This window comes from Epinephelus moara, chromosome 22, assembly GCF_006386435.1.
Source record: "Epinephelus moara isolate mb chromosome 22, YSFRI_EMoa_1.0, whole genome shotgun sequence".
Classification (NCBI taxonomy): domain Eukaryota; kingdom Metazoa; phylum Chordata; class Actinopteri; order Perciformes; family Serranidae; genus Epinephelus; species Epinephelus moara.
In genome coordinates this window covers 17,310,067-17,371,014 of record NC_065527.1, presented here as the reverse complement: position 1 = coordinate 17,371,014, position 60,948 = coordinate 17,310,067, and the positions used below count along the sequence as shown (strand labels likewise).

General features: G+C 41.6%; 2 protein-coding genes across 2 annotated transcripts; both read left to right on the top strand.

Annotated features, from left to right (window-relative positions):
- The first annotated feature begins 407 nt into the window (after positions 1-407).
- Positions 408-34,437, top strand: fam91a1 (family with sequence similarity 91 member A1). Its single transcript, XM_050034589.1, has 24 exons — positions 408-712; positions 2,171-2,255; positions 2,893-3,044; positions 5,430-5,487; positions 8,936-9,003; positions 10,231-10,344; positions 11,282-11,372; positions 14,850-14,912; positions 15,222-15,328; positions 15,500-15,538; positions 17,716-17,828; positions 18,221-18,327; positions 19,904-20,016; positions 20,157-20,243; positions 20,438-20,567; positions 24,088-24,236; positions 24,896-25,030; positions 26,539-26,652; positions 26,830-26,902; positions 28,734-28,880; positions 29,274-29,375; positions 29,543-29,666; positions 29,787-29,856; positions 32,095-34,437. Exons 1-24 carry the CDS (start codon positions 641-643, stop codon positions 32,278-32,280), a joined length of 2,499 nt encoding a protein of 832 aa, XP_049890546.1. The 5' UTR covers positions 408-640; the 3' UTR covers positions 32,281-34,437.
- Positions 34,438-38,286: 3,849 nt separating this feature from the next.
- lratd2a (LRAT domain containing 2a) lies at positions 38,287-40,503 on the top strand. The gene has a single exon (XM_050034376.1). The coding sequence runs from the start codon at positions 38,772-38,774 to the stop codon at positions 39,594-39,596; it is 825 nt and encodes a 274-aa protein (XP_049890333.1). The 5' UTR covers positions 38,287-38,771; the 3' UTR covers positions 39,597-40,503.
- The last annotated feature ends 20,445 nt before the right edge of the window (positions 40,504-60,948 follow it).

Below are 60,948 nucleotides of genomic sequence, written 5' to 3'. Positions count from 1 at the left end.
TTCCCAGCAGAACAATGCATTGGAACAAAATAATCAAAATTATTCACTTCACCTGTCAGTGGTTTTAATGTTTTGGCTGATTGGTGTATATACATATAAATATTGATGCAAGTAATCAACAGGGGAGAATCATGGTGGTATCTATTAGTTTGTGTCTCCCCTAAAGATCATGTGTACAGGGATGTATGAGCTTGGTGCTGAGGGACAGACTGTACAGAGAGATGTTGTTGACTCAGTTTGTCTTTTTATTATAAGTGTTGATAATAAGAAAACAGAATACGATCTTTCCTCTGAGGCACGCTTTTGAGGTGAAAGTCATCTGACATTAATCAGGTCTGATAATCCCATCACCTCTCATTTGTCGCCTCGCTCTCCAACTCCATTCACATCCACGGTCACGCCTCGGCAGGAAGTGACGAATGTAGCCACGAGCGTGACGAACGGCTCGTTCGAAAATACAACAAGGAAGTGACCGTTTATTGTAAAGGAAAATAATCACCGGATAAATCCTCTCTCCGAGCCGTGGGGTCGCTTCGCTCGGTTGTTGGGTGTCGGGGGGGCAGAGTCACCGTGGACTTGCCCGAGAGCCCGTTTTTATCGTCTCGAGGGATTCTGCTTTTAGCCAGCTAGCTAGCTAGCGATGAACACGGACGTGGAATTTCACATCAGGCAGAATTATCCGTGGACCAAGCTCCCAGCTAATGTCAAACAGGTACCGTGTTTAAACGTTTCCACGGGGCAAGGTGAGAGGGGGACACCGCTGTGTCGTGGAGGGGTGAACCTGTCAATGTCACCGCGGTGCTCGCTGTCACACAGGCAGCTGTCAGTGTCGCACGGCTCGCGCTAACCTCCTCTCTGCAGGGCTTCACCATTCAGCCGGAGCCATAACTGACCATCTTTACATTGAAGCTACTGCCTCTAACCACACTGACATCACATGACAGACAGGCTGTTAGATAGGTGGCGTCACATGATTATAGCTCGTGGATGGCAGCTGCAAATACTGCACCCACACCGTAGAGCTAAATGTGTTAAGTGTTAGACTTGGAACATTAGGGAGGATGTTTTACTATTAATTATCTGCATGAATCCCTCCTCCTGCATGAACGTTGTGCCATTACGCCAACACGTCGTGCTGGAGTGGAGGCGGGTTTATGTACATGCACTAGCTTTATGCTGCTGTTTGAGCTGCTTGTATCCTTGTGCATCCTCACCTCAGATGGATTACAAGGCAGAAAAAGTGGACAACTGCCCAGAGGCTCCAAACCTCCAGGGGCCCCAGACCTTTAGGCATAGATTTGGGGGAAGCAGGGGACACATCCCCCCCAATACTTAGACCTAGAACTTTAGAGTATTCGTTTTGACAGAATTAAAGACATTTCCAACATACATTGATGCAGAAAAAGCAAAAAACAATATGCACAAAAATCCACCAGAATGCAGGAGTTAATTGCTTGATGCTTAAAAGTTCATAGGTTAGCACTCCAAACCTTGTTTCATATGTGTCCACCCCAGTGTTTAAAGAAACCTACACCCTTGGGTGGTTGTGGCTCAGAGGTAGAGCGGGTCAACCACAAATCGGAAGATCAGCACCTCGATCCCTGGCTCCTCCAGTCTGCATGTTGAAGTATCCTTGAGCAAGATACTGAACCCTGAATTGGCGGTTTCATCGGTGTGAGAGTGTGTTAAAAACTAAGTAGCAGGTGGCACCTTGTATGATAGCCTCGGCCAACTGTGTATCAACTGGTTTTTGCTAATATATTAGATATTTTAGGGATGCACCAAGTTTCCAGGTTTTACTTTTCCAATACAGATGCTGCAACTTTAATCCTGGGTGTGTACTTTATCTTAAATTTAAAGTCTATATCCCTCACTGCATGGAGATAACGTCCAGAGGCCAGAGATTGCTGTGAACAGAGTCGGTGACCCGCTGTTACTGAATGAATGTACAGTAACTGAAAGCGTGAACAGCGAATCTTATAATGCCACTGACAAAGAAACTGCAATTAGTGTGGAAGAGTAAATTGGGGCCAGCATGGAAAAATTATACACCTTGCACAGACAGTGGGGGGAAAGTGTGATTAAAGAGGGACCAGTGGCTCATTTAGCCCCCTGGCAGGTTAATCTAACCATGGTCCTCTCCTGTGTGTTGCATGTTTTTGCTCTGCAGAGTTTGGGGAACTCCCAGCGTGAGTATGACAAGCATGTGCTGCTGTACAGCATCCGCAACCAGCTGCGATTCCGCAATAACCTAGGTGAGTCGAGTTTATCTCTCAGGACGGCGCTAAACACACACCTTGTGCCGTAGGACACACCATGAGTAGGTGTGAGATTACAAGACAAAGAGTGTACAAATCATGAATAAGGCATATGAGTCACCCAAATGTATGACAAGTTTCCAGTTTATCAGGTACATTTAGCTAAAATGAATGTATCCTAATACGACAGCCCTGCAAGCAATATATCTTATTATTCAGAATACATTAGCTTTAGCTTGGTGTATAAATAACTGTCATTTTTGTGTAAATTGTAATTGCACCAGGTCCAATCAGCTTGCAAACAAACATTATTTCAGGGTACGCACCTGGAATCACAGTAACATTCCCCTCTTGGTATGCTTGTATGAGAATGCAGATTGAGTAGCATTGACATTATTCGTAACGTGCCACTTAAAATAATGTGTAATAGTCTCTAAATAGCTGTATAATTATAAACACTTAATGTAATTAATTGTCTTCCCCTTCCCCCGTGACCTTCTGGAGCTTGTTCAGCACTTGATCAATACTCCTGTTTTAACCTGGATTGATCTGGTGTAGATTTACTGGAGGTGTTACTGTATGAGCGCTGATCCCCAGCTGTGACCTTACCGCTGTGTGTGTGTTTTATGAGCAGTGCGGCACGTGAGGAAGGATGAGCGCAAGTACTACGAGGAGCTCCTGAAGTACAGCCGGGACCACCTGATGCTCTACCCCTACCATCTGTCTGACATCATGGTCAAAGGGCTGCGAGTCACTCCGTTCTCATATTATATCGGAATCATGGAGGTAAGCCTGTTTATCATAATCTCGGTAAGCAGCTTCTCATGCACCTGAACATCTATCTTTGTACACACAGTATGTGAAAGCACCGGCTGATCCGGTCATCTAGCACTGTTTTCTTCTGAAAAGACAATAACATTGGTAATTTCACATTTTCATGTACGCTCTCAGAACAATGAGCTGGGTAAACTCAGACGAAAAGCAGGATTTCTTATTGTGCAGCAGCAAAGAGTCTCTAATTGGTTTGGAAACATCCAGTCTCTGTTAATTTAAATTGAACAGTGTCTTCAATTTTGGCATCCCTGGAAACCACTGCAGAAATTGCAGTTACATACAAAACAGGGACTCTAAGACCACATTATAATAAGAAGGATCTAAGCTTTCTGCAACCCCCTGCTGCTGTGTGTAATGTGCTCTTTGTTACTTGGAAATATTCCATATAATTTGGTACACCTGAATAGATCTACTAAGAACTCCAAACTCAGCGCAACTAAAATTTATTTACAAAGCTCATTTAAAAACAACTCACGTTGACCAAACTGCTTTACAAAAGGAAAAAAAAAAGCTAAAATCATACATGAGATGCAACATAACTGTCAGGTACACAGCTCACACATTTAGAGACACAACACACACAGGCATGCGTCAGGGAAAACCACATCAGGGGGACTCAAATGCTAATGAATAAAATGATGTTTTGAGCCTGGACTTAAACGAGTCCAAAAGAAGGTGTCCTTTTGTGCAGCTACACCTTTATTCTATAGTCAGTGTCTATAGAGAAGAAACCTGTGTATGTTGTTGGTGAGCATTAGTCACACACTTGAAATTACAAGTCAGGTGCATGGAAAAAAAACAAGAGGGAAATGTTGTAACATAGCATACATTACCACCACAATCAGATAGAAATATTCAGCAGTGATGGGCGAAAATGAACAAACATGCACTCATGAATTCCCGATTTTCCCATTTGCTGTTATCATAAGGTACTGCTGATGCTGCCTGCTCCGGTGAGTGAGCGAGAAGCAGTTATTTCAGACTGGAGTAGAGCCCTGTGCCAGTCAAGGCCAATGGTGCATTCATGTGCTCCTCGAACGGTAGTTTTGTCTGACTTTGGTGTGTTCATGAGCTTTAAGTTGTAATGTGGAAACAACATTGTCTCTCTAAAGAAGATGTATTTTTTATTGCTCAGAGTGTTTAAACAACTATCTATCGAGCACACATAGCCTAACTATATACAAGTGGGATGCCGAATCAGTGTATTAAAGTTAATATTTTAAATTTTCAATCCAAATTTATGCATGGTGACCAGTGATGCTCTGAAGAGAGTAACGGTGTGTCATGGAGGATAACACCAGGTTTGGCAACAAGTATTAATACTTGGAAGGTTCAATACATTAACATGTTATAAACTTGAAGGAACCGATACTGATCACTAATATTCAGTTAGTCTATAAAATATTTAGCACTCTTAGAGGGGCATGCGGTGTAATGTATTCCCCATATTGACAGACTTGGCATCAGTCAGGCACTAGGTGTCAGTCAGTGTCTAGTGAAGCCTCATGTAGCAGCTCAGGGAGACACAGAGGACAGATCCCAGGACAAACACATCCAGAGAAAATCTTTGGTGGTTTTGCTCTGCAGTCAGTTTGTGCCTTTGTCTGCATGACGGATCACTGTCACTGATAAAACTCAATCTGTTGTTTGAGGCCGGCACAGTCGGGCTCAGAGCTCAGACCTCTCTGAGACTTGGACCAGCCGGCTTCTCCTTGACTCCTGACATTATCTATTAGATTACAACAACTGAGCCCGTGTGTTCACACTGCTGGGAGTGCTGCTGTTGAAAAGTAATCCACACTTCCGATAATAACTATGATTTCTTTGTAAAAGTGTACATCTGTTTTGTTGTGAGCTGATTACAGATATTGTAATTTCTTTGTATAATGCCCTCAGACGTATTTCCATAACTTCACTACCCTTTGTGTTTGCAGAGTGTGTGCAGATGCTAACTGCCACATTGTTCCACATTCAGCATACTTCCCATTTCATAAGAACAGATGTGACTAATGTGCCCTTTCTCATGACTTATAAACACGAATAAAGGCGAACCATTTCAGCTCGCACTTAAAAAGGCTTCACCCACTTTCCTATGCATGCTAAACTAAACTTGACTGAGCTTTAATTTTGGCCACTGAATTGCCGAAGGCTATGTCATATTCTGATAATCCGTTTTAAGCACTTAATGAAAATGGGGTGTAGAAATTAGCACGGCCGCCCAGATCTGCTAATCCTGTTATTAATCAGAGGCAGAGGGACGTAGAAAGGGGAAGAGGAAAATGAGTTAAATTCTTCTTTTCCCTGTCTGCTCTCTCCTTTCTCTTTTTGCACCTCCAGGATATTATGAACAGTGAGAAGAGTTACGACTCCTTGCCCAACTTCACCGCTGCCGACTGTGAGTCCCCCCACCCTGTTTTTTTTTTTTTTTGTTCTGTTTCCACTTTCTCTTCCACACTTGAAAGGACTTTACTGGGGTTCTGTGTACCTCCCACTCCTGCTCTCTGTGTCCCTGGTTTCTTTTTTACATCTTTGCTAGCTCTTGTTTTTGAAGGGCTGTCAGTGCATGAGGCCGGAGAACAGTCACAGTGCAAAGATGCAAAGTTTTCAGGAGGCTTGGGGATTTGAAAGAGGGTCATGAGGTCACTGGAGGGCCACTTTACACTTTTACTTTGAAACTGAAGATCTTCAAAGGTTATCTGACAGTCAGTATGTTTACATGGACAGTTTAATTCCACTTTTAATCGGAATGAAAGGCCATTCCGATTAAAAGTGGTCATGTAAACGGTCATTCCGATTGAAAATTAAATCCGATTAAAGGGGGTGGTTTATTCCGTTTGTCATTCCGAATGAAATAGTTTTGTGTGCATGTATACACTCATTCCTCTTTAAGTTCATTCCAGTCTTTCTGCGCATGCTCGTTTCCTTGCCCTTCTGGCGCGATGACGTATATAGCGTGCATAGCAACGGGCTGCATAGTAACGAGCTGAGATAGAGCAGTTGGACTCGTTGCACTCACCGGTTTCCATTTGCCACAGCACGGTCTTCTACCTCCCTTCTCCTCCTCAACAGACGAAGCATTAGCAGAACAAGGTTGTTGTCGTACTGCTGCTTCAAGAATATAAGCAAAACACGCCCGAAAAAGGCACTAAGAATGGTGTCGTCAAGCATCTTGTTATCCGGAGCGAGGACTACAGTGTTTTCTTCCGGTAAATGTAAACACGTAACATCCGCCCCGCCCCCTATCCAATCAGAAACCTTCCCTGCCCCAAACCTTGCGCAGACCCGAATAAAGGCGATTAAACTGATCTCCCGTGTAAACCCTCATTTGGAATGAATATTTCTCATGTAAACTACCTGGAAAGACTTTAATTCCGAATGATTCCATTCAGATTTATTTCATTCCGAATGAGAAGCCATCATGTAACCGTAGCCACTGTTGCATTATTCATAGTGCATATCAGTTCTTCAGAACTACAACCGAGGCCATCGATTAGTCAACTGACAGAAAGCTAACTGTTTTGGTAAATTGTTGCCCAAACATTTACTGTGAGAATTCTCTGTTTTTCTTTGTTTCATATCATTTTAAAGTGACTCTTTTAGCGTTGGAGGGTTGGACGGACAAAACAAGCAATTTGAAGAGAGCTTTAGGAAAAACTGATTTTCTCACACAGAGCATTTCTGAAGTAATTTAAGCCAATCTACATGTTTTTAGGAAGTTGGGTAGTTTTTGTGTTTGTCGATAAAGATGAAGATTGGCAGCTGGAGTGTTTTGGCAGGAGGAGCATATGTCTGTTGCTCAGTTTTCTTGACAAGTGCATCTGTTTCTTCCAAGTGTTTTCGATTTGCTTCTGTGTTGTGGAGGCATGAGTTTTCTCAGAAAGCTTACTACTACTTCTCTCGAATAACAAACAAATCCCACACTGGTTTTGATGGTTTATGAAGGAAATGGTTTTCAAACCGACCATCTTGGAACCCATCGTCTATCAGACTGACCATGATAAAGCCTCCTGGGGCAACAGCCAATATATCGTGGAAATCCGGTGTAGCCGGTGTATATCTGGGCCAAGACTCCCTCTTCTGTGCACCTTCCATTTTGGTTAATCTCTATAAACAGACATCTTCATATAAAAACAGACAAATAAAAGGGCGGCGGCAGTAGCTCAGTCCATAGGGACTTGGGTTGGGAACCGGAGGGTCGCCTGTTCATAGGGACTTGGGTTGGGAACCGGAGGGTCGCCTGTTCGCCTGTCCCCGTCCGGACCAAAATATGGAGCGTGGACTGGTGGCTGGAGAGGGGCCAGTTCACCTCCTGGGCACCGCCGAGGTGCCCTTGAGCAAGGTACCGAACCCCCCAACCACTCGGGGCGCCTCACCAAGGGCAGCCCCCTCACTCTGACATCTCTCCACTTTGTGCATGTATGTGTGCATGTACATGCATGTGCATGTGTGTAATTGACAAGCAAGAGTGAAAACATTGAATTTCTCCTCAGGGGGATTAATAAAAGTAAATAAACTTAAACTTAAACTTAATAAACTTAAAAGCTTATATAAAGCTAAACTGACAGCAGATGATGACCGATGGGTTCCAACATTGGATTACAAACAAAGTGTTGCACCTCTTCACACAGACTTTTTACCTTCTGCACAGACAGGCTAAAAGGGTGACTGGAACGCTTCTGATACCAAAATCTTGTCCTGTTTTAAATGATTAAAACCCCACTGACTAGCAACCTAAAACATTTCTTTGTATTTCCATAACAGTCCAGAGCACCGGCCAACTGGTTTAAGGATTGACTCAGATAAATCTAATATGTTACTGCATCACCGAGGAGCTGTGATCTTGAAATGATCGCAAAATCAGATTACAACTGCGTCAGAGCTGAAAGTCAAGTGCACGGGCTGTCAAGTGTAACAGGCTTTGGCATTGACCTGTGAGTCCTGGCTGTACAGAACCTTCACGCTGTGGAGCCAGAAGGCTGCCAGCAGGCCGTCGGAGCCATGCACGCAGGGGCCTCTCTCCTCTAATCTCCCTGGAGGAGCTTTGGAAGTGTGTCATGCAGAAGTGGGTGGATGGAGAGGCAGCGAGAGTGTGTGTGAGAGAGTTTTACGTGGGTGGATGTTTGTGTGTTGTGTCTGTGTCCCGGCGAAACAGCAGGATATGTGTGTGTAGGATGCTGCTGTGTTTGGAGGCCAAAATGCGAGCATCCCTTACTGGTCCCAGTTTGCATTGGCAGCTCTCCCAGCACATTTTGCCCTGCCTTTTCCGGGCCTGTGCATCATAGACTGGAGGAGTGGACAAGGTGGGATTTGGAGCCAAAATTTGCATACCTCTCCACTGTACTCTGTATTTTCTCATAAACACGTGTTCATTTAATTATAGACAAAAATGCATGCACACGCTCACTCTTAATATCTTCAGAGATCCCTCTGTGTATGTTGGTAGATGGATTAGTAGGGCTTTTGCGTGTGTGTGTTCGTGTTGGGCTTGTCTCAGAGAAGGTGTGTGGGTATTTGTGTGGACCTACTCCCTTAGCAGACTTTGGATGAGTCACTGTTACCGCTCGTCAAGCTCCGTCTTTCTCCGAAGTGCCTCCAATATGAAGTTGGAAATATCCAGGAAAACTAATTTTCAAACTTCCTCCTTCTCCCTGTAATTCTCTCTCATTTTTTTTCTGTAAAGCCTCAGAGCCTGTAATTGAAAAATGCCAGAGACACTTTTTGCGGCTGCACTGCAGCCAGATTTATTTGCCTTGGTGTTAATGTGCAGCGATTACAAGTTCATGGCCAGTTACTGTGGCATGATTGAGTTTTACTGACTTGCTCATTTTCTCATCATCCCACAGGTCTGCGGTTGCTCGGCATTGGGAGAAACCAGTACATCGACCTGATGAACCAGTGCAGGTCTTCCAAAGTAAGACATGTTTCTAATGTAGCCTTTTAAATGACATAATACAAATCATACATTAAATTTATAGATTTGTTCTCGTTAGCACATTTAGTCAGGGAAAAGTATAGAATTTCATTTTAGTAATTTCAAGGTCTGGATGGAAAAAAAAGAAAAGAAAGAAAAGAAAAGGGGGTATGGCATTTGGAGCCAGTGCATCAAAAATGTTTACCACTGTGTGAGAGTGTGGGCCAGAGCGAGCTTGATGACGTCAAAAGCAAGGCAAGATGTATGGCATGTGACTGAGCACACTCTCCTACGCAGACCTGCCTCTACGCCTGTATGTCACAGCCTCACAGCTCGGCCCCAAGTGCCTTGAAACTGAAATGAATCCAGATGTCTGTGACTAGATTAGTTTGAAAGAAAATGCAGCAATATCTTTGAATTGCATGTACAAATAGCATCACAAATAACCAACTATTAGTATCGTCTGAACATTTATGAGTTATGAAGGGATGTTGTTATTAGAAAAGTAAACTGACTATCTCTTCTGACTGCGTTTGTCATCGTTGCCATGGACACTGTCAATAAATAAAAATGCACAGCTGCAGTAAAAATCAAATTATTCAATATTCTTAAACATATTTACTTTTATATTTATAATGCAATTTACCCAATGTTTTAAGCGAAAATAATACCACCATAGTCAGCACCAGTAAGTTTACTTCCTCCAGTTCTTTTTCCTTCAGTGATCAACTTGTCTGGGTTTGGTGTTTATTGATTTGTATGAGCTACAGTATCTAGCTATAATCCTCTAGCAATTATTCTGCAACATATTAGCACACATAGTCAAAATGTTATATGCATGTTAACAGTTGTATTTTTAAAACCATTTATTTGCATAATAAACATCTGGCTATTTGTGCTCAGACGTCAGATATGATCTGAAAATTCTACCGAGCAGTCTGGAAATTCGAGTCAAGAAAAGTACTAAGTTTGAAATTGAAAATTTGTAGGAACCCTGGTCAGTGTGAAACACAAATGGGAGTAGTCAGTATTTAATCCAGCTGTATATGTAACTATAGAAGCCAGGAAATGTAGCACACTCAAGCTAAAATGCCATTAAAATGACATTTTCTGCATATTTGGAAATATTGTCCCGCCTTTCTCTTAAAAATGACAATATCAGTATTTAACTGCCATGTTTATTAGATTTTAGTGACTTGATATTCCTCCGTTTGCCTCCTTTGTCAGAAATTCTTCCGCAGGAAATCAGCGCGGGACCTGCTACCAGCCAAACCAGTGGAGATCTCTGTGGAGCCGTGGTGGACGGCGCAGACAGGCTACATCACCGAGGACGATATCAGGGTGAGATAAGAGCTTTGCTTTTCTTTTTCACGTTGTAGAATAATTTGATAATAGGCATGTGTTTAGATATTTAAATTGTATTGATAGCAGGCTGGGGTTGTACGATGTGACAGTTTTTTTTATGCGATGATAGAAATGTATCCAGTGGTGGACAATTGGTTTCTACTATTTGGGGAAGGCTATGTAGTGTGTGTGTAGAGTAAAGTTGCAGATACACTAACTGGTAACACTTAAAATTATTGTTCTCAGGAACCTTGAAGCCATCTTGAAAGAATATCAGCTTTACTGTTTTGATTCTTTTGTTTTTACTCAAATGTTGTCTCATGAGAGGCAAATAAAGATATTAATCAAATGTGATGAGATATGATATGGTTATTTTAACCTGTTTCTTACTATTTCTTGAATTCACAGAGCAGTTGCTGTATCGTAATATATACTGTTACTGTGATCTAAAACGCAAAATACCATGATAGAAGATTATGGCCATATCGCCCACCTCTATAGCAGGCTGGGATGGATACAGTAAGAGGATGTGTTCATGTTCGGTTCTTACACAGCTAATACATTAAGGAAGGTCCAGGTTATTCTTTTAATCCTCCATCCCCTTTATGGACATTACATGTGTCATTGATCTACAAAAGAAGTGACTTGATTCTACGTGTTGGCTCGATTTCACACTGAACTTTCATTGAAATTCACACACGTTACCCACCAAGCTACAGCAGAGATCTCACCTGACTAAAAATAAACATCTGCCAACTCCCCATCAGTTCTCCCCTCCTCAAGAAAAAAAAATCCTCAGAGTTATAATATGCAAATGTATTCATCCTCCAAGGACTGCACTACCACTGTTGTTCTCTGGAGATGATTTTTTTCTACATAAAGCCACATGCACAGGTATGCTCTAATGTTGTGTGTTTCATGTGTGTAATTTCAGATCTGTTCTCCAGCAGAGAAGAAAGCCATTGATAAGATGATAGATTCTGGTCCTCAGCTGGCCGGATCGATGGAGTACAACGTGGTTTTAAGTGAGTATCTGTCACGTGTTGTGCAACATCTGTATCTGAATCATCAAAGTCAGAGCTGAATTCAAAATGATGACTACATCTTGTTTACGCTTTGTTTCCTAATAATACAACTTTATTTAATTTTGTTTCCTAATTCACTGAAATTAAAATCATGATGGGACAAAAAGTAATTTTCTCTCAATGAAAAACATAGTCTCCACAAAGCTTGAGGCTGTTAGTAGTGGAGACAGAAAGCAAATGTGCACAGGGAAAGCACGTGTGGTTAAAGCCGCGTTGTTAAGTGGATCAATAATTCCCGATCATTTAATGCCCCTGTAATGAAACAGCTGCATTGTATTTCGAAACAGTCAATAAGTGAAACAGTCTGTGTCATTATGTAATATGAGTGTAATAAATACACAAATGCCAATTAGATGGTAATCTGCATTAAAAGTAAAGAAAAAGAAAAAGCGCAGGTGTGAAGTTTCCACTGTGCTCCTGATGGTCAGGCCAGAGCTTTACATGTTGGCTTGCTGATTGTGGATTGATAAATGTGAGGCAAATATTAAAGCACTTTGGACAAAAAGCACTACAAAAATACAGCCAAATGCAGCCTTTATTTTTTTAATAAGGTACCATAACTCCATCTGGACTGTGTGACAGCTTGCAAAAAGCATTTCAGAGTAGATTGCTTCACTGTCTTTCTTCTTCCAAATTTGGTAGACACTGGTGTGCTGGTGACTGAAGGGGAACAAATACAATTACATACAGGAAACCTAAGGCAATTTGAATACAAGTAGCTGTTTAAACGAGATTCAGTTCAATGTGATACAACTTTATTTATCCACGATGGCAGTTTGATTTTGCACGAGTGAAAACAGACGGGAAACAGACATACAGTATGCAAAGACAGACAGTTATGTTGGCCTTTTACTAAAAGTAAAAGTCAATAAGATAACCAACGAAAGTCACAATCTTTAACACTGAGTTTGCAAAAACAGCCAGTGTTTCTGCTGATGATGTTCTTCCATTAGTCTAATAATAGTTACCAGATAAAATTTCAGTTGTTCAAGTTTAAGAACTGAAAGGAGAGGAAGAGGGAGTGAGATGGTGCCTGGATGCGGCGATGGATGTTATAAACTGCAGTTTATAAACTATAAACATGGTTGATCGCTTACTATGCAGATATTTCATACACCAGACATACCTGCGGATTGGTGTTCAACATAGTGGACCCGCTCATATGAGTCCGCTGTCACTCTGTACGTGTTAGAGACTTAAGTTTGCAGTGTAGTTCATACGCTTTACTCATAAACCAGAGAATTGCATAGTAACACTGGACTACATAATCATAGAAAGTTTTTGTATGGTGTCAGAACACACTCTCTCTCCATCTCAATTCAATTTCAGTTTTCAGCTGAGGAAGTATCATTGGCATTAATGTAACAAAGACAATATTGCCAAAGTGTCAAGAAAAGGTCTAAAAATGCAGTGTGCCTGTGGGAGCATAACACACACCAGCACCAGGAGAGGCAGGCTGCAATACATGCCGAGAAGGTGCAAGAGCAGCGGCTCTTCCTTTCTAGATAATGTTAAAAAAAAAAAAGAAGAGCTGTCAACACTTTTTTAAAGGGGCAAAAAGCGAAATCGTTTCACTGCTAGGTTTGCTGTTGTGCACTGCCTGTAGACCAAAACAAAGTGTGTCATGAGCCACTCCTCCCTCTACCTCTGCTCTCCACCCCCCACCCCCAAGTGGAGGCTGCGGAGGAAACACCGGGATGGGTTAATGTCCGGAGCTTGAGCAGCCTGCCAGGCTGCCCGCCAGGCTCGCGGGCTGCCTGCTAGGCTAAAACATTGCTCTCACTCACGGAGAAGAGTAGGAACGTTAGCGTTAGCTCCCGGTGTTAGCACTAGCCAGGATCCGAGTCGGCTAGAGCCCCCACAGGCTGCCCGCCTGGCTTCCGGGCTGCTCAAGCTCCGGACATTAACCCATCCCGGTGTTTCCTCCACAGCCTCCACTTCACCCAGCTTCACTCAGCTGCCCGATAAACCCGCTGCTTCTTCCCACTTTAACCTGAATAACAAACCAGGGCTCGGTGCTCCGGTTGGATCCAAACAGAGAGACGGGGCTAGTTGGGAAGCTAGCGGAGGCTAACTGGCTGTGCTTCTCTCCGGTCATGCTGCGGCTAACGCCTCGCCAGCTACTCCCAGCTAGCTCTGGATTATTATTGAGGTTAAAGTGGGAGAGGCAGCGGATCTGTGGGACAGCTGAGTGAAGTGGAGGAAGCACCGGTTAGCCCCGGTTTCGTTCCGCTCTCTGCCATTTCATTTCGAAAATATGCGCTGCCATTGCTCACTGGCTGTAGCCTTTTATAGGGAGGGAGGGCCAAGGGGGGGGGTTCACGTGAACGTACATGAATGTGCAGCCGGACGTACATGAATGTGCAGACCGGACCGGCTTGTAAACAATGGGCTGGAGATCAACACAGAGAGAGGGTGTGTGAGGTCATGCTATACTCCAGATGAAATTACACCTCTAGTTCTTCACATAGCAATTTTTTAATTCCTTCAATCTAGAAATGATGAATTTCGCTTATTGCTCCTTTAATGACACATTGCACATGGGTTTTGTTTCTATGACAACAATATCCTTACATCAATGTTAGCGAGGTAGCTAACATAATGCTGTGTTGACAGAGGCTTGATTACACAGCTAACAACAAGCTTAAGTTAAGTTTAAGTTTATTTCCTTTATTAATCCCCCTGAGGAGAAATTCAATGTTTTCACTCTTACTTGTCAATTACACACAGGTCCGAAAGACACACACATGCACAAACAGGACCTATACATGCACAAATTGGAGAGATGTCAGAGTGAGGGGGCTGCCCTTGGTGAGGCGCCCCGAGCGGTTGGGGGGTTCGGTGCCTTGCTCAAGAGGTGAACTGGCACCTCTCCAGCTGCCAGTCCACGCTCCATATTTTGGTCCGGACGGGGACTCGAACAGGCGACCTTCCGGTTCCCAACCCAAGTCCCTATGGACTGAGCTACCCCAAACAAACACTCACCAGCAGCACCCAGTGTCCACCAGATGATCTGCTTCCACAACCTGCGTATCTGTCTTCATTGTGACAGTGGCTCAGTTAAAGGAGCAGCAGTGACATCACCAGTGCCTATCTTAAAAGTTCAGAGATTTCAACTTGAAGCGCTCGATGCAGCTGCACGAAAAAGCCGTAGCGCTCTGTGAAACGATGCTGGAGGCGACTTTTCTTTTTCTCTAGGCAGCTGCATACACTCTGTCCTCATTGGGAACAATTAAAAGATGACACAGGCACTGAGAAACCCCCCCGCTGTATATCGGTTCCAAATATCGTTTATCAGTGTCCTTGATTACTAATAATCGGTATTGGAATCTGCCCTGAAAAAATCATATTGGTCTCCCTAGTATTAATATTATTTTTATCATTTATATTATTATATGTTTCTTTTTGTCACTCCAGGCTTGTACAACCGGGGCTTCATCTACTTGGATGTTCCCATATCTGATGACAGCTGTATCTCAGGTACATCAGTGTCTGTGTGTGTGTGTGTGTGTGTGTGTGTGTGTGTGTGTGTGTGTGTGTTTAAACATCCTGCCATTACCCCCCCTCCGAGTAATTACCCTGACTCACTGCTGTATGTTCCTAAATTACAACTGTGGAAACACAAACGAGCATTATGGGTAATAAACTGTTCTGAAATGATGCCTTTTAGTGTCACTACAGAAACATACAGTATTTAAAAACAACAATACAATTGCTCAATAAAAGAGTGTAAAAGAAATATCTGCGGAAATGTTTGTGCGGTTGTTCATCACTCTTTTTGTCTTTCAGTGCCCCCGCTGGAAGGCTTTGTCATGAACCGTGTCCAGGGCGATTACTTTGAAACACTTCTCTACAAAATCTTTGTGTCCATCGATGAGCAGACAAACGTAGCGGAGGTAGGCTTTAGACATTTTTTTTAGGTTTTGTTTTGTTTTTTCGCCCGCTGTGCTCATTGATCGTAATATGACTGTGTGTGTGTATGTTTATCGATCAGCTTTTCAACTGAGCACTTCTTTTTTCTCTCTCTCTCTCTTTCTGCTGATCCTTCGTCCCCCTGTGCCTCTCAGCTGGCGAACGTGTTGGAGATTGACTTGGACTTAGTGAAGGTGGGTATCCATTTGCTGCAGAATGTGAGAGTCCTTTTGTAATGGATAGAGTCAAATACTGTTTTTCACAAGAGGAAGGAAAAACGGTAGATCTTAGGAATATGGTCGCACTTTCTAAAATTGACAGAGGCAAAACAGTGAGGTAATTTCCTCCGGTTCCTCTGGTTTTGAAGACATGCTTTTCGATTCTGTATGCTTCACAGTGTAGCAGTATAAATAAATATAGTGAACTGCTTTTTCATTTTTTGCTAATTGATGTTTTGGATTTAAGTTTGGCGTGAAATCTGAGAGATTAGAACCATTTGTCAGTAATATTTGTTCCTCGTTCCTTTAAATCTGCTCTCCAAAGGTATGCTATTATTAAACCTGACTGCTGGCAATTTGTTGGATAGATATATATTATATAATTTTTTATCACAGTTGGCATTGCTATCTTTTTCCTTGTTGTTGTTGTTGTTGTAGGCATTTCAAAAGAAATTGTGTGCAAACCACTGAGAGAAGTAGGGATGTTATGGAGCCTCACAAGTAGATATTTCTGCACAATTTGTCTCTTTCATTCTGGATACATACTCACACAGATGTACACCTGAGAGATAGGCAGTGACACACACCCCCATTGTTTCAGGATAGATCCATCATACCCCACGACTCTACCAGAGGGCTGAGCAGCACCATTCCAGTCGAATTGGTGCTCGAGTGTGACCCAGTTTTCCCCAGTTTCCTATTCACTCTATATCAGACATGGAGCCAAAACTCCCTCTCTGCGTTGTGACCTCCAGTGTGAAGAGCTGAACTCCCCTGTCCCTCGGTCTCATTTCATTCCTGCCGCTGAAAAGCAGCACTTAAGAGAAGTGGCTGAAGGCAGCGGTTGCAGCGATTCTCCAGGAGAAGCCCTGTAACTTCAGAGATGATTGAGATGTCTGAGAGGTTTTCTTTGTGCAGAACTTTTCCCATCGTGACTTGAGTTTAACGTTCTCTTGTGTAATGACTGCCTCGTGGCTTGAGTCAGTTGAAAAAAAAAATAAATAAAAAATAAATCCTCGCTGTGCCTTCTTTTGATATGATAAGAGGTTGACCTCAGCTTGTACCTCAGGGGTGTTGAGGTGCAGAAAGCAATCAAGCCCACCATACTTGACTGTCTGTTCAGACTGAATGAAAGATTTAATGGCAAGGCAGCAAGCTGATGACTGCGTAATTTAAGGAAATAATAAAAAAGGCAATCAACTGTTTAGTAGAAAGTACACAGTGTTACCACAGAGTCACCAGACACTCAGTAATGATAAGATAAGATAAGATAAGATAGTACTTTATTGTCTGTTTACACAGAAATTTGTCTTGCTTCTCCAGCTCACAATCTGTCATCCATCCACAAGCAGGACACAATAAAAACATAAGACATAAGCATGAAAGACTTAAACATGACATAAAAAACATTATAGAATGCAAACCCTCAAAAGTAGAGAGAGCATCACCCAAGAGAGAGTTCAGGTAGTCTCTTTTAGACCCTCGCAAATCAGCATTGATTGAATTGATCATGTGATATAGAAGCAATCTACTTATAACTGGCGAACCAAGTCCATCGAAGTGGTTACATCTTTGGATTACACACTCAATCCATACTTCACGTTGTAACGATTGTTCTGAAGTCTGAAACACTTAAATGAAAATCTTTGCTTCCTGAGTGTGCCTGACTAAACGTAGGCAACACAGTGTCTGTTATTTCCACTGATGCTCTGTCGGAGAAAAATAATCAGTCAAAAATGTCAACAGCAAACATAAGTTATCGGCAACAACTCCTTAAAATAAACGATCACCGCTCACCACTTTGAGATGATGTTACATCAGCAGTCTTATAGGAAACAAGTGCAAATTTGCAATAGCTGTGACCATGTACGCTGTCCTTCGGCTTCTGACCAATCCCTCCACCAAAGAATGGAGAAGTCTGTGTGAAAAGAGGAGCTAACATTTTTTCCAGCCACAATCTCATCACATTTTCCTGCGAGTTAAGTGGTGTGATCCTCTTTATCTCTCTTATTTTATTCCCCGTTCTCATTGTCTGGCCCCACCTGAACAGAAAAAGTCCAGGAGGGTAACATGTCACAGGTTGATGGTCTATGGCAGTGAAAGAGTGTCAGATTTCTGCATCATTTGACTGTGTTTTTACTGTGTTTCATCAGAATGCAGTTTCCATGTACTGTCGCCTCGGCTTCGCTGTAAAGAAAGGTCAGGTTATCAGCTCAGAGCAGCTCCACCCCACCTGGAAGAACGCCCCATCTCTCAACAGACTCAAGTATGTACAGGCAGCCAATACCAACCAATCACCACTTCTTAAAGAAGAATGGAAGTGGTGCCATGTATTTAACCACATTCACCTATTAACTTGTGTTAGTTTAAATTTTTAGGCGCAATTTTTTCCCTCCAAAAATGTAATTACATTCAATGAATCAAAGGTATTTTGGGATGCTTAGTCTGGGAAGAAAATTACAACAGTTGAGGTCTCCAGCATCCATTTGTCCACCACCGACACCCACCTTGTAAATCATTTAAGCTCACTCACCATGGGGGAAAGAAAAGTTTTTCTAAATGTTAAACTGTCTCATTAATTTTGGTTTAATAAACCACTACACTTGGATGTGAGAGTGCTTTTTAGATTAATCACTGTGGCTCTGTCCTCTGTGTTAGGAGCACCATGGACCCTCAGAAGATGCTGCTGTCCTGGGAGCAGGGCAGTCCTGTCATGGAGGGCGGCTCCTCAGCCACCGACACCGACACCACCAGTCTGGAAGAAGGTCTGTGTGGCCTCAAACGCACTCACACAGAAACGCTGCAGTGTATGCAAATAATTTCACATCTTAATGTATGCACACAAAGTACTTTCTGGATGTTACTTCTCAAGTTTTGAAGCAGCGGTGCAAATTAATCCCTAAGAAAGCTCAGTCATGCTTCGGAAAGTAATTCTCACATTAATAGGTGTTTGTCTAAAAAGGTTTCATTTGTGGACTAATTTTAACTGTGTTATGCCTGTGAAGGCATAAAGCTGTTGGGTTGCACAGACTAATAATTTGGATATTATCAAAGTGGCTGTTCATCAACCACATATACATTTTAATAATCTATTAGAATTACATTAATTTGAGGAAGAGACAGTGGTCTGGGTTGGTCTTTGTAAGCACATTTCATTTTCATTGAATCACAAGCTTGTATGATTAATGTCATATCACAACCAAGCAGCTATTACATTTATTAAAGGGACAGTTCACCCCAAAATCCAAAAAACGTATTTTTCGTCTCACTTGTAGAGCTATCTGGATTGTTCTGGTGTGAGTGTGGGACATATCAGCCGTTGAGATGTCTTCCTTAGATGACACTTGGCTTGTGGTGCTCAAAATGCCAATAACTACTTTGAAAACCTCAACAGCAGTCACTCTCTCTAGAAATCATGACCTGGTTTCTTAAATTAAGATAATCCATAATCCAATGAGAGGCTTGTGCTCATGACAGCATGAGATGTAAACATTAATGGCGTCCTCCTTGGCTGAGCTGTAATGTTGGCTAGCTCAGTGGTGCTAGGTGACCTAGCAGTAGATGCATGCTTTCTTCTGCGCAATGATACGGCTGGTGGGTGTAGTTTGAAAAGAGTTCCTACATGAAATTGATAAATAGCACTACGTGTAAGAGGAAAAATATCTAATTTTGATTTGGGGTGAACTGTCCCTCTAAGGGGGCGATCACACAGAAATGAGACGCTAGAGACGCGGACGCTTCAAAGATGCTTGAAACGCTGGAAGCGCTTATTCAATGCACGCTAGCTACTGGCATCTGATGCTTTTAACTTTTCAGCATCTATGCGCGTCTAAAAAGAAGTGTCTACAAAAACGCCCGTCTAAAAAGACGCTTGAACGCCGGTCAGACGCACCGTATCATAGGAAAGCAATGGTTTTACTGGCGTCGCGTTTCTAGCCTTTCATCTCGGTGTGATCGCCGCCTAAAGGTGGAGTCAGTGATTCTGAGGAAAGACTTGTGATATTTGATCTCAACACCCGAACTCATGCGCTCCTTCCGTCAGTGCTCCTTCAGAAGCGCCCCTCTCGCTCCCACTGCCTTTCTCTTTATACGTCCATGATCTTTCCCTTGACCTGTCCACGAGCATGAACGCCCCCTGTTGCTCATCCCGAGCCACTTTGTGTGTGTACCATCTACAGAGCCAGGGCTTTTTCTGAACACAGAACGGACAGCTAGCGGACTGTCAGAAGATATTTGCTGAATTTGACAAACCTGCATTGGATCAGCATCGTTGACTGCACCTTTAGTGTTCTTGTACAGAGCTGTTTCTCTTGTTATATGTCTTCTTTTCTGTCTCTGTAGGAGACACAGGAAGTGTAAGCAGCCTGAGCATCCCAGCTGCACCCACAAAGAGGATTGCCTTCCTTTTTGACTCCACTCTCACAGCCTTCCTTATGATGGGCAACCTGTCTCCGGTTAGTGACCTGATGTGAACATGAGAAAACACACACAGATTCTCAAAATTAAAATGCTTAATAGAGACATTAATATCTATATCAAAGTTAGACATGGACTGTACATTGTTGAATCCTCTGTGTCTTTGTCCCTCTGTCAGAACCTGAAGAGTCATGCCGTGACCATGTTCGAGGTGGGTAAGCTGTCTGACGAGACTCTGGACAGCTTCCTGGCTGAGTTAGAGAAGGTGAGACCAGCGATGGAAACAAAGAAAATAAAGATTTGGTTGTGTATCTAGTGTAGCTCTGCCATAAAAAACCAAAGGATAATAAATTGATATAGAAGATACATTATACATTGATGTTCTCACAGGAATACTTCATACTGTAAATGCACACAAACACTCTACTTGAATTCGTGTCTTGGTTTCTCTGTCTCCAGGTGGAGAGCACAGCAGAGGGCGAGGCCCAGCGTTACTTTGACCACGCTCTGACCCTGAAAAACACCATCCTTTTCTTGCGCTACAACAAAGAACTCACTCAGGACCAGGGACCTGATATCCCAAATATAGGTAATTATACAGTTACACCCTCCTTTCATCACCTTTATGGTTAAATACAGGCAAGATCCAGGCATCATACAGGCATCGTACAAAGAGTTGCTCCCAGTGACAACACTAGAATTATGACGCTTTTTAAGAATTTCCCCTTACAGTTAAGACTAGGCCGTGGTAAAGATAAAAGTTATTCACAAAGCATCTTAGACATTAAGACCGCTCCTAAGGTAAAAAAAAAACCTGTCAGGAGCAGGGAGGAGGACTTTTTAGAAGCTTATCAGTTTCTTAAGCAGAGGAGAAAACGGTGGAAAGACAGAGGTAGGTGAAATATTCCCCAAACACTGAACGAAGTTAATGAAACACCACAGATTGGATCCTGCAGGATAATGCTTGTGGCTGATGTCATTAGAGATGTGCTCACATCTTCCTCCCATCGCAATAACGAAATAACGCCAGAAATGAAAGTGATCACAACACTAACACATTTGGCGACTGGGAAAATGCACCAGTGCAGCAGTGATGACTTGGGTCTGTCACAACCTTCCATTAGCAGAGTGATCACACAAACAATTAAGCGCTTTCACAGTCTCATATTGTGACGCAGCTCATTTCATTTCCGCCAGATGTCCACACCTGGCAGGCTCACAGAAGGGCAACCAGAGTGGCTCTGAGAATTTTTCTATTTCACTCCTAAGTTAGGACTCCTTGCTGGAAATTTTTAGGCTAACTTAGCAGCTCATTTCAGAGTATTCTCACAATGTTTGTGAATGCAGCCACAGATTTGTTTTTGTGTATTATTACACGGCTTGCATGCTGGTTTTAGTCTTAAGTTCTCATTGCCTTCGCAGCATCAACAATAGCAAGCTAATGAAACAGAAACTCATATCTGCTGTCTGCACACAGCTCCCTTCGTGCTTTGTTGCTAGTTTGTTGCCAACAGTTGACATAATCTGTGATACAAATGCAGCCAATGTTTTGTAATGGTTGTTTCAAAATCACTTTCAAATCTGCAAATATCAATCAAACAGAAATTTAAGCTGGGATGTGCAGAGTGAACGTGGCAGAAGGAGTGTGAGTGCCTGTTGGTATGTGTGTATAATTCAAAGCACAAATGGCTCATTATTTTCAGTGACACAACACAAATGTTTCAGTTTATCTAAGTAATAAGAATAATATGAAATTCAGGTGAAAACAGAAATCAATCGTGCAACAGTCTGGGTAAAAATAATTTGAGGGGTAACCTGCTAATTGTCAACAAATTAACAGTTTACACTTTCTTCCAAGTTTCGTCTTGCCTTTCTATTATTGGAAGGATATATTTGGGGCTATCATTAGTGGCAGACAACCAATGTAAATGACTCCTATTCCACTACTTAAACTTGTTTAGTGGTCTTTAAAAATGAATCAATAAGTGATGAAGCATTCAAAAGTTATTTTCATGTGAAACTTCTGGAAACTCTTTTGAAAGCAACAAAGAGGAAGTGAATCTTCTGTTTGTACTGCTTTTAACAAACGTGTCACTCGTGTGTGTTTGGCGAGTCACTTGTGTCTGAATATTTTCTCTTGAATATGGTCACACATGCCTGTCAGTCCAGAGTGAGGCTTTGTTGTTCTGCTGGTGTCTCCAGGGGGAGCAGGAGAGAATGAGTCCTCCAATGACGACAAAGCAAATCTCTGAGTTTCCATGTAGCCGCCGTTGTTTCCACCAGATGCTGTTTGTTTGGTTTGGCAGCATGCCTCACTTCTGATTGTCTTATCTCTCAGTCGTCCTCAGCTGCGGCTCCAGGCGTCTGCTGAGGAGCGAGCGCACTGAGAGCCCGCTGCCTGAGGCTAAACTAAGCCCACAATGATAGAAATTATTATAATAATATATCATCACTGCACGGCAAAAGTCAACATCTAAACCTCTTTTGGAAAATACACTATGATGCAGCAGTCTCATTGTGTATTGTAATTGGCTTTTAAAGGGTTTGTTCCACTCTGTGTGGTGGAATAAAATATAAACATCAAGCTCTTGACCTGTCTGAGTCCCAGTCATTACATCTGCAAAACTCAACTCTGATACTGATTTATCTCATTAATTATCACCATTAGCATTTCATAGACACCTCTTGGATTTATATCTAGGAGGCAAGATGTTATTATTAAATCCAGGAAAGCCAAGTTGACACTTGTGTCCTTTGAGAAGACGTTCTTTACAAGTCACCTTGGAGCTAACACTTTGCTTAACACCATGGCTATAAACGAAGAATCTTACTGTGCTTTTTGGATGAGATCCACTGCTCTTCAACACCATTATTATTTGATGTATCCACACTTTGCAGATTAATTTCAAGGACCTTAATTTGCTCTCTTTCTGTGCTTCTTAAAATTCTTAAAAAGCCTTAAAATGTCTTCTATTCTTTTTATAGATATTATATCTTAAAAGAATTCAGTAGTCTTAAATTTGAATTTGCGAGACCTTAATTGCCACGAACATTTAATTTATCGTTAATTTCTTTTTGTCAAAATGAGTCAAGCCTTTGTGCGTGAAAATCTACAAATCCTCCTTCAAATCCTTGCACTTAACCTGTTGGCAAAATGTAGATCGACCTAACTCACTCTAATATTCCTACATAAAACCTTCCTCTGCATGGGCCTACAGATACACTACTTACCTGTATAAATGCCCAAATGTCAGTCTTAAATTTGGAAAAAAAAAAAATTATCATGAATATGTCTTAAAAAGCATTTAATTTAAGTGTTGGATACCTGTAGACATCCAATTTAAAGGAACAGTTGTCTCATGTGTGATCGATATATATTAAGTGGCTATTTAGCTCAGTGTTGTAGTACTCGCAATTGGTCTTGGTCTCCAGTCAAGACTACAGCTGCAGGGACATCACTATCGCTAAAAAAGGAGCGCTGAATATAGATGGTTAAGTTGATTTCAGTTCCTTGTTTGCTCATGTAAAACATAAAATTCACCTCTGTACTGTTGTTTGATTATTTAGTCAAGACATTTCTGATGACACTTATACATACATATATACAGATACAGTATATATAGGCTTATTTACAGTACAGGGATAAAAGAGGTGAATGAAGAGGAAGCTTCTTTTGTTTTAGTGGGTGTTTTTATGGGAATGTAGATTTTTCAGATCAGTTTTTAGGAGTGCCTATTGTTTGCATGTTCCACATTTATTGTAATGCTGTGCAGGACTCGCACTGTTCTGGTCTTGACGTGATCTCAACCCCTCAAAGTCTTTGTCTTGTCTTAGTCTTGATACACTTTTGTCTTGGCCATGACTCTGTCTGGGTTAAGGTGGTCTTGACTACACCACTGGCTAGCATGAAGACTAGAAACAGGGGGAAGCAGCTCACAAAATGTTTAGCCATTGCTTGCTTCTGTTCTGCTACTATCCATGCAGTTACTTCAGTCACGTCCCAGAAGACACAAGAATGCAGACTACATGCATACACTCACTGACTTAGTCTCAGCACCCAGGCTGTTGTGTGTGGAATTTTAACTGTCCCTGTTTTTTCCCTCAACCAGGTTTCCCCTTGGACATGTTGCGCTGCGAGAGCCTGCTGGGTCTGGACCAAGCCACCTGCAGCCGTGTCCTCAACAAGAACTACAAGCTGCTGGTCTCGATGGCGCCGCTCAGCAACGAGATCAGACCCATCAGCAGCTGCACGCCTCAGGTATGACACCTGGAGGGAGGGAGAGCAGAGGGGTTACTGTGCGTCTTGCTGGGACGTTGAATCAAATGCTGACTGTCTTATAGATGTGTGCTTGTGTTTTAGTCGACAGTTCATGCGTGTGTGTGTGTGTGTGCTCTGTTTGGTTGTGTTTGTCCTCTTGCTGTGTGTACACACTTGTGTGCCCGCAGTGATTTGTGGCTGTGTGGGTACGCTTTGCGGGCACTCAGCCTGCAGTTGCCCCGAACAACAAGGCTACACAAAGAGAGAGGGAGGAAGGGAGGCAAGGCTCATGAGTAATTCCTCTGCCTGGCCACACTCCAGCTTTCTAGCTGAGCTCAGAGAGACGGAGGGAAAGAAGTTAAACTCTTGTTGTGCCATTCACGCTGCTGTTTATTCTCACACTGCTGCGACTCAGTGAAGTGGAATTCAATGAATTCCTTTCTTTGTTTTCTGCTCACATCTCTAATAGCAGCTTCAAATTCTGCTTTTCCAACAGTGGAACAACACAGACACAATTATTCTCCTTTGTCTCTGTTACTTTTTTTGTTTATTTGAAATATGTGGAAGAAATGAAACTCTCTTAGGATGTGTGCACATGTATATGCATTAGTTCTGCTCCTGTGAACTTACACAGTGTACATGTTTGTTTCTCCCTGCAGCACATTGGCCCGGCCATCCCTGAGGTGAGCTCCATCTGGTTCAAGCTATACCTGTACAATGTGACCGGCCAAGGCCCGCCGTCTCTGCTGCTCTCCAAAGGATCCCGGCTCCGCAAACTGCCAGACATATTCCAGGTTTGTCCAAACTAATAATTAATCAAGTAGGAAGGTTAAGCAAGAGCAGGTACACGGCTGAAAAAGTAAATGTGTGCTGATACAGATACTATCTGAGCTGAAGAAACCTGTCAGATAATAACAGCCCGCCCCACATGTGATAAGAAAAACGTTAAGCCTGAACAAAGGTGTGGTTGGACAGTGTCACTTTCATAAGGACTCCTGTCCTTTAACATTTTGACCTTGCCATTTTCCATGGTAATGGTAAGATTCAAGGCTGTTTCCTTTGTCCCCGTCAACCTTCATTTTTTAACCTGGCATATCACATTTACAATCATACCACAGCGTGCACCTGCATTTCCTCCCTCCAAGGCTTCCTGATGGTCTTGGAATTTTTAAACTATCCTGGGAATGTGAGACAGGGAACAAAAGAGAATCTGATGGAGTTAATTCTCAAGGGAGCACAGGTAATATCATGGAAGTGGGTCACTTTATTGGAACATAGCAGCGTGTATTTTTCTACTTGTTGTGTGCTTGTCATTGTATTCCATTTAAAACTGTATTTATAACCAAAAAACTGTAACTATATTCAAACAGCATGAAATGAAACACTCTACTAGCTTGTAGTGCTTCCAATGGCCTTACCGCATTTAAACGAAAACAACAACGTTGCTCATCAACTGCGGTCAAACTGTCAAACTGGGCAGCGCTGATCAAAGATTCTGCATTGCCTATCTGTCACTTCAGCTGTTTTCAGAAACATATTTTAGTGTACTGTTTAGCTGTTTAGCTAAACAGTACACATTTTTCGTAGCTTCATCTTGGATGAGTGCTGCTCACAGTGTGGCACCTGGTCTCTACCTTTTTATAAAGTCCCAACCTCACTTGCGCGCTGCACCCAGGAATGTCTGGAACAAAATTAGAATAAAATAAGAAAATGCAGGCAGGGGGCAGAGTCTCTACAGTTAAATACAAACACCTCTAGTGGGTCATAAGTGATAATTGAGACGGATTACTTAGGTTTTTTAGGAAAATCCTGCACAGTATACGTTTAACTGTGGGATTTACTCCTTAGTTACTTTGAGAGTGGAAACTAGAAAAGAATAAAACAACACCTTAATGTTGTGGAACAGCGATGACTCAGTTAGGGAAAGCCATGTGAGTGTCATGACATGTAAAATCAGCCGCAGGGTGGAGGTTTAATTATTTTAATCAGTTAATAGTTAACATAGTGAAAGGTTGAGAAGTTGAGTGAGTGTGGAGTGATGTTTCCTCTCTTTCAACTGAGATTATGTATGTTTGTTATCGTTTCTAGAGGACAGAGGTACTAAAGCATTTCCCTCTACCTTGTGTCAAGAGTCTTTGAAGTTTTATATTACATTAAATACATTCTTTCATTATATATCACTCCTCAGTGGGGTGAGTGGTGAGCTTTTGTACTCCCATGATGCCTCGCACCTTTGCACCACAGTTTCAGTGATCAGCGACTGTGGAAGAATCCTTTCCTTGACCTGTTTTTCTCTGTCCAGACCTACGACAGGTTGTTGATCACCTCCTGGGGTCATGACCCTGGAGTCGTGCCTACGTCCAATGTGCTTACCATGCTCAACGATGCCCTCACACACTCTGCTGTACTAATCCAGGTGAACACACACATTACGTTGCCTTTGTTTTTGGCTCAGTCGCTTGAAATTTAACTTGTGAATATTGCATCGTCTAACGTTACGTATTTACTCTCTGTGTTTTCAGTAATAACATATGTGGTGCCACCGTGTGGATATATAAACTGTACTGTATGTGCGTGTGTGTGTCACCATCAGGGTCACGGTATACACGGCCATGGAGAAACGGTTCACATCCCGTTCCCCTTTGATGCAGAAGATCTGAAAGGAGGTGAGTTCTTATATGTGGATAACATCAGTGAGAAGTTCTTGTGACTTCATGTGACAAATGAAGTCAAAGTAATTCAGTGCAAGTCCTGAAGCTTTATTTATTTACAAGGTCTTATGAGTAACATATTATATAAAAACAAAACTGAATGATTGTCTATTTACACTTTAAAAGAGAATGTTAAACAGTGATTTTGCTTCAATCACAGTGCTGTTTTTAAGCCGGTGTCGTTCACTCAAAAAAAATAAAAGGCCTCAAAACCACTGAATGAAAATCAGTATAAGCTATCTTAGAAAGGAATGGCAGACTTTGTCATTCACCTTTTATTGCTGTTCGCATTCCTTGACTTCACGGTCAGGAAGGTAAAGCCATATTTTTCTTGGGCAAACAGGATTAATTTATTAACAGATAATATAATAACACTCATAATATCAATATTAGTGTTCTGTCACTGCCACGTTGAGCGTAAATGATTAACACAACCTCAGTCAAGCTGCGCTCCTTTCTCTGGTGACTCAAATATTCAGTTTTTGGCTTTGAGGGTTTTAACTCATCAAACATCATAAAAAGGATTTGAATCCCCTCAAATCCTTCTCTTGTGAATTTGTGTGTGAAGCTTAACACTAACACTCATCCCCTCTAATACATGTGCTGTCACAATATTACACCCCGTGGAGAAACAGATTTTACATGAATGAAGTGTCACACAGATATTAAAGGGATAGTTCAGATTTTTAGAGGTGGGGTTTCATGAGGTACTTATCTGTAGTCAGTGTGTTACCTACAGTAGATGGCGGTCGGCACATCGTCAGTTTGGAGATGCAGGCAAGAGTATTAACACAGTAACTAAGCAATATTCTGCTGTGGACGGGTTTGACAGTAAAAAACATAATATTAGTTTAAGTGTACACTATATTTAGAATATTTTCACTGCTTTACCTTGCTGTCCGACAGCCCTTTCTGACGGGGATCTGAAGCTGTTATCTGTGCTCTCTTGAAAGCCACTAGCCTCCATTGACAAAACAGTAATTTTACCTCGCAGAACACAGGAGTTGCTGGTCTACCGCTGCCTCGATTAGTTACTTTGTTTGTGTTACTGTGTGCTTTTGTAGAGTCCAAACTAGCCATTTAAAACACCAAAGAGACACAAACAAACTAACCAATCGAGGCAGCAGTAGACCAGCAGCTCCTGTGTTCTGCAAGGTAAAATTACTGTTATTCTCACGGGAGTCTGGTGGCTTTGAAGAAAGCGATATAACGGCTTCAGTTCTGTTTGACAGCAAGGTAAGGCGGGGAAAATATTCTAAATAAACAGTGCATCTAAACTGATACTGATGTTGTTTTAAGGTGCCTAAAATATATTTTGCTGCTGCCCTGTCCACAGCAGTTTAGCTTCTGTGGCATTACTCTTGCCTACTCCCCACACTGGGAGCATGCTGACCACCATCTACTGTATGTAATACACTGACCCTGGATAAGTACCTCATACTGTACAACTCTATTAGAAAATCTGGCAACCTGTCATTAGTCTGATTGAAAAATGAAAGTGAATGGATAATAGTCAGACAGGTTAACTGAGTCGCTCTGTCATATGTCTATAACCTATGGGTAACTTTTACTCTTCTGTGCCACCGCCAATGTTTTTTTCTTCCTGTGCATTTGCTGTTAGTGTTTTATTTTGATGTTTCAAGAAAACCTACGTCATACAACTCCACTTCAAAAAAAGCCAAGCTCTTCCTTTTATAGAAGTATCGACAGAGTCCTGTTCATCAGTTTGAGTGCTGCACTTGAAGCATCGCTCCCACTCTTTGTGTCGTCTCTCCTTCCTGTGCAGAGTTCTCCTACTCCAACATGTGTGTGCACAAAGCGCTGCTGAAGCTGAGGGAGCACGTGGACCTGGAGCATCAGTGCGGCTACATCACCATGCTCAACTCTAACAACAGGCACCGTCGCAGGGCCAGCGACAGCACCGAGTGCAGAGGTAGGGCACGCTCTTTTTTTTTTTTTTCCACTGTGTGCCTATGCAGATGTTTGTATGTGAGAGACAAGACATATTGTTGAATTAGCAACAATGTCCTGTGGCACTGCTGGTGCAAATTAGATAAAGATTGCTCACAGTCCAGTTTAATTATTCTGTTTTGTGCCCCTGATTGTGATAGCCTTTGCTAATGGACATGGATCGAACAGTGTTAGCCTTTACCTTGAGATTTACTGATCGAATGTTGCTGACATGAGTGATCACATATTTTGTTTAACATAGATGTTAATGCACACATTTGTTTTTAGTTGACTGAAGAAGTTGTGCGTGAAATGTAGCTGTGAAACAACTTTTCTGTGCCGTAATGCTGATGGAGATTTGTTGCTTTTCTTGCAGGGGACACCCATCTAGGTGGAGGCCTGGACACTAATGGCAGCACTGAGTCCTTTGAGCTTGTGACAGAAGAAAACAACGGGGATGGCAAAGTAAAGACAGACAGTGAGTCAAGTGTTTTCTATATATTTATCTCTTTTTCTCCTAGAATACCTTAAGGTAACTTAATCAGATGTTTGAGGGTTGAAAGAGGTGTTTATGGTGTTGTGTCTCATGTTGTAATGTATCATCATCACCTGTCCTCCTCTCCCTCACCAATCCCTTTCTTTCAGCCCTTTCATCTGAAGACGAGTGGGTCCCTCTTGAGCTGTGCTTCGGCATGCCCCTCTTCAGCTCCGAGCTCAACCGCAAAGTGTGTCGAAAAATCGCCTCGCACAAACTCTGCAGCAACGAAAGGTACAAAAGAAAAACCCCACCCAGCATGCTCAAAGTTTTCACTTTAAAAAAAAGAAGCATTGAGAAAAGTGTAAAGATGTGTTGTTGCTGCGCTAGACTTGAGCTTTGTTGTTGTTTCAGCCTTCAAGAGCTTCTTCACTCGAGCCGAAAGCTATCGCTGAAGGTGTTGAGCTTCGTTCAGTCATTCCAGGTAACGACACTCCGCTGCTGCTGCTGCTCTGCTCACTTTGCAAATGTCTCCTCAGGTTGCCACTTGAGAATATTTGCAGAAAGGAACAGAAAAGAAAATGTGGAGTAAAAATATCAGCATTCAGGAAAGAGTCTCTTGAAATAATCAAAGACTGATTAATAATTTATAAACGTATCTAGTAGAATTGTTGGTTTAATTTGGCGTAGATGCAAGAATCTCTTCAGTACAGCACTGTGAGAGAGAAGAGAAGAAAGGATATTACACACAGCTATTACACAGCGTGAAATAAAATGTGTGGCAAAACCATAAATTTATTATCTGTACATAATGAGATATTTAACACACATCACATGAGGAAACAGTGTGATTAAATATTTCAGCTTGAATAACAGGCTTAGAGAATAAATATGAGCAGCACTATGGTGTATTTTAATCTTGAGATAATGAGATAATTAAGTGATAATTTTAAAATAGCAGATGCAAAACAATTACCAACCACCATGGCTGCTCTCTGCAGCTATTTCATAAAACCTTTAGTTTTGAATCAGTAATGATTAAATAATACAGTCTACTAATCTGGCACCAATCAGTTAAAGGTTCACTGTGTGGGATTTAGGGGGAGATATTGGAAGAAATGGATCCTATCCTTCATCCTGAACTCTGAATACTGAAAGAATTTAGCTGAGGGAAGTTTCAGCCGTTTGCAATCTGCCATCGTCACCCCTAGATGCCACTAAATCCCCCTGAATCTTACACGCTGTTTCTCTAATCTTTATTCAGTAGGTATTTGGATGCTACACATTTCATATATCACATCCATAAAGATATTTTATCATTAGATGACCCACAGTCAGTTTGGGAATAGTCTTCAAACTAAAGGTGAATATAACAATTAAAGTCTTGTTTGATTTATCAAGTTTTTCATATTGTTTTGCTGAAGGTGAAAGACAAAGCCTATAACACACCAGTCATAAAGTAGTGGGTTTTGTAAATACCCTGACATCACCAGACCAAATTGCAAATGCAGTTATCTGCCGAAGCAAATAAAACTTGAGCTCACGGATTCGTCTGGTTCCCAGGCTACATTTGTACTTGTTGTGTCCTGGAAGTCGAAGCAGAAACGAAAGAAGGACACGGGAGGAAACAAACAAACAAACAAAACAAAAAATGCAAGGAAATTATCATAGTTGAAATTGAGTGCCGTAACACAGGGTTATGTGCGAGTGGAGTCGAGATTGAAATGAGGTGTTCTGTTGATTTGCAAATGTTTTGGTTTGTCGTGTCACTCTGCGAGGATGTGTGTGAGGGCGAGGAAAGGGAGAAGAGAAAAACAAGACGATTGGGTAGAGCGGAAAATTTAATAGAAAAACAATTTAATAGGAAGGGGAAGGACATGGTGAATATGTAGTTTTAATTTAACATTTGAACATGGGATCTCTTTTGTGTCACAAAACTTCCTGATGTAACTGAGCCTCTTCAGCCTTTCTGTAGATTTTATAAACAATGTTTTGATGCATACTTCACCCACAAACTCATTTGCATATCTATATATATATAAATACTCTCTCCGTGTTAAGATGAATTTGTGAAGAGATGTTATTTTTGACCAAACACTGTCTCTAGATCAACACGTCAGCCAGATATCACGATCATGCTTCTCTGAACTTAAGAAAATTGCCAACTGTGGAGATGTGTGAGAAAAACAAAGTTTTCTCCACAAATTCAACATAACACAGGGTGACTAACTGACATACAAATGATCATATTGTAGGTAAAATATTCATTTAAGCCACGATTTACTGACTGTTTATAAAAATGGACAGCACGTCTCCACCTCCTCCCACTGTACAAAAAAGAAGCCAAAAAATCCTTCATACGGCCGCTGCCATCTTGTGCTCTCTTCAGTATCAAGTTCTGCCCATAAACCTGTCTGACCAATTGAGAGCAGTGCCATTGATCACGAGCACACCAGTTGACACACACAGCTGCCAGTCATGACGTCAGACCTTCTATTTGTAGCGTCAGATAACTAATTTAAAAAAAAAAAAACTGATGAGAAAAATGAAAACTTGAACATACATCAGCGAGAAACCATTTTTGAGAAATAAATATTTTGACCTGTACTTTGAGTTTTCAGTCTGGCCCAACTTTTTGTGTCCCAGAGAAATGTATCCTTGTCCTACATATCATCTGCTCTACCTGGAGTTCTGATCTGTGACATTTGCCCTGTGTTGGCAGGACGGTGCCCAGCCCTCTGACCTGGACAGCGGCGTGTCGAACCCTCTCAGTCAGCCCCCGGCGGAGTCCGGTGTCCCCCTGCCCGCCCTTAACCTTCTCTTCAAGGACGGGCAGCTGAGGGAGTGGAGCGGGCGGGCCCCTCCTCCTCTGGACATCTCAGCTCTGCAGAAGGACCAACCTTCATAAGCCCCCTCCCCCTCCAAAAAACTTCCAGATTTGGTCAGGAGGCGAAACGTCATCTCATCGAAAAGGACCACCCTCTCTCTGAGGAAAATGTTATTCAAGGTCCAGCTCTGCATCTTGTCTATCAGTATCATGGGAAAATTAGCCCCGCCAGCACTTCATTCACCTACTGTATGAGGAATCATCTTCTGACAGTGTTGCCAACACTAGTTTTACCCCTCCCCTCCTCGCTCTTCCCCTCTGTGATTCCTCATATTCGTAGCAAGGCAGTGTTAACTGTTGGAGTGGTGCTATTATCACAGTATATAACAGTGATGCAGGTAAACAGCATATAACCTGGAAGACCATTTAACTGGACACGCGCACGCTGTTCTCCACTGACTTCCCCTCCCACCCCACCCTTCAATCAATGGATATTCTGTGATCCTTCAGAGCGGAGTGTAAAGTGGTTATTAATTGTATAGATGTTCTTAAATCGACCCACAAAATAAACAAAGTGTTGAACAGACATCTTCAGGAATCATTTGACAATATGCATATTGTAGGACCAACTTTTTTGGACTCCAGACACAGACCCCGCTGCCTCCCTGTGTTGTCTCACGTTAGGTGATCTGATGCATGATACTGTTGCACAACTCGTACCATAAAAGAAATACTTTCCTCTTTACTTGTAATCAATATTGGGGGCATTTATTATTTGCACTGTGCGGGGTTTCTCTAAACCTGCAGATGAAGTAATGTCATGTAATTTCTTTTTTTTAAAAACATTGGATCCCTTGTAGTGCGCACATACAGTAGAGCTCACGTTCACCACAAGACAGTGTTTCCTCTTGGAAACCGACGGGGCATCAGAGAAACTGCAGCTTTTTTATTCTTTGTTATCTTTCTTTTTCAGTACACGAGAACACCAAAGACCGTTTTCTTTTCCTGTGTATTTTTTTTTTTTTTTAAATCTTCTGCTTTATTGTCCTTCCTATTACTTTGCTGCCTTATCACTGTCAGCCAATCAGAAACTACCAGGTCTGTGATCAGATCTCCGGATTTGATTTACTTATGTTTATTTGCCTTTTTTTTTTAGATTATACAAATGATTTATGCACATTTGAGTGTCTGTAACCAATAGAATCAACAGCATCGGGCCACAAACTACCAGCTGTCACCCTGTTCAAGAATTCGACAAGATCAGCCAAGTGTACCTAATTGCATAGAACGGGAACAGTCAGGTCTGTGTGTTTGACCCAGGCCTGTTGCCACAGTTGCCTGCCAGTATCTCTCCCTGGATCAACTCCAGTTTGTGTGCAGTGCAGTGCAGTGCACTCTTGGCCAGCCCACCACACTCTCCAAGGGATTCTGTTTACACCATGTTTTGAAAAATGGGGTTTGTAGTCTAGAGAGGCGAAGGCAGCGTCGCTGTGAAGGCTGTCACAGACCCATGGGACAGAAATGCTAATGCTTTGCCCAGCGTTTCAGAGATATGATGGCCCAAAAAGTATCTGAAGTCTGTCATGAATTTTCAGTGTGGCTCCAAGAATATAGAGTATTTTTATTGCATTTAGAGTGCTAACCTATTTTGTTGATTTTTATTTTTTATTTTATTTTGAAGGAATCTGCCTTCTGCAGCTTTGGACCCACTTGTGGTTGTTTCTAATAACGTGATGCTGACATAGAAGAAAAAAAGATTAACATGAGGTCCCGATGAAGCATGTTGACTGTAGAAACTGTTGTGTGTATGTTGTGTATGCGTGTGTATTGTACATCTCACTCTTGGTGTGTTTTCATACACGCCTACCTTTCACAATAAGACCCTGACCCCCACTCCTGCCTGTCTGTTATCTAGTTGCAGTGCTCAGTCACCCCCCCATCCTCCCCCAGGTACACATCCACCGCAGTGTTTAAAAAAAAATGCTAGTTTTATATGTCAGCCTCTATTTTAGGAAATCTTTGTTGTAGCTTGTTTAATGGGACTGTGAATATCATTGAGTGAGTTAATAATAATGATGCTCTTGTAATTAAATGGGTTAAAAAAAAAAGAAGAAAGTGACATTCCTTCAACATGCCCTTCCTTCATCCTTGCTCCACTTCCCCTCTGCTCCAGATACATGTTATTATTACAAATAAATATGTAAAAAGTATATGAAAATATAAATAAATATGTAATAAGATCAAACTGTTTTTTTTCCTCCGTGAAAATGTCTCTCTGTGTCGTTTTCCCCCCGATCTCTACTTTGAGGTTTTTGTATCACTGATTTCAGTCCCTACTGGCTCTGAATTGTAGCCAATCACATTACACGATATTAAGCCGTACTCGGTAGATGTTTTCCTAGCCAGGTGGAACAGATGGTGTGCAAGACGCAGCGGTCCGAATGCTCTGTCCATCTGCCTCAAGTATACACTTGTTCACCCATCCTTGTAGATTTAAATGAGTACTTAGCTGAAAAACAAAGTCTCATACATGGATGTAAAAGCTTTTTAAAAAGCTATGAAAAACCCACATTTTTGGGAGCAAGATTAAGGTGTCAGTCTGTGGCTGGCTGTGCCCCCACCGGACAGGTGCAGCCCCGCCTAATTGACTATGTCTCCCAGGCCTCCCTGCTCCAGTAATTTCCCAGCACCGCAAATTACAGTGTGTCACCGGGGGGCACCAGGGGCATAAACTGGGTCATGCCACCGGAGGATATGACGCTCCAAGAGGCGGTCAAATGGGCTGCATGTCACCACTCTAACAGTTCATTTCATTTCTAACACCCACAGCCCTGGACTGATGCTCGGGAAAGGTGTAATACATCTGCTGAATGCATCCTGCACATTTGTTATTTTTGACTTGCATCACATGCATTGTCAAACTGGGACTGCTGTGAGGCTTCAGGCTGAAATGGCAGAAAAGCTGTGAATAGAAAAAAAACTCTACACATACACAGTACATACTGTACGTACTGTAGACCTGAGCCAAAGCTGAGGAAAGGCCAGCTATACCTGCCTCTCGAGCACTGAGAGAGGCAGGTATAGCTGAACACTGAATTCTTTTATTGTGCTTTATCATCGTTTCAAGTAAAACTGTAAGTGCAACATCTTAGATAATGTTCCTTTGAATTGTGTTGCATCATTATGGCGTCAGTTCATGCTGCAGCAGTTTATCTCTCTTAGTGTAGGCTGACATAGATGCCCACGTTTGTATTGAACCTAACTTATAAATAGTTATCTGTATTGCCAAAGGAGACAAAACTACAGCTACAGCTCAATGAGGCTGGACTTAGAAACAGACCCATTTTAAACTAAAATGGGTCTGTGCGATCACCCCCCCTGGTGCCGCCCTATCAGCTGCCCTCTTGAATGATGAAAACGAGTGGATGTGCCCTTTTGGCTGCCCTCTTGTCCCCATGTCATGCAGTAGGTGCCCTTTTTTCCTTTTCGCCCCTGCCCTTCAAACATCCTGAGTCCATCACTGCTCAGGACCACAAATGTCAACCTGTGGTGGTGCAGGAGGAAAAGTGGGGGGTCACCAGAGTCATTAGGATACATCATCTGGGGACGATGAATGTCTGTACTAAATTTGGCGCAAACCGGTAGATGAGTTGAGCTAAAAATCTATAGCGGATAAATAAAAAATTATTCCAGTAGTTGTAACCTAACAGCTAAAGTGACCATGTTAGAGCCGTTTGAAACCAAAATCTCTGATCAGGGATTCTTAAAAGTTTTGATAACTGAGTGCCATTTAAGGGAGCCAGCATAATGATATCACTTTTCTCTTAACTTTTTCATGACACTTTAATGACACAGCCTAACATATATACTTTATACAGTAGTATAGCCCACGTAACACTCATACATTCATTACATTCTAGTTTTCCACTTTTTAATAAATTTTAAAGTAATAAAATAAAGAGCTGCAGTACACTGTAATACTAAAACTGGAGGTAATAATAATAGCAATTTGTTATGTTTATTTATGATAATTTGCTAATAATTATTTTTGGATGCCGATGTGTGATTGCCTTTTAGAGCACAGCAGTTTGTTTTTCTTTAAAATTTTTTAATCAATATATCAGGTAGGGGGAAATTTGGGGTACATCTGAATATTTTGGGGAACGTGCCCCCCCAGTATATATATTAATTTCTGCTGTGCTCTGTCCTGACCTGAAATCCTATGAGGACATTTGATTTGAACCCTGTGACCTGGGTTTTATCCTACTAACAAGGGAAAACATTCAATCTGGATTAGTCAAAGTTGGAAATCACACAGTGTGATCCTGTGCAGCTCAAAGAAAGCTCAGTCTCTTAATTAACCTGATAGTCTTAAGGAGTGCTGCCCAAAAGCCTCCATGCTAATCTGCTGGGTCCACTGTGGCCAACGAGGCCATTCTGCCTGTTTAAACTAGATGACTGGATCAGAAGGAGACATTTTTTTCTGTGGAGACACGTCCTCTATATCATATCTGCTGTGCTGGATGACTTTGCAGTCAGTTTGTAATCGGTCCCTCCAGTGGGTAGGCTACTCAGCTCAGTGTTGGGGTCGAACTCAGGTTCATCTGCTCTTTTTTTTAATTTGTGTCTCTGTCTGTCTCTCATTTTCACAGATGTGAACATTTGTTTCTATTTCCAGCCTGTCAAACAGGCTCACACCCCACAGCATCTCTCCGTCTCTCACTGACAGTCATACCATTTCCAGGACAGGTGTTTTCACACGGAGGCTGCTGCAGCGTGTGCCATTTTTGGGGCATACTGAGCACATTCCCCTTGCCTGTGGGATACAGTGGTGAGAAAATAGCCCATAACTGCGAGCGAGTCTAGGCAGGCCACAAACCACTACAAACGTAATGGAGACATTATGGTCCCACCAGGAGATGGAGAGGGAGCAAATGACTGCGCAGCTTCAGTTCATTCAAGGACAGACAGGTGGTCGAAACAGTAAAATACCCGCAGATGTTGGACCCTCACCGTCCTTCTCACTGGGTTGTAATTTGAAAAAGGGGCCACATTCAGCTACTAAATCCAGGATGGAGGTCTGCTAACTCAGCATTTTTCTACATACTGACTTTGCAATCACAGAGCGATTTACAAAAAATATAATCAGATAAAAGCAACATGAATAAATACATTAAAATGAAATAAAATGACTACATAAATCAATCAATATATAAAACAAAAGCAAAAGAGAAAACAATGACAAAACAAAAATAGATGAATAAATAACATAAAAATAATAAATTATATACAAAAAACACATAAAATAACATGGACGACACTAACTAAAATAGATGGATGAATAAAATAAAAATATTCAACTAAATATAATAATATCATATATAATATCATAATAAATCAATAAATAAGACAAAAAACAGTATATGATTAAATGACCACAAACAACTCAAAAAGATGGATAAATAAATTTTTAAAAAATCGATTAAATAAAAAAAGACCTCATAATAAATCAATAAATAAACCAAAAAATAACACATAAAAGGAATGACATTACCAAAATAGATGAATGATTAAAATAAAAATCTACATACTATAAAATACAATGAAAAGACCGTATAAATTAATCAATAAATAAAATGGAAAATAACCAACAAAATAAAGTTAAAAACTAACTAAGAAAATATAAAAATAACTAAAGAAAAAAGATTTAAAAAATTGTAATTAAAAAACAAACTAAAACTGGAAAACTGAAAAAATAAAATACAGAAAACTAACAAAATAAATTACAAAATGATAAAATTATTTATTTAAATTAATTTTAAAAAATCCTAAATCATTTATTAATGTAAACCCTCAGTAAAAATATAGCCTGCATTATGAGAGTATTTAGAGAAAAGTAGCAGAAAATTTACTCCACACATCAAGTTTGGTATTTCATTTGAATTAAAGCCAAATAGAAAAAAAGTTTTATGCTCAAAGCTGTTCAGACAAACGCACAACATCTTTAAGTCTTGTTCCAGAGTTAAGGAGCGGATATAAAAGCTGCGGTGATGAAATTACGCGCACTTCCGCTTTAAACGCAGGGCTGTGTGTAGCTGGAGAGAGTCGCTGTGGCGATGCCGAGCCCCAGATCAGCCGGACGGATCTCTGCTGCACAGTGCGCAGTGTATGCGCCGTCAGCACAGAGGACTACTTCACCTACGGTGTAGACAAACACACGGGCAGCTCTGTGTATCGAGGATTTGGATTTTAACTCTCATTGCTGTGACGGAACTTTACGCAGGGAAACAGCAGGTGAGTCTAGGAAGCTACACCTGACGAATAATTCTCCAAACCAGTTTCTATTCTCCTCCCAACTCCACTTGTTGATGGGGCACTAACAGGCTATCCCAGCTGTCACACCACGGAGATATTCTTATGCGTAATTTGGATAAAAACCCTGTCGGACGGCAGGGAGAAGGAAGTTTGAGCCTGTGAGGTTTTGTGGCAGATGGTGGTGATGTTTGGCGAGCGGTAACAGCGCTCGGCATCAGATCGTATTACACAGGCTGCTACCTGAGGTGAGGAGCGGCATGGGGAACCAGATGGACAAGCTGTCACATTTAAGTTACGCAGAAGTTCCCACAGTGGACCCGAACGGAGTGGACACGGAGGACGGTCCACGGATTGGCGTCTCGTACATCTTTTCTAACGACGACGACGAGCTGGAGGATGGCTGTGCGGTCGATGGCACCGATAAGGACCCGAATCAGGAAGAGAAACAATACGACCAGCGCGACGAGGTGGAGTGCGCCGTCTATAACAGAGATGAATGCATTTACGAGAAGAGCGTCAAGTCTGCCAGCCTGGAGGTTTACTCCCCGGAGAATCTACTCAACAAATGCAAAGCGGGTGACCTGGTGGAGTTTGTGGCAACGGGTCAGTTCCCGCACTGGGCTGTGTACGTGGGGGACTTCCAGGTGGTGCACCTGCACAGAGCTGAGGTGAAAAACAGCTTTTTGACAGACGCCAGTCAGGGGAGGAGGTGTAGGATTGTGAACGACTTGTACAAATTCAAAGCTCTGGGTCCGGACGTGGTGGTGCAGAACGCGATGGAGCAAGTGGGCTTAAAGGACCGAGAGCTGAGCTGGAGGAACTCCGAGTGCTTTGCCGCCTGGTGCAGGTTCGGCAAGAGGGAGTTCAAAATGGGCGGGGAGATACGGATAGGCAAGCAGCCCTACAGGTTGAAAATCTTCATGTCGGACAAACACTCGCACGTGTTGGAGTTTCAGAGTTTGGAGGACATGATCATGGAGAAGAGGAGGAACGATCACCTGGGCAGGACAGCCGTGTTGCAGGAGCTGGCCACTCACTTCAGCAGCGTGGAGGAGATAAAAAGTGAGCCAGGCGCAGACTGATGGCTGCCCTTTGGATGCTCTGCAGAATAATTGCTTTGCAAGTAGAGTAGCCTTTACCAAACATGAACTGTCACACCCTGCTTTAATCTATAGCAAGCCTTCTCCTTCTTTTTATTTCTAACTGGAGCACATCATTTCTACTTGGACATTGCCATTTTAATTGTTTTCACACAATGTCAATGCCTTAAAGCCACAGCCATCCTCAGATGCTAAATGGCCTTAGCAATTATGAATTCAATTATCTGGGAGGAATTAAATTGATTAAATTAGCTGTTTGTAGCTCTGACAGCCCCTCCACACAGAATGTATAGTTTTATACAGAGCTTTACACACCAGACTGTCCCGTTCCTGTAAGTAGACTGAATGTTTCTCTATTCATAGTGTGTCCTGTTACTTGATCCTTGTGTGGTTTAACTTCATCCCTCAGCTCGCCCAGACAGCGTAGTGTCAGAGCTGCTCACTGAATACAAGAAGGATCCTTTCTGCCTTTGAGGGTAATTCTCACACCAGCACATGTGGGGGGGGGGGTGTTGTGGAGCTGGTCCTGTGTCACACTGATCAAAGTCTGTCTTGACTGTACCCAAAGCTCAAGTAAACCATGACACCTGGTCTCTTTTTGAAACGAGTCTTCTGTCATATTGTTTTATTGACACGCACAAGAATAACGTTTAATTTGTGTTCAACCAATTAACACCAATAATGTGTGCCGTTCTGTCATCTTGAAGTGTTTCTTAGAAATGAGTGAAATCCATTAGTGTTGGATTGGACCGGTTAATTGTTGGACCCGCTGCAGAAGACTTGTTTTATACATCGTTGTCAAAACAGAGAAAATCTGAATTTTATTTTTCTCTCTATTGACAGCTTCTTCATTAAAGATCAGAGTTAACTCAGCTAATGTTAAACAAATAACTTTAATGTTCAGTATTTATAAGTCAAGCCATTTCCTTTCTTTAATGAAGCGTGATTTTACCCCAGGTTTTAAGATATCTGTAGGAGACAGAACAAGATTTTGGTATCAGAAGTGTTCTGGTTTTGACCAATCACGTTTGAATGGCAGGTCTCTATGGAGAGGTGGAACGCATTGGCCGAAACGCAGTCTTGGAAGTCATAGGCTATCGTCTGATATCTGCTTATAGAGATTAGCTATGACCGCCATATGGAAGAGGAAGTCTTGGCTTAGATATTAACCTGCTACACTGGATCAGCCCAAAATACTGGCCCTAAAATTTTACATCAGAAAAGTCTGTATGACTTTGAGTAACTGGCGGGTAGATTTGTTTTTTATTTGTCCAACTTTTGCTAAAGGGACAAACCAGTTTCACCAACTGAGTTATTAGATGAGGTTAATGGTTTATAGCGAGCTAGCTTGAGGTTTAATCCTGCTATTTTTCGTCTCACGGTGTTGACACACTTTTAACTGAGGTACACCAGCGTGACCTGTGCTACAGAGTGAGTCTGTTAATTCCAAAACTGAAACGTAATCAACAACTATTTTGAAATTGGCTAATTGTGTTGACCACTTTAAGCAAAAAGTTCTCTCACTCCGACCTCGTCACATATCGACGTTTGGTCATGGACTCCCCACGTCCAGATACGAAATGCAAGGTACCCTGCGTTGTGTGTTGGTTGTTGACTTTCTGGGATACTGTGTAAACTTCAGCCGGTTACGCGCATTGTCTGTTTTCAAAATACACTTCCATTTTCACAGGAAATGTACAGTTTGCATACAGTCTCTTTCAAACAGCACTGCAAATAGACATTAGACACTAAAAATAGGTGTGTGCGAACTGTAAAAAATATTTAGGGGCACTTGTGCGCATAAAAAAATCAGCCGAAGCAGCCTATATTTTTTCAATAAAAAAATATGATAATCTAACCGCAAATGTTGGAGGAACTCCAGCTGCCTTCCCTTTTCCCTCTTCCCCGTGTGACACAGTTATGGGCGGTTTTCCAAGCCACTGTCGGCACAATGAATATAAGTCTCACTGTCGGCAGGGTGGAAATAAGTCAAAGTGTGGAGGAGACGAGGGACCGGGTTAAGCGGCGGACCTCTGGGGAAACCCTCTCCCCGCAGTGAGGGACCGTTCTCCAAGCTACTGCTGCTGGGCAGCGTGGAAATAAGTCAAAGTATGGAGGAGACGGACCGGGTTAAGCGGTGGACCTCTGGGGAAGCCTGCTCCGTTCTCCCCGCAGTTAGGGACCGTTCGCCACGGTACCACTGCTGGGCAGGGTGGAAATAAGTCCTGCAGAGTTTCAGAGGACCTGGAGAATGTTTTAGGATAGTAAAAACGTTATGTAAGATTATCATATTGCAGAGATAATATTTATAAGATAATAACATTAAAGACAAAATTAAATTGCAATACTTTTTCAAAACTTGATGATTTTACCTTTCTGTATACAAATTCATTAAATAATTTTGCCCGTAAATGTCTATTTGCATCACGTTTATTACGGAAAACACATTATTTGATCAATTTACATTGTGCCCCTAAAGTTCTTTGTGCGCTCCTTACTTTTTCAACTTAGGAGCACATGTGCTTCTTGGAAAAAAAGTTAGCGTCAAGCCCTGCACCATGTTTCCTCCCGACGCTGCCGGGCGCTGTTAAACAATAATGGCGAGCAGCTGCATATCATGCTGATGCGAAAGGATGGCTTTTTATGTTGATGTCTGATGCTGGATGTTTCTGACCAAGCGTCGGTTTTCGACGACTTTCGGAGTGCGACAGGGTTCGATTCTCTTGTGTGATGATTTACTATTTTTGTCATTTTTTGTTTTGTTCTTGTTAAATGGATGTCTTTGGGGTTTTTGATGTTGGACAGCAAAACATGATATTTTAAGAATGTCACTTTGGATTCTGACAAACTATGATGGGCGGTTTTTTTTTCACTATTTCCAGACATTTTATAGCCAAACTAAATTAATTAAACAAATAACTGATAATGAAAATAATCAAGCTCTACCATCACTAATGTACAGTGAAAGACTGTGGTGACTCCAGGGGCCATCAGCTGACAAACTGTATTAAAACGATAAAGGTGGCCTAAAGCAATATTCCTCCAGGGACGCATCATTCTTAGCTGCAGCCCTGCCGACATCCAAGAAATTACTGCAGTCAATTGAAATTGACAAGTAACACAAGGAAAAATTACCGCTGATTTAACAGATGGAGTGATTGTATAAAAAACTTCTTACAGAATGACACGCTCCTCCGTGATTAACTACAGTGAATATTTGCAGCAGTTTTAGACCATCTGCCACCGTCACTATTAAACTAGGAGCGACCATTATATCAATAAACTGAATTTGTTGTTTCATATAAATTCCACTGCATAATTTTTGTAGGATTCCAGACAGTGGTTAGTTTTCACTGCAGCCCTGAAGAACACGAGGGAACATTGTTGTACAGTGTGGTTGTAACAGCCTCAGTGTGAGGAAACAACATTGCATCATTGTAAAGAGTGCTCATTGTGCCCTGATGATGGCAGTGATAAGCTTATTTAGTTATAGTTTTAGAAGACACAACTATCTGTAATTTTTTCACCAGTAATTCTCTCACATCAGGAACTGCTAATTTTAATGGTTGTTTGTTTTTCTCATATTATTTTACTGTAAAAGTTTATTCCTTTTGAGAGACATGAGTTGTTACTCTTACGGCTTGTTCCATGTTGCAACAGGATGAGGAAGCAGTAAATGCACAGCTTAAAACCTGCAGCCATCTGACCTTTAGTTTCAAATATGTCAGACTCTTTTACTTGAAATCATCTTCAGTTGTCTGTCATATCTATAAAAAGTCTTTCAGGGAACAACCAGACTTAAATGTACATATGGTTGCAAACGGTATGGTACTAACTGTTTGCTTTGGCCCCCATGTGCTGCATTTTCCCAGCAGTTTCTTTCCTTGCAGCATTGTAATCAAATAAGGACACGGTAAACTCTCCTTAGGGTCTTGTCAAGTTCAGCCTTTGCTAAGTCTATTAGACGTATTTATATTGGACAAAGAGTAATTTAACAAGACAGGGCTGCAGCTGTGCAGATGTTACTGCGGTATAGCTGCAGATGGGTTTTATCCTCTTGTACCTAAAGACAGGAAAATCCTCAATGTGAGGTGCAGTGCAGGTAGTCGAGTTGGTTGCAGGTCCTGGTTCTTGAGCTGTTCGGCTTACTTTGAACTTTGTGCAGATGAACCGTGTACAGTGTGGGGGAGGCCGGGTCGGTGCCTGCTGTTTGTGTTTGTTTCTAGTCTCTGGATACATCAGCGCAGCGTTGCCCAACCTTTCTATTTGCAACCCCTTAAAGTGAAGTGATGTCTTGATATGAACCCTCATCACAGGTTCTGTCCTCAGTGTGAACATGTCAGCTGTTTTCTTTCTCCTGCTCTTTGACTTAAAGGTCCAGTGTGTAGGATTTAGTAGCATCTAGCTGTGAGGTTGCAGAACTGAAACGTCTCTTGTGTGCCATGCATGTGGAAGAACTATGATGGCTAACATGAAAACACTCAAGGCCCTATTTAGAGCTATTGTTTGGTTTGTCCATGTTGGGCTACTGTAGAAACATGGCAGACTCCATAGAAGAGGACCCGCTCTGTACTTAGACATAAATGTCTCATTCTAAGGTAACAGAATTGCAACAGTTCTTATTTTCAGGTGATTATAAATGACTGAAAACATAGCTATGAATATTATATACTATTTTATGCCATTCGATACCCCTAAATGATACACACTGGATTTTTAAAGGCCTGAAGAGGTGAAGGTATCCTGTATTTGCCAAAGAAAAAAAATTCAGATAAAATTTTTTTTTGTTCTTTACTCTCATTTCAACGCTGATAAATATCTCAAGGCAGTTCTGTCTAAAGACTAAGCCCAGTTGCTGCACTTGAATAGAGAGAAAAATGTCAAAACAAATTATGTGTGTTGAAAACAAGCAGACACATTCTCACTGTGCACTGTTGGCACTTGGCTGTAATTGATATTTTTATAATAGTAATGTATCAACTGACAACTTAAAGGTGATGATGTTGGGGTGTCGGTGGCTTAGTGGATAGAGCAGGCGCCCCATGTACAAGGCTGTTGCAGCAGCGGCCCGGGTTCGACTCCAGCCTGTGGCCCTTTGCTGCATGTCACTCTTGTGACACTTAAGTGAAAATCACTTAGTAAAAAGGTTTTTTTAGTGATCATGTGACCCGTCAGATTTATGGGATCACTCATGCTCCCTTTACGTATGAAAATACTTTAGTTTCACAGGTTGTAAACTTTACTGCAATTTACTTCCATGCGGCAGAGTCAAAAGTTTGGACAACAACAAAAGAGGCAACGTCAGAGCTGGTCGTAATAATGGACTTTTGAATGGAGGCTTTGAGGATTGCGGTGATCTGTGAGGCCATTAAACACGTCGTGACGTGGATGGAGAACAATTTTTACTATGTTACAGATGCGTTCTGTTCTGTCATTTTTTAAATGACTTTCTCGTCTCCCATCTTGCTTGAACTACACTACACTGCCCCCACGATCTCCGGTTGTACTGCTTGGTTTGTCTGTATCCGCAAGCTTTCAGAAAACGTGCACAAATGCAGATGAAATTGATGCAGAGCATGGACAAAAGGCTCCGTCCAATGTTGAGCATAAATGAGCACCATCTTTAATTGACTTGTGACCATTTTTTGTAACCCTAGAAACAGTGAGTTGCTTTAGAAATAAATGTAACTTCCTGGGACATCTGAATGCATGCTTGAATTGGCTGCTGGTATTGGATGCACAGCTCCTGAATTAATATAACTAAGTGTATTTTATTTTTATACAGACTGTTCCTCCTGTGGTACATTAGGAGCGTGCACTGTGCTCTTATAGCCCGTACAGTGAGGCAGCATTAACTCCCTCCCAGGCCATTCCTCTTGATGGGATGTGAAAGCTTGGACATGGTAGAGGCAACCCAATTATAATCAACTGTCAGCGCTCGCCTACAGGTACCTCAGCCTGCTGCTGCTACAGTGTAGGTTTTGTTTCCATAGGATGTTGATGAACTAATGAGATTAGCTGCATATAAAGGAGAGCAAGAAATCAGAAATCATGTCCCACTGTGGCCTAAATACAAAAGATCATGTAAGAGATGCACAATCAGCGAGGAACAGGAAGTAGCATTTTAACAAGCCTTGTTTTTATCATTTCATACTCAGAAACAATTTGCCTCCTATCTGTCTCCACACATCGTTTGTACATGCAGATTAGGAGGATGCACATTAATATTAACAGCCAAAAGCAGAAGTTTAAAAACGTGTTTGAGAGGCTCATCTCAAGGTGGTCTGATTCTTATTCTCTTCACATGGGTGACTTAGCTTTGGAAAAGAAAGGAAATGCTCCAATTTTCTGTTATCCAAACACTAACAAAAGACTTTGCACACCATTAGAGACCAAAACATAATACTTAAGAGTTTTCTTTTCTTTATAAAAAGCCCCAAAAGGCTTTCAATACGGGAGCCTAGAGACTGTCAATTTTTGAGTCCAAGGTTTTTATGTTTTATCTAATGTGCTTTGTGGTGATGGAGGCAATGATGCTTCTTTTCCATCTTTAAGACAAAACCTTAACATGGTCTATAAGTATTAATGAAACTGTTTTTAGACATATTATCTCACGTAAAGGAGTAGTAGACATTTTAGGGAAATAGGCTTATTCTGCCGAGAATTAGACGAGACAGTCGATACCCATCCCATGTCTGTATTTTACACCAGCAACTTCCTGAAGTTTCAACTGGTTGCCTGGCAACTGCTGCTGGCCAATAAATAGCGTGTTTTTTTATGCGTCAGTTTTTGTACGGGTTAAAGACCAAGATATGATGCATTGATAAGTGAGCTTTGATGGAGCTGGTAATGGATTCTATTCCCTTTGGACAGAGACAGGCTAGCTGATAACCCCTGTTTACAGTATTTATGCTAAACTAAGCTAAGCTAAGCTAAGCTAATCATCTGACATGAGAGTGATAGTATCTTCACATCTAACTCATGGAAAATCTCATAAGTCATCTGCTATCGTCTGATGATGATACAGCATCGAGGCAGCGGCGAATATTTCTGAGGTTCCAGTTAAGCCAGTGGTTATTTGGGCCAAGACTTCCTCTTTCGTGTGCCACACATTATTTACAGTTTGATTAGCAACTTGAGAGGTTCAGACAACATTTCGGCTAATCTCTATTAGAAGAAAGCTAATAAACAGCTGAATTGTTGTTACTAAATCGAAACTGATGGGTTCAGAGATTGCATTTCAGCCTATGCATTTCACCCCTCAGCTCTCCACACGGTTTGTTTACCTGCAAGCAACCAAAGCCCGCTTAAATGTGATTGGTTGATATGATTGGAAACATAAACCAGAGTGCGTCTGATACCAGAGTCTTGTCCTGTTGCCTACATATTCTGCATACATATTCAGATATCGGTTTATAGATATTAACTCTTGGCAAGAAAGTGAATAAGCATATTTCTCAAAATGTCTGAACTATTCCTTTAATGATCAAGAAAAAAATGTCAGTAGTGCTGGAACATATTGAATTAAGGCTATTGGTTTTTTTGTAACGATAAAATGAAAGACACAGAGACAAATTCTGGCACAAACATCCACACAAAAACACAACAAAAGACCCAATTAAGGGGGCAACATGGAGGCCCGTCCTGTGTTTCTTCCCTAACAAGTATTCAAGTCTGAATCATTAAATAATTTAAACTGTGAGCACACACTCTAATGCTTGTAAATGTTTCAGGATTCGTGACAGGCGTGACCTGTTTAGACAAACGGAAAGGATGTTGGGAGAAGTTATGTGATTACACCTGCCCCACTGGGAGTGACTAACAGCCATAACAATAGCAACACCACTTGTCTTTGTGCTTTTCAGTCATGCCAGGAAATCTCAACAATGCCTTCCTGACAGTTTTGTGACATCATGCTTGTCTGTTGCGAAACACTTTGAAAGGAGAAATGGCTTTAAGTGTTAATAGCGTTAGCCAAAAAAAGTGCTGAAATGGAATGCAACAAAACAAAAGGATGAATCACTGGCACTGGAGAATACTGAGGAATTTGTGAGGCGGTCATCCTCAGACGACATTTCAGAGCAAGGCTATGCAACCTTTGCTAAAGAGCGGCCACTGTGGCCACAAGCGGTAATTACAGGATACAAGTAAAGACTGTGACAGCAGAACAAACAAAGAGGAGTCTGTTAAGCTGTATATCTATCTAAAGGTTGCTGACAGTAGCTAATGTTAGCCATTATAAGGAAGTGGTCATACCTGACAGAGTAAGGCAATTAAAAGGTCCAGTGTGTAGGATTTAGGGGCATCTTGGCAGAAATAGTATATAATATTCATCACTATGTTTTCTTCTTTGTTTATCTACCTGAAAATAAGAATTGTTGTGTTTTGTTACTTTAGAATGAGCCGTTAATATCTACATACGGAGTGGCTCCTCCTCCGCAGAGTCCGCCATGTTGTTTCTACAGCAGCCCAGAGCGGACAAATCAAACACTGGCTCCAGATAGGGCTATTCTTTTTTTTTTTTTTAGTTTTCGAGTCAGCCATTGTAGGTGTACATGGGAGAAATTTCAGCAGTGGAACCTCACTGCTAGATGCCATTAAATCCCACACACTGGACTATTAAATCCCTGAGTGTACTGAACTGAGCACTGCTGCATATTTCTGCTCATGAATTCAACTTTTTCTTGAAAGAGGGAAAAGGATAAAAGGAGAAATGCTTATGACTTAAGCTAGAAACATACTAACATACAAACTGATAAAGAATGTAGACTCATTTTAACAGGTTTTAGGGTTAATTCTTCTTCCAAATGTTACATAGTCTTGTTTCAAAGTGGAATTCTAAGATTATTATTTTTTCCCCATGCATTTTTATTGAGCCATGGTGTCTTCAGCCATCAAGTTTAGGATTCATGACCGTGCTCTCCACCAATGAGCTGGCTGTAGCCTCTGACACATTCGCAACACTTTCTCGGATTCAATTTGTCTACCTCTAAACTTTTCCATTTCCCATTACTGGGACGGCTGCCAGAGTATTTTGCCCAGAATGTTGCCCGAAGCTGCGGTCTTTCATTTGAGGTCCATGGTCGAGTGGCACAGCTGAGTGGCTTGAGATGCGGAAGAGGCAGGTGGCTTCATTGTCTGCCCAGGCTTTGTTTATCCCCGCTGTTGTCCTGGTCTTTCCCATGACAGCACTCACTGGCAGTGGTTCTTTGAACTGATCATTTTGGAGATGATAGGGCTTTGTGTTTGCCCGGGGGCACCCAAGTCACATTAATTGAGTTGTTTTGAATGATCCCAGTTGGCTTTTAGGTAATTTGCATCAGCTAAGTAAACACAAGCAATTCAAGCCATGTTTATATAAGCTTTTAGTGAACAAGTTTGTTAGAGCGCTGCGCCTTTGACTAACATGGTCTGTAGCATTAGATGCATCAGGATCACAGCAGTTATATTCTTTCATGTTTATTGAAGACTGGACGAGAAAGTCACTTTGCTGCATGACGTGGAAATCAAAGACAAATTTACATACTGTAACGTAACACTATAGGCTTTTCTCTTCAGGGTTAACGCTCCATTAAGCTGCTAAATTGGAGGACACAGGAGCAGAGTGTGTGAGTCAAAGGACGCGGTAGCCCAACAATTTCTTCTTATCGCTCCCTTATCTGTTGACACAGCTGTATATGCAGGCAGAGATCAGCTTTGAAAGGGCAGAACACCACAACAAATAAGTCTTTAGTGTAAATGAATCTCATTAATTTTTTGTGTATTTTACAAGGACACCAGACTTTTCCCTTCATCAGTTCAATTAGCGGCTCCTATCTGAACATCTGGACGGTTACATCATTTAATTTGGAGATAATTTCCCAGTTATGGTTTAATGACTGCAGTTGTTTAAAGTTATTGAGCACTCATATTACGGTGGCCCTGAGGGTCAAAACACATCCACATTTCAGAAAACACCACCACATTTCACAAAACAAAACATTTCACAAAACACATTTAAAAAAAGAAAAACGACATTTCATAAAATAAAACATTTCACAAAACACAATCAAATTTCACAAAACATAACCCCATTTCAGAGAACCCAAACAAATTTCACAACAAAAACAACATTTTAGAAAACACAATGACAATTTAGGAAACACAACACTTCACATGATATTTAAAACATGCAACATATGCAAAACATGATATTTAACAAAACACAACCAAATTTCACAAATGCAACATTTCACAAAGCACAACATTTACAAAAAAACACAACCACATTTCACAAAACATGACATTTAACAAAACACAACATTTACAAAAAACATTTAAAAAACACAACCACATTTCACAAAACATGACATTTAACAAAACACAACATTTATAAAAAAAACATTTAAAAAAACACAACCACTTTTCAAAAAACACAACCACATTTCACAAAACATGACATTTAACAACACACAACATTTCCAAAAAAAATTAAAAAACACAACCACATTTCACAAAACATGACATTTACAAAAAACACATTTCAAAAAACACAACCAAATTTCACAAAGCATGACATTTACAAAAAACACAACCAAATTTCAAAAAACACAACCACATTTTAAAAAACATGACATTTACAAAAAACCACAACATTTAAAAAAACATGACATTTCACAAAACGCAACATTTACAAAAAAAACATTTCAAAAACCACAACCACATTTCAAAAAAACACAACATTCTAAAAAACACAATTTAAAAAAACATGACATCTTACAAAACATAACCACATTTCACAAAACACAACAATTTAAAAAACATGACATTTAACAAAACACAGCTGCATTTCAGAAAACAAAGCATTTACTGTTTTTGTGCTTTGTGAAATGGCGTGTTTTCTGAAATGTCATTGTGTTTTGACCCTCAGGGCCACCATACTCATGTCTCCAGTTCACCTTGTTTCTAAATATCTTTGTTGGAAGAGTCCTCCATTCACTCAGAGTGTCTCTTTAGCCATGTGCAACACTGTTACAGAAGAAGATTAGTCAGTAATTCTTCTACTAATATGTAAGTATGAGCTCATCCAGTATATGCTTGGCGTCTAAACTAAAACATTTATATGCTGCTGGTGCTGAATAACACCCTGATGAATCAAAGCTCTGAGTCATTAACTGATGTTTTGCATAAATCCCAGACTGTGTGAAGGTGCATCGAGCGTGCTGTCTCAGTCCTGCTTACACATAAAAATCTCTGGGAGCAGTACAGAGTGGTCTAAACTTATTTTTCTATGTGTGAATTATGTATAAATATGCAATATGTTAGTGCGTCTGCCAGATCTTGGGGACATATTACAGCTGAACATCCATTTACACCCTCATTATGCGGCAGCCTCTGCACAGACTGTGTCGGTTTGAATCCCTCCTGGCTGCAGTTGTTCCACTGTCTAAAATAATCAGCCTTTATTTGGAATTTTTGGAGGCATTTTTAAAGTAGGGTAAAGTTTACAGGAGAGGGTAAAGAGCAGGAAGGAGGTTCTCCGAAATCGATTTGCATTCTGCCTCTCCTCCTCGTGCAGCTTTCCCTCTTAACAAATTAACGGCAACTTTCACGAGGCTGGCTGAGTAATTACTTGTTCAAAGTGCGATGCTCTTGAAAGCACAGAAAATTGTACCGCACCACATTGCCAATTTTCATATTAGTTATGAATGCATGTGAGACTTTTTAATGACTGTCATCTGCTCGCTCACAGTTATTTTCAAACAAAAGGTAATTTTCAGAGTTCACTTGTGTGTATCCTGTCTTTCTAGTTGCATCCGCTGGCTTTCGGCCATTTTGCAAAAGTGATGATGGATATGTGTCTATACTGATTTGATTATTGATATAAGGCGAAGTGCACTCTCACAATAGCACTAAGGAGAAATTGTTTCCCCACAAATGTGGTCTTATGTTTTTCAAGGTTATTACCCAAATATTACCCTGCTCTTCAGACATTCCCTTTTATTGGATTGGAAGAGCTCATGATGCAAATAGGCCATAATGGCATATTCTCCTGAGCTGAAAGAGAGCATATTGGTCATATAATTTTGATGGTGGATGGAGTGTAGTAGATTGTCTAGCGACAGCCCCCTCTCTGCCGACAGCTGAGGGCATGCTCTAACTGGCGCATGCCATCTGTCTGGAGATGTGGGGACCAAGGTGTTGCTCCAAATGCGTGTCGCTGTCATCTTCACTGCGCAGTTGTAGCACTGTGGCGATCGATCACTCTTGGAGGCTAATCTCGGCTTGTTTTTCATTTCTCACTTCAGCAGTTGAGGTCAAGGGTCAGGGAGGCTGAGATGATCCAAGACTGAAGACTGATGGTGTAAAGGAAGAGGAGAATTAGAATTGTAGGCTTGATAATCAGCCGGGACTCGGGTACCCCTTGTGACTTAATCAGCTTCAGGAGCTGGCAGTCTGGTCTCTCTCCACACAGTTTAGGGCTTTGCCTTACCTGTCTCTTTAGAGAGGCCATTTGCTCAGATAGAGTGTCAGCATGCTGAGCTTTCTCTGCTAATGATTCCACAGGCGGTCAAGGTGCTGTCACCAACAGCTTTGCCAAAAGAGAGAATTGACTCCTCTGGTATGCTACATATTTCTGCAGAGGGATGAGTGCAGAGAGGTCAGCCAGCATGTTACATGACATATCAGTATTCATGAAATTTTACCCTCCCCTGTTTAAACCCCTTGGCTCCGTCCTCCTTGATCTGGTCGCATCTGGGGAGCGCATTAGGCCAAATGAGCATTCACGTACTAATTGCTACTCATTTGCATAAATATGTGGCTTCCAGATGCCAGGAGTCTGGCAAGTAGGGGTAACAGCTGGCTGGGTCACCTCTCTGGCATGTGTGAGCGAACTCTGACCTCCATTGTGGCTCCAATTCTGTGTATCAATTTTCATTTACTCAAATTACTTACTTTAAAGCAGCTCAGTATTTTGTAATAACAAAGACTTAATGCAGAGACAAATTACAATTTGACTGTGCAGCTTCCCTCAGCTGAGAGAGCAAACTGATGGATGGAGTGCGAACAGTTGTACAGTTATACTATGACTGACAACAACCTTCAGGGAGCCAATTGAGCCCTGATCGAGGAACAGCTTGCTGTTGCTCTGAAAGTAGGTTGGAGGTGTGCTAAGCTTTGCAAAATTAGAGCCAGGGTGAGTGTTTTTTCAAGAAAGTGACATATTGTTTAGCCTGTTTACTGACGCATGGAGCAGGTTAGGACATTTTTCTTTGGAAAAACTGAAACAATCTGATGTTTGCTCGTTTGCATTGCATCCTGTTACAAAGAAGCAGGAGGCAATAATGACACAAATGAGAAGTTTGAGCTATTTGAAATTTGTGTGATGCTGTGTCCACAAAGACTAGCAGCGTTAAGATCTAGTCGAGATTCTCCTGATGTTACAGAGAATCAGAAACAGAGGAAACATTTATTGTTGCCGTCTTGGTTCATGCTGGTTCAGAGCACGAACGTCCATGTTTACCTTGTGTACATCACTCCATTCCAGCTATCGGTTGCACAGTGTGAACACAGGAGAAGGAGCGTTTTAGCATCTTCATCTAATTTATTTGGCTTTATGGCCTGCAACATACCCATACTTCTGCTTTTCGTTAAATGTCAATACAATACAAGCTCTACTAACCCACTGTAAAGAATCTTTCCAGCACTAAACAGCACACAAAGTTAGTGGCTAGTGGAACATTTAGCAGCTAAAAGCCAGATGTTTTTCTCAGGAGTTGGTAGAGACCAAACAGTGCTAAAAGAGAGTGAATATTGCACTGCCATTTGTCAGGTGACCAGAAACACCAACGCTAATGTTGCTCTGTGACCTCTGAATCCATAGGTGTTGATGAAATTGAAGACATTTCCACTATGACACAAATTGGTGCATAAACAATCACCAGAATGCAGGAAATTAATCTTTGATGTACAGTTTTCAAGGGAAGGACCCCCGGACCCCATATTTCATATATGGCCCCCCAGAGTTGAAGCAAAACCTGCACCCTTGGCTAAATCTATAAAAAGGCAAGCATGAGCTATTTCAAACCCAAAAGGTGATAATATAACAATGTGGTGTTCACAGTTTGTTCCCGCTCCTCCAAAGTATGAGGGGTGGAGGTCACAAAAAATAACTGATAAAAATTGAGGTGATAAAAACGCTGACCTCAAATGCTTCATCTGCCCCCCGCCAAAAGAAAAAAGAAGAGGAAATCAGTTATTGCAGCTTTAAATTTCTCTCCAAATTCACCAGATGACACTAAGGGGTGAACCTCATTATTTTTTACTCCAAACTGTGTAAAGAGAGAGGGGTAGAGGATGAACTGACAAAGACACTGTTTCAGATTCGTGCCTCTGGTGCTCACCATGTGGTCCAGCTCCTGCACTGCAGTCACTGCCAGGCAGGTGCAGAGCCCTTTTGAAATCCTAACCTTGAAACACAATACACACCCGAGGCTGGTGTGATGGAGAAAATGAGAATGACAATCAGGCTTATAACCTGGAGAAAATATCAATATCCACATGTGTTTGATGAGAGGAAATCATCAGCTAGAACTCAAATTTAGAGGTATTCAAAGAGAGTTAATTAATGCAACATGCAGACTAGAATAATAGTGAGGCATTGTGTGAGACACTGTTTCATATTGTGGTCCAGCATGCTATATTTTAATAATTCTTTTTCTTTACTCAACTTTGTGTTCCTGTGTGCATCAGGGAACAAAATCTGGAAAGGATGTAATTGACAAATATTCAATTTAAAGGTTCTGTATTTTCAGCAAAACCTGTTCTCGGGGTGAATTTAAGGTGAGGATGATAAAATAAGTGGTCAAATGTGGTAACCCGAAAAATAAACTCTAATTCACTCTGGTATTCACCAGAGGTTAGGTCTACCCAGGTACGTTCACTCTGTATTTGTATTCACAGTGTGTGTAAAGCCGAGAATAATGAGCTCACACTCATGAGGTGCATTTTCATCACTCTGCCTGGTGGGTCGGCCAAAGCAGAGGAAATTCCACTGTGTCAAGAGGCTTGATTACGATAATATAACAGCGGCATAGAAAACAAAGGATCAAGTCAGTTGCGTGGGGAGCGCAAGGCGAAAGAGCCTAACACTGATTAAGGGTGTTTCAGCAGCATGTGAAATCAGAGGGAATGTTAATAACAGCGCGAGGAGTCACGCAGTGCCCCTATTTGGAAAAAAAGAGCTCCAATTACACTGTCAAGTGCCTATAGCTCATATGAGTTCATATAGATGTTGCATACTCCACTGTGTTGTGCGTTAACGTTGATATTAAAGGGATAATTCAGATTTTTTGAAGTAGGGTTGTATGGGGTGCTTATCTATAGACAGTATATTAAATGCAGTAAGTGTCAGTCGGCACGCCCCCAGCTGGGAGAAGCAGGCTTGAGTCTGACATGGAAGCTACACAATGTAATGCTGCGGAGAGGTCTGCAAACATGATGTATTTTAGCTACATAAAAAAGTCTCACTTAAATAAGTCAATATCAGTTTTAGTGTATGCTATATGTAAAATATTTTCACTGCTTTACCTCAGTCAGACAGTGATTTCCAACTAGAAAATGAAGCTTCTCTTTAGGGCCAGAGTGATTTAACATTGCAGAACACAGGAGCTGCCTCGAACTGCCATTTTGTTTGTGTTGTTGTGTGACTTTGGCATTTGAAAGGGTGAGTTTGGATTCACCAAAGTCACAATAACGCTGCGATAAACCAGCAGCTCTTGTTTTCAGAGAGCTAAAATTACTGTTTGTGTCAACAGTGGCATTGATGAGAGCAGAGATGGGGAACAGAAGCTGCTACCACTTTCCTGTTAGAACAGGCCGTCTAACAGGAAGCTAAAGCTGTGAAAATACACTCAACACAGCACACACATGAACTGATATTGACTTTCTACGTGGCTAAAACACATTTTGTCGCCGACACCCTTCACGGCAGTTCATTCCTTATCTTTTACGTCAGACTCCAGACTGCTTCAAAAACATCCTATCCATTTAAAGTAAAACACTGAGGCTATGTTTCTGTAAAGGAGGGAAAGAGTTTAACAGTTTTACAGCTTTTCATATTCACTCCATCTCATGGAAGCACATTAGCAGAGTCATATCTGCTGCATCAGAAAAACACAAGGGAGCCTGCAAGGCTACAGAGTGAGACACTCAGTCGTCCACATTGTTTGGCAGCAAAAGAAAATGTCCCACTATTGTTTGCTGTGTTGATATTGCTGGTTTTATTCCAGTAATTTGGTTTTTATCTCAGTTTTATGAGACGCAGTTCGCAATGTTTGTTTTGATAACCGCTACCGTATAAATAAACATCGTTATTGTATTATTATTGTCCTCACCCCGACAAATCAGTCTTCACATTCAATTCCTCTTATCACAGGAAGCTGCATTCATTCACAGCTCAGTAAGAGTGTGGCCGAGCTCTCAGGCCCAGCAGGAAGCAGGTTACGAACCCTATCATTAGGGGGAAAAATGTCACTGTGTGTGCGTGTGCGTTTGTGGAAAACCGCATGGAGGTGCATTCGCAGGGGTCGTACAGAACGATGCCATCAAGATAACTTACCTGTCCTTGCCTGCCTGAGGCTTGTACTGTATAGGATGCAGTCTGAAAATGAGCCTTGCATCCTCCATACCCGCACCTCAACCCATCAACCTCTCCCTTCAACAGCAGGCGCATGTGTCAACCAAGAGAAGGTCCTCATGTTTGCTGAGGTCAAAGTCATCTGTCAAAACGGCGAGACGGCTGGATGGCTCCGCAGAGGTAATTGGTAGCATTGCTGCCTTCTAGGAGAAGCTTGACAAAAATCTTGCCATGTGTCAGGGAAGTTGGTTCGGGGAGCGCGGGCTCTTGCTTCTCTGATGGCTGGCTATGCTGAGGAGCAAACACACATGCTTGAACGTGACAGCACATGAAAGAGACACACAGTCCCTATCAGGCACAGCAGCAATCAATGGCTGTTGACACTTTTTGCTCCACATGATATAACCACTACCTTTCATCTGCCACCAGAATGCCCCAAGAAGTTGCAAATTGTGGGCATAATTGGGACTGTTTAAAGAAAGGCCAGGCCTGGAGTTTGATTACTGTTAACAATGGATATGTGTGACTGAAGAGGTGCTTTGAAATATTACATATTTGTGACTTAGAAATCTCCCCTAGAGATGTTTTAGCTCCAGGCCAGGGATACCGTCCAATCACATTTCAAGGCCAATTCTATGGTTGCCAGGTTACAGGCCTTCATATAAGAAGTAGTTCCAGTCAGGCTTTATGAATTGACAGCTGAGCCCAGAAGTGAAAATCAGGAAGCTAGTTAACCACCTTTTAATTCTCCTGTTTTTAAAGGTCCAGGGTTAAGGATTTAGAGGGATATATTGGCAGAAATGGAATATGATATAATAAGTACGTTTTCTTCAGTGTATAATCACCTGAAAATGACAATTGTTGTGTTTTTGTTACCTTTTTGTTGCCGTTAATATCTACATAGGGAGCGGGTCCTCAGGGTCCCCCATGTTTCACCACCATGTTTCTACAGTAGCCCAGAACAGACAAACCAAACACTGGCTCTAGATAGGACCACTTGCATTTTTGCATCGGCCACCATAGTTAGCAGCCTTTTTTAAGACGAGCCAAACAGTATCAGAAAAATGCTGTATTCACTGTTTTTACCAGTTTAAATCCATTTGTTTTGGAGAAGAAGAGACCTCTGTGGATAATTTGGCTCCTGGTAAAAAAACATCCTGAACGTCTGGATCTTAAGTTACGAGAGACAATAAGTGAGCATGAGTCTGTGGCAAGCCAGACAGCATTGGAGAATCAGTGATTTGTAATGTGAACCTGCTTTATTCTGTGTTTTTACTGGTTTTAATCCTAAACACAGAAGGAATTCTAACTGGGAGTTCAGGCTTGCCACAAGGGAGACGTCAATTAGCAGAAAATATCAGAAACTAATGCACAGATTTTAATACAGTCAGTATGTTTACATGGACAGTTTAATTCCACTTTCAATCGGAATGAAAGGCTATTCCGATTAAAAGTGGTCATGTAAATGGTCATTCCGATTGAAAATTAAATCCGATTAAAGGGGGTGGTTTATTCCGTTTGTCATTCCGAATGAAATAGTTTTGTGTGCATGTAAACCCTCATTCCTCTTTAAGTTCATTCCGGTCTTTCTGCGCATGCTCGTTTCCTTGCCCTTCTGGCGCGATGACGTATATAGCGCGCATAGCAACGGGCTGAGATAGAGCAGTCGGACTCGTTGCACTCACTGGTTTCCATTCGCCAAGGCATGGTCTACCATCTCCCTTCTTCAACCTTCTACCTCCCTTCTCCTCCTCAACAGACGAAGCATTAGCAGAACAAGGTTAGCAGAACAAGGTTGTTGTCGTACTGCTGCTTCAAGAATATAAGCAAAACAAGCCTGAAAAAGACACTAAGAATGGCGTTGTCAAGCATCTTGTTATCCGGAGCAAGGACTACAGTGTTTTCTTCCGGTGAACGTAAACACGTAACATCCACCCCACCCCCTATCCAATCAGAAACCTTCCCTGCCCCAAACCTTGCGCAGACCCGAATAAAGGCGATTAAACTTATCTCCCATGTAAACCCTCATTTGGAATGAATATTTCTCATGTAAACTACCTGGAAAGACTTTAATTCCGAATGATTTCATTCAGATTTATTTCATTCCGAATGTAACCGTAGCCAATGTGGGTTACTGAGTTGGGTTGTTAGCCAAGGTAAAATAGATCACTATTCTGTGCAGATAACACCACAGTGCAGCCATTTATAAAACCTGTTGTAATTGTACCAATTTCACCCCTTAAAGTCAATTTACAGGTCTTTGGAAATCACTGGATGTGTGAAAAACATATATTAAATGAAGCCTTCTAAGGCTACAAAGGGAGCTGCATGAAATCTGAAAAGCTGTCATCAGTTAGGGCTGAAGACTACAAGTTTGAACATGAAAAAAAAAAAATAAAAATGGAAATGTGAAGTTAAAAGAAGTGAGCTTACCAGACCTCTGCACCTCTCTCTGTACCCAACTCCTCTCCAACCAAGCTGTTGGCGATTGAGATGCATTGTGGTTCATGTAGGCATCAGATTTTGACAAGGAAGAACAAACTGTTACTGGTTCTCAGTGTGCTGCAGTTGGGTCCAAACACAGCAGGTTACAGTGATCTTAATGTAGACTAATGACATTTGGTTGTAGGGTATCAAGAACAAAACCCAGCATCTGCAAAACGTCAATGTAAACTTCTAACATTGTTAGACATGTAAGATATCATCAACCCATCATTCTAACCAAAATTTAACATCTGCCCAACTTAAGTCTAACATCTTTCTGACATCATATTGACGTACAGTACCAGTGATGACGATATGGGAGTACAGTGCCAAACTGGTGGAGTGCTTTTTTATGATTAGAGAATTATCACCTAAGTCTGTTTTCAGGAGTTGGAGATTTTATAAAATAATATGGTCAGTGCTCTCATTTAAGATTTTTAAATGTAACTTATAATGGCAGTAAATCCACCCCCAGCAACATCCTCTCATATCTAAAGCAAGACTTGTGCAATTGTTTTTGTTACTGCTTGGAAAGATTGTTTACTGTGATAATAATAAAAACCTGTAAGGCTCCCTTTTCCAGCTAGACCTCTGCTCAGTCCTAAACCTTTTAATCCTCACAGTGTGTTTGCTCAGCAGTAAAATGGCCTCAAGGTGCACAGGGGAGACTCACAAGTTCTGTTAAAGAAAATGCAAGTTGTCTCTGTGAAGTGCTGGTGACTGACCTACAAAGACTTTCCCTAAATGGTAGAAAACCTTGAAGTCATAACTCTATTAATTAAAGCTGACCTCATCTTTGTCTGGTAGCGGGGGGTTGAGTGGCAGAGTGAAATTAACCTCTTGTCCACTTCCATCATCACGTCCCTGCTGTCTCCTAGAGCGAGAGGGTTGTCTGCAGCCTGGCTTAAACAAGCAGTTACTGAGTCAGCTAAATCTCACATAGGATCACAATATCCAGGGCTGAAAAGTTAAATTGGGATGGCAATGACATTTGAAACAAGTGATGTATTTTGGTATAAAGAAATGCTGAATATTTAAGCATTTATTTTTTAAAACAGTGGGGGAGTTTCCGCATTCTGCTCTCCTTTCAGGTAAAGCAGTGTCAATGTGTCAAATAATAATATATACTTGTGTGGCCCTCTCTCTGCAGGACTTTTCTTTGCTATTAATCAATCTCCTCATAATTTCTCTTTCTTATGACTTTACTTGACATATTTTGGGTGAAAAAGAACACAAAAAGGCAAACATCACAGACAGATATTAGACTGGTCTGAACCCTGCAGAGATGTTCCTTCACTCCGCTCATGACAGATGAGCAACAAGCGGAGAATCTTTTGACTTTGGTACGATTGAAGGTCTGTCCCAGCCCTTTTTGATTTTGCCCAGCAGGCATGGGCTGAACTGCAAGTGCGCAGGGGCCCCGAGCAGCTGCATGCGATGGCTCGGAAAGGTGTGACCTTCAGACAAGTGCAGGCAATGGTGGGCTTGTGGGATGTGGACGCTCGGAGGTGGGCTGCCTGGCTGGTCAACACTTCAATAGACACCTGCGGCTCTCACCTCATGCCATCTCATTCCCTCTTTTTTGGTTCAGTGGAGAGTGATTGCAGGGGGAGAGAGAGAGAATGGCAGGGATGAGGAGATGGGGGGAAAAAGGAGAGTAGCAAAGATCAGAGACACATGGAATGTAGGGAGCAGCTAGGGAGCTGGAAAAAACGATGCAAAGAAAAGTTAGACAGTCTAAAAACAGACAGGACAAAGGACAAAAACAGTGGAAGCATATATAATGCAAATAAAATAGGACCTAAAACGGAACCTTGGGGTTCACCACACATTTTGCAAGTAGCAAGAGAGGATAAAAATGATCAGTCATTAGTAAAACTGATCTGAGTTGTAGATCAGAAATGATGAAACCTTTGGCCTTACTCAGAATGCCTACTAGGCAACGCAATCACCAGAATAAATTTTGGTATTGTATGTTTTTGCAAAGCATGGATACATTACACGTGCAGGTTATTATTACTTCGATATGTTGAAACTTAACATTTCAACTTTGCTTAATATGTGGTTTGGTTTAGGCACAAAAAACACTTCTTTATGGTTAGGAAAGGTCATGTTTTGGCATAACATATAAAGTGTTGGTGGCACTATCTTGTCTGGAAATGCGGCGATGTCTCATTTTGAAATAACACTGTAACACAATCCTGGCTTGAGATGTGGCAATGTTTCTGTGAA

What these genes read in the sequence shown, in the direction of transcription:
- lratd2a (XM_050034376.1), top strand. Translation starts at nt 38,772, where the DNA reads ATGGGGAACCAGATGGACAAGCTGTCACATTTAAGTTACGCAGAAGTT.
- fam91a1 (XM_050034589.1), top strand. Translation starts at nt 641, where the DNA reads ATGAACACGGACGTGGAATTTCACATCAGGCAGAATTATCCGTGGACC. An exon ending in CACCACCAGTCTGGAAGAAG is followed by an intron (nt 18,328 to 19,903) that starts GTCTGTGTGGCC and finishes CTGTCTCTGTAG; the next exon opens with GAGACACAGGAAGTGTAAGC. An exon ending in ACCTGATATCCCAAATATAG is followed by an intron (nt 20,568 to 24,087) that starts GTAATTATACAG and finishes TCCCTCAACCAG; the next exon opens with GTTTCCCCTTGGACATGTTG.